Below are 70,866 nucleotides of genomic sequence, written 5' to 3'. Positions count from 1 at the left end.
CGTTCAAGCCGAGGATCGACTCCCACCACGTGTGCACGTTGGACAGCCCTGTGGGAAAGCCTCGTGGGAAAGCCTCGTGGGAAAGACTCGAGGGAAAACCATAGATCCTTTGATCCACGCAGCGGACTGCGTGACACTGCTGCTACCGCTCTGGAGGAAAGCGCAAGTGCATGCCCGCATTCGAGACGAGGACTGACTCCCCTGGGGAGACTCCAGAAGTACCCCAAGATCCATGTCAGCACTGGAGAGGAATCCTCAGGTTCCGGCCCCGACTCCACACAAGGTCTTAGGCCCCGGCATCGACGGGAGAGGAATCCCGAGACGCCCTCGAGGAACTCGCATGGGGACTGGCCTTTCCTGAGGCCACCAGAGCGGGTCCCTGAGATCCCCGTCGTAAGTCGAGAGCACCTGCCGCAACTCGAGAAAATCCAGGAGGTTTTGCCCTCCAGGCGAGATGAGGCCCATTTCCGCTGAGGCTTCTCGAGGCTAATCACGTCTAACCACTGGAACTTCCAAAGGGTCCTTCACACCCTTGCTGCAACTCAAGAAGTTCCCCGACATGCCCGTCTCCACTCGAGAGGAAGCACGTGGGTCCCGCACACATCCAGGGGAGCCCCGTTTCCGCCTCCTAGCTCGAGATGAGGGATCCTTTCCCTGTTTCGTAGGGAAAGAATTCCCGCCGTTCCCGTCGCATCTCAAGAGGAGGCGCTCTCCACAGGAAAGGCGAGAGGAACTCCAGGGTCGTGACACCATTCCAAGAGTCCCCCAGATGTGTCAGTCCATTCCAGAGGAACCTGTTTTCCCTGCACTGCCTTGACGTTCAAGCCGAGGATCGACTCCCACCTCGTGTGCACGTGGGACAGCCCTGTGGGAAAGCCTCGTGGGAAAGCCTCGTGGGAAAGACACGAGGGAAAACCATAGATCCTTTGATCCACGCGGCGGACTGTGTGACACTGCTGCTACCGCTCTGGAGGAAAGCGCAAGTGCATGCCCGATTTGAGAAGAGGACTGACTCCCCTGGGGAGACTCCAGAAGTACCCCAAGATCCATGTCAGCACTGGAGAGGAATCCTCAGGTTCCGGCCCCGACTCCACACAAGGTCTTAGGCCCCGGCATCGACGGGAGAGGAATCCCGAGAGGCCCCCGAGGAACTCGCATGGGGACTGGCCTTTCCTGAGGCCACCAGAGCGGGTCCCTGAGGTCCCCGTCGTAAGTCGAGAGCACCTGCCGCAACTCGAGAAAATCCAGGAGGTTTTGCCCTCCAGGCGAAATGAGGCCCATTTCCTCTGAGGCTTCTCGAGGCCAATCACATCTAACCACTGGAACTTCCAAAGGGTCCTTCACACCCTTGCTGCAACTCAAGAAGTTCCCCGACATACCCGTCTCCACTCGAGAGGAAGCACGTGGTGTCCCGCACACATCCAGGGGAGCCCCGATTCCGCCTCCTAGCTCGAGATGAGGGATCCTTTCCCTGTTTCGTACGGAAAGAATTCCCGGCGTTCCCGTCGCATCTCAAGAGGAGGCGCTCTCCACAGGAAAGGCGAGAGGAACTCCAGGGTCGTGCCACCATTCCAAGAGTCCCCCAGATGTGTCAGTCCATTCCAGAGGAACCTGTTTTCCCTGCACTGCCTTGACGTTCAAGCCGAGGATCGACTCCCACCACGTGTGCACGTGGGACAGCCCTGTGGGAAAGCCTCGTGGGAAAGCCTCGTGGGAAAGACACGAGGGAAAATCATAGATCCTTTCATCCACGCGGCGAACTGCGTGACACTGCTGCTACCGCTCTGGAGGAAAGCGCAAGTGCATGCCCGCATTCGAGACGACGACTGACTCCCCTGGGGAGACTCCAGAAGTACCCCAAGATCCTTGTCAGCACTGGAGAGGAATCCTCAGGTTCAGGCCCCGACTCCACACAAGGTCTTAGGCCCCGGCATCGACGGGAGAGGAATCCCGAGAGGCCTCTGTGGAACTCGCATGGGGACTGGCCTTTCCTGAGGCCACCAGATCGGGTCCCTGAGGTCCCCGTCGTAAGTCGAGAGCACCTGCCGCAACTCGAGAAAATCCAGGAGGTTTTGCCCTCCAGGCGAGATGAGGCCCATTTCCGCTGAGGCTTCTCGAGGCCAATCACATCTAACCACTGGAACTTCCAAAGGGTCCTTCACACCCTTGCTGCAACTCAAGAAGTTCCCCGACATACCCGTCTGCACTCGAGAGGAAGCACGTGGTGTTCCGAACACATCCAGGGGAGCCCCGTTTCCGCCTCCTAGCTCGAGATGAGGGATCCTTTCCCTGTTTCGTAGGGAAAGAATTCCCGGCGTTCCCGTCGCATCTCAAGAGGAGGCGCTCTCCACAGGAAAGGCGAGAGGAACTCCAGGGTCATGCCACCATTCCAAGAGTCCCCCAGATGTGTCAGTCCATTGCAGAGGAACCTGTTTTCCCTGCACTGCCTTGACGTTCAAGCCGAGGATCGACTCCCACCACGTGTGCACGTGGGACAGCCCTGTGGGAAAGCCTCGTGGGAAAGCCTCGTGGGAAAGACTCGAGGGAAAACCATAGATCCTTTGATCCACGCGGCGGACTGCGTGACAATGCTGCTACCACTCTGGAGGAAAGCGCAAGTGCATGCCCGCATTCGAGACGAGGACTGACTCCCCTGGGGAGACTCCAGAAGTACCCCAAGATCCATGTCAGCACTGGAGAGGAATCCTCAGGTTCCGGCCCCGACTCCACACAAGGTCTTAGGCCCCGGCATCGACGGGAGAGGAATCCCGAGAGGCCCCCGAGGAACTCGCATGGGGACTGGCCTTTCCTGAGGCAACCAGAGCGGGTCCCTGCGGTCCCCGTCGTAAGTCGAGAGCACCTGCCGCAACTCGAGAAAATCCAGGAGGTTTTGCCCTCCAGGCGAGATGAGGCCCATTTCCGCTGAGGCTTCTCGAGGCCAATCACGTCTAAACACTGGAACTTCCAAAGGGTCCTTCACACCCTTGCTGCAACTCAAGAAGTTCCCCGACATACCCGTCTCCACTCGAGAGGAAGCGCGTGGGTCCCGCACACATCCATGGGAGCCCCGTTTCCGCCTCCTAGCTCGAGATGAGGGATCCTTTCCCTGTTTCGTAGGGAAAGAATTCCCGGCGTTCCCGTCGCATCTCAAGAGGAGGCGCTCTCCACAGGAAAGGCGAGAGGAACTCCAGGGTCATGCCACCATTCCAAGAGTCCCCCAGATGTGTCAGTCCATTCCAGAGGAACCTGTTTTCCCTGCACTGCCTTGACGTTCAAGCCGAGGATCGACTCCCACCACGTGTGCACGTGGGACAGCCCTGTGGGAAAGCCTCGTGGGAAAGCCTCATGGGAAAGACTCGAGGGAAAACCATAGATCCTTTGATCCACGTGGCGGACTGCGTGACACTGCTGCTACCGCTCTGGAGGAAAGCGCAAGTGCATGCCCGCATTCGAGACGAGGACTGACTCCCCTGGGGAGACTCCAGAAGTACCCCAAGATGGATGTCAGCACTGGAGAGGAATCCTCAGGTTCCGGCCCCGACTCCACACAAGGTCTTAGGCCCCGGCATCGACGGGAGAGGAATCCCGAGAGGCCCCCGTGGAACTCGCATGGGGACTGGCCTTTCCTGAGGCCACCAGAGCGGGTCCCTAAGGTCCCCGTCGTAAGTCGAGAGCACCTGCCGCAACTCGAGAAAATCCAGGAGGTTTTGCCCTCCAGGCGAGATGAGGCCCATTTCCGCTGAGGCTTCTCGAGGCTAATCACGTCTAACCACTGGAACTTCCAAAGGGTCTTCACACCCTTGCTGCAACTCAAGAAGTTCCCCGACATACCCGTCTGCACTCGAGAAGAAGCACGTGGGTCCCGCACACATCCAGGGGAGCCCCGTTTCCGCCTCCTAGCTCGAGATGAGGGATTCTTTCCCTGTTTCGTAGGGAAAGAATTCCCGGTGTTCCCGTCGCATCTCAAGAGGAGGCCCTCTCCACAGGAAAGGCGAGAGGAACTCCAGGGTCGTGCCACCATTCCAAGAGTCCCCCAGATGTGTCAGTCCATTCCAGAGGAACCTGTTTTCCCTGCACTGCCTTGACGTTCAAGCCGAGGATCGACTCCCACCACGTGTGCACGTGGGACAGCCCTGTGGGAAAGCCTCGTGGGAAAGCCTCGTGGGAAAGACTCGAGGGAAAACCATAGATCCTTTTATCCACGCGGCGGACTGCGTGACACTGCTGCTACCACTCTGGAGGAAAGCGCAAGTGCATGCCCGCATTCGAGACGAGGACTGACTCCCCTGGGGAGACTCCAGAAGTACCCCAAGATCCATGTCAGCACTGGAGAGGAATCCTCAGGTTCAGGCCCCGACTCCACACAAGATCTTAGGCCCCGGCATCGACGGGAGAGGAATCCCGAGATGCCCCCGAGGAACTCGCATGGGGACTGGCCTTTCCTGAGGCCACCAGAGCGGGTCCCTGAGGTCCCCGTCGTAAGTCGAGAGCACCTGCCGCAACTCGAGAAAATCCAGGAGGTTTTGCCCTCCAGGCGAGATGAGGCCCATTTCCGCTGAGGCTTCTCGAGGCTAATCACGTCTAACCACTGGAACTTCCAAAGGGTCCTTCACACCCTTGCTGCAACTCAAGAAGTTCCCCGACATACCCGTCTGCACTCGAGAGGAAGCACGTGGGTCCCGCACACATCCAGGGGAGCCCCGTTTCCTCCTCCTAGCTCGAGACGAGGGATCCTTTCCCTGTTTCGTAGGGAAAGAATTCCCGGCGTTCCCGTCGCATCTCAAGAGGAGGCCCTCTCCACAGGAAAGGCGAGAGGAACTCCAGGGTCGTGCCACCATTCCAAGAGTCCCCCAGATGTGTCAGTCCATTCCAGAGGAACCTGTTTTCCCTGCACTGCCTTGACGTTCAAGCCGAGGATCGACTCCCACCACGTGTGCACGTGGGACAGCCCTGTGGGAAAGCCTCGTGGGAAAGCCTCGTGGGAAAGACTCGAGGGAAAACCATAGATCCTTTGATCCACGCGGCGGACTGCGTGACACTGCTGCTACCGCTCTGGAGGAAAGCGCAAGTGCATGCCCGCATTCGAGACGAGGACTGACTCCCCTGGGGAGACTCCAGAAGTACCCCAAGATCCATGTCAGCACTGGAGAGGAATCCTCAGGTTCCGGCCCCGACTCCACACAAGGTCTTAGGCCCCGGCATCGACGGGAGAGGAATCCCGAGATGCCCCCGAGGAACTCGCATGGGGACTGGCCTTTCCTGAGGCCACCAGAGCGGGTCCCTGAGGTCCCCGTCGTAAGTCGAGAGCACCTGCCGCAACTCGAGAAAATCCAGGAGGTTTTGCCCTCCAGGCGAGATGAGGCCCATTTCCGCTGAGGCTTCTCGAGGCCAATCACGTCTAACCACTGGAACTTCCAAAGGGTCCTTCACACCCTTGCTGCAACTCAAGAAGTTCCCCGACATACCCGTCTCCACTCGAGAGGAAGCACGTGGGTCCCGCACACATCCAGGGGAGCCCCGTTTCCGCCTCCTAGCTCGAGATGAGGGATCCTTTCCCTGTTTCGTAGGGAAAGAATTCCCGGCGTTCCCGTCGCATCTGAAGAGGAGGCGCCCTCCACAGGAAAGGCGAGAGGAACTCCAGGGTCGTGCCACCATTCCAAGAGTCCGCCAGATGTGTCAGTCCATTCCAGAGGAACCTGTTTTCCCTGCACTGCCTTGACGTTCAAGCCGAGGATCGACTCCCACCACGTGTGCACGTGGGACAGCCCTGTGGGAAAGCCTCGTGGGAAAGCCTCGTGGGAAAGACTCGAGGGAAAACCATAGATCCTTTGATCCAGGCGGCGGACTGCGTGACACTGATGCTACCGCTCTGGAGGAAAGCGCAAGTGCATGCCCGCATTCGAGACGAGGACTGACTCCCCTGGGGAGACTCCAGAAGTACCCCAAGATCCATGTCAGCACTGGAGCGGAATCCTCAGGTTCCGGCCCCGACTCCACACAAGGTCTTAGGCCCCGGCATCGACGGGGGAGGAATCCCGAGAGGCCCCCGAGGAACTCGCATGGGGACTGGCCTTTCCTGAGGCCACCAGAGCGGGTCCCTGAGGTCCCCGTCGTAAGTCGAGAGCACCTGCCGCAACTCGAGAAAATCCAGGAGGTTTTGCCCTCCAGGCGAGATGAGGCCCATTTCCGCTGAGGCTTCTCGAGGCCAATCACATCTAACCACTGGACCTTCCAAAGGGTCCTTCACACCCTTGCTGCAACTCAAGAAGTTCCCCGACATACCCGTCTGCACTCGAGAGGAAGCACGTGGTGTCCCACACACATCCAGGGGAGCCCCGTTTCCGCCTCCTAGCTCGAGATGAGGGATCCTTTCCCTGTTTGGTAGGGAAAGAATTCCCGGCGTTCCCGTCGCATCTCAAGAGGAGGCGCTCTCCACAGGAAAGGCGAGAGAAACTCCAGGGTCGTGACACCTTTCCAAGAGTCCCCCAGATGTGTCAGTCCATTCCAGAGGAACCTGTTTTCCCTGCACTGCCTTGACGTTCAAGCCGAGGATCGACTCCCACCACGTGTGCACGTGGGACAGCCCTGTGGGAAAGCCTCGTGGGAAAGCCTCGTGGGAAAGACTCGAAGGAAAACCATAGATCCTTTGATCCACGCGGCGGACTGCGTGACACTGCTGCTACCGCTCTGGAGGAAAGCGCAAGTGCATGCCCGCATTCGAGACGAGGACTGACTCCCCTGGGGAGACTCCAGAAGTACCCCAAGATCCATGTCAGCACTGGAGAGGAATCCTCAGGTTCCGGCCCGGACTCCACACAAGGTCTTAGGCCCCGGCATCGACCGGAGAGGAATCCCGAGAGGCCCCCGAGGAACTCGCATGGGGACTGGCCTTTCCTGAGGCAACCAGAGCGGGTCCCTGAGGTCCCCGTCGTAAGTCGAGAGCACCTGCCGCAACTCGAGAAAATCCAGGAGGTTTTGCCCTCCAGGCGAGATGAGGCCCATTTCCGCTGAGGCTTCTCGAGGCCAATCACATCTAACCACTGGAACTTCCAAAGGGTCCTTCACTCCGTTGCTGCAACTCAAGAACTTCCCCGACATACCCGTCTCAACTCGAGAGGAAGCACGTGGTGTCCCGCACACATCCAGGGGAGCCCCGTTTCCGCCTCCTAGCTCGAGATGAGGGATCCTTTCAATGTTTCGTAGGGAAAGAATTCCCGGCGTTCCCGTCGCATCTCAAGAGGAGGCGCTCTCCACAGGAAAGGCGAGAGGAACTCCAGGGTCATGCCACCATTCCAAGAGTCCACCAGATGTGTCAGTCCATTCCAGAGGAACCTGTTTTCCCTGCACTGCCTTGACGTTCAAGCTGAGGATCGACTCCCACCACGTGTGCACGTGGGACAGCCCTGTGGGAAAGCCTCGTGGGAAAGCCTCGTGGGAAAGACTCAAGGGAAAACCATAGATCCTTTGATCCACGCGGCGGACTGCGTGACACTGCTGCTACCGCTCTGGAGGAAGCGCAAGTGCATGCCCGCAATCGAGACGAGGACTGACTCCCCTGGGGAGACTCCAGAAGTACCCCAAGATCCATGTCAGCACTGGAGAGGAATCCTCAGGTTCCGGCCCCGACTCCACACAAGGTCTTAGGCCCCGGCATCGACGGGAGAGGAATCCCGAGACGCCCCCGAGGAACTCGCATGGGGACTTGCCTTTCCTGAGGCCACCAGAGCGGGTCCCTGAGGTCCCCGTCGTAAGTCGAGAGCACCTGCCGCAACTCGAGAAAATCCAGGAGGTTTTGCCCTCCAGGCGAGATGAGGCCCATTTCCGCTGAGGCTTCTCGAGGCCAATCACATCTAACCACTGGAACTTCCAAAAGGTCCTTCACACCCTTGCTGCAACTCAAGAACTTCCCCGACATACCCGTCTCCACTCGAGAGGAAGCACGTGGTGTCCCGCACACATCCAGGGGAGCCCCGTTTCCGCCTCCTAGCTCGAGATGAGGGATCCTTTCAATGTTTCGTAGGGAAAGAATTCCCGGCGTTCCCGTCGCATCTCAAGAGGAGGCGCTCTCCACAGGAAAGGCGAGAGGAACTCCAGGGTCATGCCACCATTCCAAGAGTCCCCCAGATGTGTCAGTCCATTCCAGAGGAACCTGTTTTCCCTGCACTGCCTTGACGTTCAAGCCGAGGATCGACTCCCACCACGTGTGCACGTGGGACAGCCCTGTGGGAAAGCCTCGTGGGAAAGCCTCATGGGAAAGACTCGAGGGAAAACCATAGATCCTTTGATCCACGCGGCGGACTGCATGACACTGCTGCTACCGCTGTGGAGGAAAGCGCAAGTGCATGCCCGCATTCGAGACGAGGACTGACTCCCCTGTGGAGACTCCAGAAGTACCCCAAGATCCATGTCAGCACTGGAGAGGAATCCTCAGGTTCCGGCCCCGACTCCACACAAGGTCTTAGGCCCCGGCATCGACGGGAGAGGAATCCCGAGAGGCCCCGTGGAACTCGCATGGGGACTGGCCTTTCCTGAGGCCACCAGAGCGGTTCCCTGAGGTCCCCGTCGTAAGTCGAGAGCACCTGCCGCAACTCGAGAAAATCCAGGAGGTTTTGCCCTGCAGGCGAGAGGAGGCCAATTTCCGCTGAGGCTTCTCGAGGCCAATCACATCTAACCACTGGAACTTCCAAAGGGTCCTTCACACCATTGCTGCAACGCAAGAAGTTCCCCAACATACCCGTCTCCACTCGAGAGGAAGCACGTGGGGTCCCGCACACATCCAGGGGAGCTCCGTTTCCGCCCCCTAGCTCGAGGTGAGGGATCCTTTCCCTGTTTCGTAGGGAAAGAATTCCCGGCGTTCCCGTCGCATCTCAAGAGGAGGCGCTCTCCACAGGAAAGGCGAGAGAAACTCCAGGGTCGTGACACCTTTCCAAGAGTCCCCCAGATGTGTCAGTCCATTCCAGAGGAACCTGTTTTCCCTGCACTGCCTTGACGTTCAAGCCGAGGATCGACTCCCACCACGTGTGCACGTGGGACAGCCCTGTGGGAAAGCCTCGTGGGAAAGCCTCGTGGGAAAGACTCGAAGGAAAACCATAGATCATTTGATCCCCGCGGCGGACTGCGTGACACTGCTGCTACCGCTCTGGAGGAAAGCGCAAGTGCATGCCCGCATTCGAGACGAGGACTGACTCCCCTGGGGAGACTCCAGAAGTACCCCAAGATCCATGTCAGCACTGGAGAGGAATCCTCAGGTTCCGGCCCGGACTCCACACAAGGTCTTCGGCCCCGGCATCGACGGGAGAGGAATCCCGAGAGGCCCCCGAGGAACTCGCATGGGGACTGGCCTTTCCTGAGGCAACCAGAGCGGGTCCCTGAGGTCCCCGTCGTAAGTCGAGAGCACCTGCCGCAACTCGAGAAAATCCAGGAGGTTTTGCCCTCCAGGCGAGATGAGGCCCATTTCCGCTGAGGCTTCTCGAGGCCAATCACATCTAACCACTGGTCATTCCAAAGGGTCCTTCACACCCTTGTTGCAACTCAAGAAGTTCCCCGACATACCCGTCTGCACTCGAGAGGAAGCACGTGGTGTCCCGCACACATCCAGGGGAGCCCTGTTTCCGCCTCCTGCTCGAGATGAGGGATCCTTTCCCTGTTTCTTAGGGAAAGAATTCCCGGCGTTCCCGTCGCATCTCAAGAGGAGGCGCTCTCCACAGGAAAGGCGAGAGGAACTCCAGGGTCGTGACACCATTCCAAGAGTCCCCCAGAAGTGTCAGTCCATTCCAGAGGAACCTGTTTTCCCTGCACTGCCTTGACGTTAAAGCCGAGGATCGACTCCCACCACGTGTGCACGTGGGACAGCCCTGTGGGAAAGCCTCGTGGGAAAGCCTCGTGGGAAAGACTCGAGGGAAAACCATAGATCCTTTGATCCACGCGGCGGACTGCATGACACTGCTGCTACCGCTGTGGAGGAAAGCGCAAGTGCATGCCCGCATTCGAGACGAGGACTGACTTCCCTGTGGAGACTCCAGAAGTACCCCAAGATCCATGTCAGCACTGGAGAGGAATCCTCAGGTTCCGGCCCCGACTCCACACAAGGTCTTAGGCCCCGGCATCGACGGGAGAGGAATCCCGAGAGGCCCCCGTGGAACTCGCATGGGGACTGGTCTTTCCTGAGGCCACCAGAGCGGTTCCCTGAGGTCCCCGTCGTAAGTCGAGAGCACCTGCCGCAACTCGAGAAAATCCAGGAGGTTTTGCCCTGCAGGCGAGAGGAGGCCCATTTCCGCTGAGGCTTCTCGAGGCCAATCACATCTAACCACTGGAACTTCCAAAGGGTCCTTCACACCATTGCTGCAACTCAAGAAGTTCCCCGACATACCCGTCTCCACTCGAGAGGAAGCACGTGGGGTCCCGCACACATCCAGGGGAGCTCCGTTTCCGCCCCCTAGCTCGAGGTGAGGGATCCTTTCCCTGTTTCGTAGGGAAAGAATTCCCGGCGTTCCCGTCGCATCTCAAGAGGAGGCGCTCTCCACAGGAAAGGCGAGAGGAACTCCAGGGTCGTGACACCTTTCCAAGAGTCCCCCAGAAGTGTCAGTCCATTCCAGAGGAACCTGTTTTCCCTGCACTGCCTTGACGTTCAAGCCGAGGATCGACTCCCACCACGTGTGCACGTGGGACAGCCCTGTGGGAAAGCCTCGTGGGAAAGCCTCGTGGGAAAGACTCGAAGGAAAACCATAGATCCTTTGATCCACGCGGCGGACTGCGTGACACTGCTGCTACCGCTCTGGAGGAAAGCGCAAGTGCATGCCCGCATTCGAGACGAGGACTGACTCCCCTGGGGAGACTCCAGAAGTACCCCAAGATCCATGTCAGCACTGGAGAGGAATCCTCAGGTTCCGGCCCCGACTCCACACAAGGTCTTAGGCCCCGGCATCGACGGGAGAGGAATCCCGAGAGGCCCCCGTGGAACTCGCATGGGGACTGGCCTTTCCTGAGGCCACCAGAGCGGTTCCCTGAGGTCCCCGTCGTAAGTCGAGAGCACCTGCCGCAACTCGAGAAAATCCAGGAGGTTTTGCCCTGCAGGCGAGAGGAGGCCCATTTCCGCTGAGGCTTCTCGAGGCCAATCACATCTAACCACTGGAACTTCCAAAGGGTCCTTCACACCATTGCTGCAACTCAAGAAGTTCCCCGACATACCCGTCTCCACTCGAGAGGAAGCACGTGGGGTCCCGCACACATCCAGGGGAGCTCCGTTTCCGCCCCCTAGCTCGAGGTGAGGGATCCTTTCCCTGTTTCGTAGGGAAAGAATTCCCGGCGTTCCCGTCGCATCTCAAGAGGAGGCGCTCTCCACAGGAAAGGCGAGAGGAACTCCAGGGTCGTGACACCATTCCAACAGTCCCCCAGATGTGTCAGTCCATTCCAGAGGAACCTGTTTTCCCTGCACTGCCTTGACGTTCAAGCCGAGGATCGACTCCCACCACGTGTGCACGTGGGACAGCCCTGTGGGAAAGCCTCGTGGGAAAGCCTCGTGGGAAAGACTCGAAGGAAAACCATAGATCCTTTGATCCACGCGGCGGACTGCGTGACACTGCTGCTACCGCTCTGGAGGAAAGCGCAAGTGCATGCCCGCATTCGAGACGAGGACTGACTCCCCTGGGGAGACTCCAGAAGTACCCCAAGATCCATGTCAGCACTGGAGAGGAATCCTCAGGTTCCGGCCCCGACTCCACACAAGGTCTTAGGCCCCGGCATCGACGGGAGAGGAATCCCGAGAGGCCCCCGAGGAACTCGCATGGGGACTGGCCTTTCCTGAGGCCACCAGAGCGGGTTCCTGAATTCCCCGTCGTAAGTCGAGAGCACCTGCCGCAACTCGAGAAAATCCAGGAGATTTTGCCCTCCAGGCGAGATGAGGCCCATTTCCGCTGAGGCTTCTCGAGGCCAATCACATCTAACCACTGGAACTTCCAAAGGGTCCTTCACACCATTGCTGCAACTCAAGAAGTTCCCCGACATACCCGTCTCCACTCGAGAGGAAGCACGTGGGGTCCCGCACACATCCAGGGGAGCTCCGTTTCCGCCCCCTAGCTCGAGGTGAGGGATCCTTTCCCTGTTTCGTAGGGAAAGAATTCCCGGCGTTCCCGTCGCATCTCAAGAGGAGGCGCTCTCCACAGGAAAGTCGAGAGGAATTCCAGGGTCGTGACACCTTTCCAAGAGTCCCCCAGATGTGTCAGTCCATTCCAGAGGAACCTGTTTTCCCTGCACTGCCTTGACGTTCAAGCCGAGGATCGACTCCCACCACGTGTGCACGTGGGACAGCCCTGTGGGAAAGCCTCGTGGGAAAGCCTCGTGGGAAAGACTCGAAGGAAAACCATAGATCCTTTGATCCACGTGGCGGACTGCGTGACACTGCTGCTACCGCTCTGGAGGAAAGCGCAAGTGCATGCCCGCATTCGAGACGAGGACTGACTCCCCTGGGGAGACTCCAGAAGTACCCCAAGATCCATGTCAGCACTGGAGAGGAATCCTCAGGTTCCGGCCCCGACTCCACACAAGGTCTTAGGCCCCGGCATCGACGGGAGAGGAATCCCGAGAGGCCCCCGAGGAACTCGCATGGGGACTGGCCTTTCCTGAGGCCACCAGAGCGGTTCCCTGAGGTCACCGTCGTAAGTCGAGAGCACCTGCCGCAACTCGAGAAAATCCAGGAGATTTTGCCCTCCAGGCGAGATGAGGCCCATTTCCGCTGAGGCTTCTCGAGGCCAATCACATCTAACCACTGGAACTTCCAAAGGGTCCTGCACACCGTTGCTGCAACTCAAGAAGTTCCCCGACATACCCGTCTCCACTCGAGAGGAAAGACGTGGGGTCCCGCACACATCCAGGGGAGCCCCGTTTCCGCCTCCTAGCTCGAGATGATTGATCCTTTCCCTGTTTCGTAGGGAAAGAATTCCCGGCGTTCCCGTCGCATCTCAAGAGGAGGCGCTCTCCACAGGAAAGGCGAGAGGAACTCCAGGGTCGTGACACCATTCCAAGAGTCCCCCAGATGTGTCAGTCCATTCCAGAGGAACCTGTTTTCCCTGCACTGCCTTGACGTTCAAGCCGAGGATCGACTCCCACCACGTGTGCACGTGGGACAGCCCTGTGGGAAAGCCTCGTGGGAAAGCCTCGTGGGAAAGACTCGAGGGAAAACCATAGATCCTTTGATCCACGTGGCAGACTGCGTGACACTGCTGCTACCGCTCTGGATTAAAGCGCAAGTGCATGCCCGCATTCGAGACGAGGACTGACTCCCCTGGGGAGACTCCAGAAGTACCCCAAGATTCATGTCAGCACTGGAGAGGAATCCTCAGTTTCCTGCCCCGACTCCACACAAGGTCTTAGGCCCCGGCATCGACGGGAGAGGAATCCCGAGAGGCCCCCGAGGAACTGGCATGGGGACTGGCCTTTCCTGAGGCCACCAGAGCGGGTCCCTGAGGTCCCCGTCGTAAGTCGAGAGCACCTGCCGCAACTCGAGAAAATCCAGGAGGTTTTGCCCTCCAAGCGAGATGAGACCCATTTCCGCTGAGGCTTCTCGAGGCCAATCACATCTAACCACTGGAACTTCCAAAGGGTCCTTCACACCCTTGCTGCAACTCAAGAAGTTCCCCGACATACCCGTCTCCACTCGAGAGGAAGCACGTGGGGTCCCGCACACATCCAGGGGAGCCCCGTTTCCGCCTCCTAGCTCGAGATGAGGGATCCTTTCCCTGTTTCTTAGGGAAAGAATTCCCGGCGTTCCCGTCGCATCTCAAGAGGAGGCGCTCTCCACAGGAAAGGCGAGAGGAACTCCAGGGTCGTGCCACCATTCCAAGAGTCCCCCAGATGTGTCAGTCCATTCCTGAGGAACCTGTTTTCCCTGCACTGCCTTGACGTTCAAGCCGAGGATCGACTCCCACCACGTGTGCACGTGGGACAGCCCTGTGGGAAAGCCTCGTGGGAAAGCCTCGTGGGAAAGACTCGAGGGAAAACCATAGATCCTTTGATCCACGCGGCGGACTACGTGACACTGCTGCTACCGCTCTGGAGGAAAGCGCAAGTGCATGCCCGCATTCGAGACGAGGACTGACTCCCCTGGGGAGACTCCAGAAGTACCCCAAGATCCATGTCAGCACTGGAGAGGAATCCTCAGGTTCCGGCCCCGACTCCACACAAGGTCTTAGGCCCCGGCATCGACGGGAGAGGAATCCCGAGACGCCCCCGAGGAACTCGCATGGGGACTGGCCTTTCCTGAGGCCACCAGAGCGGGTCCCTGAGGTCCCCGTCGTAAGTCGAGAGCACCTGCCGCAACTCAAGAAAATCCAGGAGGTTTTGCCCTCCAGGCGAGATGAGGCCCATTTCCGCTGAGGCTTCTCGAGGCCAATCACATCTAACCAATGGAACTTCCAAAGGGTCCTTCACACCCTTGCTGCAACTCAAGAAGTTCCCCGACATACCCGTCTGCACTCGAGAGGAAGCACGTGGTGTCCCGCACACATCCAGGGGAGCCCCGTTTCCGCCTCCTAGCTCGAGATGAGGGATCCTTTCCCTGTTTCGTAGGGAAAGAATTCCCGGCATTCCCGTCGCATCTCAAGAGGAGGCGCTCTCCACAGGAAAGGCGAGAGGAACTCCAGGGTCGTGCCACCATTCCAAGAGTCCCCCAGATGTGTCAGTCCATTCCAGAGGAACCTGTTTTCCCTGCACTGCCTTGACGTTCAAGCCGAGGATCGACTCCCACCACGTGTGCACGTGGGACAGCCCTGTGGGAAAGCCTCGTGGGAAAGCCTCGTGGGAAAGACTCGAGGGAAAACCATAGATCCTTTGATCCACGCGGCGGACTGCGTGACACTGCTGCTACCGCTCTGGAGGAAAGCGCAAGTGCATGCCCGCATTCGAGACGAGGACTGACTCCCCTGGGGAGACTCCAGAAGTACCCCAAGATCCATGTCAGCACTGGAGAGGAATCCTCAGGTTCCGGCCCCGACTCCAAACAAGGTCTTAGGCCCCGGCATCGACGGGAGAGGAATCCCGAGACGCCCCCGAGGAACTCGCATGGGGACTGGCCTTTCCTGAGGCCACCAGAGCGGGTCCCTGAGGTCCCCGACGTAAGTCGAGAGCACCTGCCGCAACTCGAGTAAATCCAGGAGGTTTTCACCTCCAGGCGAGATGAGGCCCATTTCCGCTGAGGCTTCTCGAGGCCAATCGCATCTAACCACTGGAACTTCCAAAGGGTCCTTCACACCCTTGCTGCAACTCAAGAAGTTCCCCGACATACCCGTCTGCACTCGAGAGGAAGCACGTGGTGTCCCGCACACATCCAGGGGAGCCCCGTTACCGCCTCCTAGCTCGAGATGAGGGATCCTTTCCCTGTTTCGAAGGGAAAGAATTCCCGGCGTTCCCGTCGCATCTGAAGAGGAGGCGCTCTCCACAGGAAAGGCGAGAGGAACTCCAGGGTCGTGACACCATTCCAAGAGTCCCCCAGATGTGTCAGTCCATTCCAGAGGAACCTATTTTCCCTGCACTGCCTTGACGTTCAAGCCGAGGATCGACTCCCACCACGTGTGCACGTGGGACAGCCCTGTGGGAAAGCCTCGTGGGAAAGCCTCGTGGAAAGACTCGAGGGAAAAACATAGATCCTTTGATCCACGCGGCGGACTGCGTGACACTGCTGCTACCGCTCTGGAGGAAAGCGCAAGTGCATGCCCGCATTCGAGACGAGGACTGACTCCCCTGGGGAGACTCCAGAAGTACCCCAAGATCCATGTCAGCACTGGAGAGGAATCCTCAGGTTCCGGCCCCGACTCGACACAAGGTCTTAGGCCCCGGCATCGACGGGAGAGGAATCCCGAGAGGCCCCCGAGGAACTCGCATGGGGACTGGCCTTTCCTGAGGCAACCAGAGCGGGTCCCTGAGGTCCCCGTCGTAAGTCGAGAGCACCTGCCGCAACTCGAGAAAATCCAGGAGGTTTTGCCCTCCAGGCGAGATGAGGCCCATTTCCGCTGAGGCTTCTCGAGGCCAATCACATCTAACCACTGGTCATTCCAAAGGGTCCTTCACACCCTTGTTGCAACTCAAGAAGTTCCCCGACATACCCGTCTGCACACGAGAGGAAGCACGTGGTGTCCCGCACACATCCAGGGGAGCCCTGTTTCCGCCTCCTGCTCGAGATGAGGGATCCTTTCCCTGTTTCTTAGGGAAAGAATTCCCGGCGTTCCCGTCGCATCTCAAGAGGAGGCGCTCTCCACAGGAAAGGCGAGAGGAACTCCAGGGTCGTGACACCATTCCAAGAGTCCCCCAGAAGTGTCAGTCCATTCCAGAGGAACCTGTTTTCCCTGCACTGCCTTGACGTTCAAGCCGAGGATCGACTCCCACCACGTGTGCACGTGGGACAGCCCTGTGGGAAAGCCTCGTGGGAAAGCCTCGTGGGAAAGACTCGAGGGAAAACCATAGATCCTTTGATCCACGCGGCGGACTGCATGACACTGCTGCTACCGCTGTGGAGGAAAGCGCAAGTGCATGCCCGCATTCGAGACGAGGACTGACTCCCCTGTGGAGACTCCAGAAGTACCCCAAGATCCATGTCAGCACTGGAGAGGAATCCTCAGGTTCCGGCCCCGACTCCACACAAGGTCTTAGGCCCCGGCATCGACGGGAGAGGAATCCCGAGAGGCCCCCGTGGAACTCGCATGGGGACTGGCCTTTCCTGAGGCCACCAGAGCGGTTCCCTGAGGTCCCCGTCGTAAGTCGAGAGCACCTGCCGCAACTCGAGAAAATCCAGGAGGTTTTGCCCTGCAGGCGAGAGGAGGCCCATTTCCGCTGAGGCTTCTCGAGGCCAATCACATCTAACCACTGGAACTTCCAAAGGGTCCTTCACACCATTGCTGCAACTCAAGAAGTTCCCCGGCATACCCGTCTCCACTCGAGAGGAAGCACGTGGGGTCCCGCACACATCCAGGGGAGCTCCGTTTCCGCCCCCTAGCTCGAGGTGAGGGATCCTTTCCCTGTTTCGTAGGGAAAGAATTCCCGGCGTTCCCGTCGCATCTCAAGAGGAGGCGCTCTCCACAGGAAAGGCGAGAGGAACTCCAGGGTCGTGACACCATTCCAACAGTCCCCCAGATGTGTCAGTCCATTCCAGAGGAACCTGTTTTCCCTGCACTGCCTTGACGTTCAAGCCGAGGATCGACTCCCACCACGTGTGCACGTGGGACAGCCCTGTGGGAAAGCCTCGTGGGAAAGCCTCGTGGGAAAGACTCGAAGGAAAACCATAGATCCTTTGATCCACGCGGCGGACTGCGTGACACTGCTGCTACCGCTCTGGAGGAAAGCGCAAGTGCATGCCCGCATTCGAGACGAGGACTGACTCCCCTGGGGAGACTCCAGAAGTACCCCAAGATCCATGTCAGCACTGGAGAGGAATCCTCAGGTTCCGGCCCCGACTCCACACAAGGTCTTAGGCCCCGGCATCGACGGGAGAGGAATCCCGAGAGGCCCCCGAGGAACTCGCATGGGGACTGGCCTTTCCTGAGGCCACCAGAGCGGGTTCCTGAAGTCCCCGTCGTAAGTCGAGAGCACCTGCCGCAACTCGAGAAAATCCAGGAGATTTTGCCCTCCAGGCGAGATGAGGCCCATTTCCGCTGAGGCTTCTCGAGGCCAATCACATCTAACCACTGGAACTTCCAAAGGGTCCTTCACACCATTGCTGCAACTCAAGAAGTTCCCCGACATACCCGTCTCCACTCGAGAGGAAGCACGTGGGGTCCCGCACACATCCAGGGGAGCTCCGTTTCCGCCCCCTAGCTCGAGGTGAGGGATCCTTTCCCTGTTTCGTAGGGAAAGAATTCCCGGCGTTCCCGTCGCATGTCAAGAGGAGGCGCTCTCCACAGGAAAGTCGAGAGGAATTCCAGGGTCGTGACACCTTTCCAAGAGTCCCCCAGATGTGTCAGTCCATTCCAGAGGAACCTGTTTTCCCTGCACTGCCTTGACGTTCAAGCCGAGGATCGACTCCCACCACGTGTGCACGTGGGACAGCCCTGTGGGAAAGCCTCGTGGGAAAGCCTCGTGGGAAAGACTCGAAGGAAAACCATAGATCCTTTGATCCACGCGGCGGACTGCGTGACACTGCTGCTACCGCTCTGGAGGAAAGCGCAAGTGCATGCCCGCATTCGAGACGAGGACTGACTCCCCTGGGGAGACTCCAGAAGTACCCCAAGATCCATGTCAGCACTGGAGAGGAATCCTCAGGTTCCGGCCCCGACTCCACACAAGTTCTTAGGCCCCGGCATCGACGGGAGAGGAATCCCGAGAGGCCCCCGAGGAACTCGCATGGGGACTGGCCTTTCCTGAGGCCACCAGAGCGGTTCCCTGAGGTCCCCGTCGTAAGTCGAGAGCACCTGCCGCAACTCGAGAAAATCCAGGAGATTTTGCCCTCCAGGCGAGATGAGGCCCATTTCCGCTGAGGCTTCTCGAGGCCAATCACATCTAACCACTGGAACTTCCAAAGGGTCCTGCACACCGTTGCTGCAACTCAAGAAGTTCCCCGACATACCTGTCTCCACTCGAGAGGAAAGACGTGGGGTCCCGCACACATCCAGGGGAGCCCCGTTTCCGCCTCCTAGCTCGAGATGATTGATCCTTTCCCTGTTTCGTAGGGAAAGAATTCCCGGCGTTCCCGTCGCATCTCAAGAGGAGGCGCTCTCCACAGCAAAGGCGAGAGGAACTCCAGGGTCGTGACACCATTCCAAGAGTCCCCCAGATGTGTCAGTCCATTCCAGAGGAACCTGTTTTCCCTGCACTGCCTTGACGTTCAAGCCGAGGATCGACTCCCTCGACGTGTGCACGTGGGACAGCCCTGTGGGAAAGCCTCGTGGGAAAGCCTCGTGGGAAAGACTCGAGGGAAAACCATAGATCCTTTGATCCACGTGGCGGACTGCGTGACACTGCTGCTACCGCTCTGGATTAAAGCGCAAGTGCATGCCCGCATTCGAGACGAGGACTGACTCCCCTGGGGAGACTCCAGAAGTACCCCAAGATCCATGTCAGCACTGGAGAGGAATCCTCAGTTTCCTGCCCCGACTCCACACAAGGTCTTAGGCCCCGGCATCGACGGGAGAGGAATCCCGAGAGGCCCCCGAGGAACTCGCATGGGGACTGGCCTTTCCTGAGGCCACCAGAGCGGGTCCCTGAGGTCCCCGTCGTAAGTCGAGAGCACCTGCCGCAACTCGAGAAAATCCAGGAGGTTTTGCCCTCCAAGCGAGATGAGACCCATTTCCGCTGAGGCTTCTCGAGGCCAATCACATCTAACCACTGGAACTTCCAAAGGGTCCTTCACACCCTTGCTGCAACTCAAGAAGTTCCCCGACATACCCGTCTCCACTCGAGAGGAAGCACGTGGGGTCCCGCACACATCCAGGGGAGCCCCGTTTCCGCCTCCTAGCTCGAGATGAGGGATCCTTTCCCTGTTTCTTAGGGAAAGAATTCCCGGCGTTCCCGTCGCATCTCAAGAGGAGGCGCTCTCCACAGGAAAGGCGAGAGGAACTCCAGGGTCGTGCCACCATTCCAAGAGTCCCCCAGATGTGTCAGTCCATTCCTGAGGAACCTGTTTTCCCTGCACTGCCTTGACGTTCAAGCCGAGGATCGACTCCCACCACGTGTGCACGTGGGACAGCCCTGTGGGAAAGCCTCGTGGGAAAGCCTCGTGGGAAAGACTCGAGGGAAAACCATAGATCCTTTGATCCACGCGGCGGACTACGTGACACTGCTGCTACCGCTCTGGAGGAAAGCGCAAGTGCATGCCCGCATTCGAGACGAGGACTGACTCCCCTGGGGAGACTCCAGAAGTACCCCAAGATCCATGTCAGCACTGGAGAGGAATCCTCAGGTTCCGGCCCCGACTCCACACAAGGTCTTAGGCCCCGGCATCGACGGGAGAGGAATCCCGAGACGCCCCCGAGGAACTCGCATGGGGACTGGCCTTTCCTGAGGCCACCAGAGCGGGTCCCTGAGGTCCCCGTCGTAAGTCGAGAGCACCTGCCGCAACTCAAGAAAATCCAGGAGGTTTTGCCCTCCAGGCGAGATGAGGCCCATTTCCGCTGAGGCTTCTCGAGGCCAATCACATCTAACCAATGGAACTTCCAAAGGGTCCTTCACACCCTTGCTGCAACTCAAGAAGTTCCCCGACATACCCGTCTGCACTCGAGAGGAAGCACGTGGTGTCCCGCACACATCCAGGGGAGCCCCGTTTCCGCCTCCTAGCTCGAGATGAGGGATCCTTTCCCTGTTTCGTAGGGAAAGAATTCCCGGCATTCCCGTCGCATCTCAAGAGGAGGCGCTCTCCACAGGAAAGGCGAGAGGAACTCCAGGGTCGTGCCACCATTCCAAGAGTCCCCCAGATGTGTCAGTCCATTCCAGAGGAACCTGTTTTCCCTGCACTGCCTTGACGTTCAAGCCGAGGATCGACTCCCACCACGTGTGCACGTGGGACAGCCCTGTGGGAAAGCCTCGTGGGAAAGCCTCGTGGGAAAGACTCGAGGGAAAACCATAGATCCTTTGATCCACGCGGCGGACTGCGTGACACTGCTGCTACCGCTCTGGAGGAAAGCGCAAGTGCATGCCCGCATTCGAGACGAGGACTGACTCCCCTGGGGAGACTCCAGAAGTACCCCAAGATCCATGTCAGCACTGGAGAGGAATCCTCAGGTTCCGGCCCCGACTCCACACAAGGTCTTAGGCCCCGGCATCGACGGGAGAGGAATCCCGAGACGCCCCCGAGGAACTCGCATGGGGACTGGCCTTTCCTGAGGCCACCAGAGCGGGTCCCTGAGGTCCCCGTCGTAAGTCGAGAGCACCTGCCGCAACTCGAGTAAATCCAGGAGGTTTTCACCTCCAGGCGAGATGAGGCCCATTTCCGCTGAGGCTTCTCGAGGCGAATCACATCTAACCACTGGAACTTCCAAAGGGTCCTTCACACCCTTGCTGCAACTCAAGAAGTTCCCCGACATACCCATCTGCACTCGAGAGGAAGCACGTGGTGTCCCGCACACATCCAGGGGAGCCCCGTTTCCGCCTCCTAGCTCGAGATGAGGGATCCTTTCCCTGTTTCGTAGGGAAAGAATTCCCGGCGTTCCCGTCGCATCTCAAGAGGAGGCGCTCTCCACAGGAAAGGCGAGAGGAACTCCAGGGTCGTGCCACCATTCCAAGAGTCCCCCAGATGTGTCAGTCCATTCCAGAGGAACCTGTTTTCCCTGCACTGCCTTGACGTTCAAGCCGAGGATCGACTCCCACCACGTGTGCACGTGGGACAGCCCTGTGGGAAAGCCTCGTGGGAAAGCCTCGTGGGAAAGACTCGAGGGAAAACCATAGATCCTTTGATCCACGCGGCGGACTGCGTGACACTGCTGCTACCGCTCTGGAGGAAAGCGCAAGTGCATGCCCGCATTCGAGACGAGGACTGACTCCCCTGGGGAGACTCCAGAAATACCCCAAGATCCATGTCAGCACTGGAGAGGAATCCTCAGGTTCCGGCCCCGACTCCACACAAGGTCTTAGGCCCCGGCATCGACGGGAGAGGAATCCCGAGAGGCACCCGAGGAACTCGCATGGGGACGGGCCTTTCCTGAGGCCACCAGAGCGGGTCCCTGAGTTCCCCGTCGTAAGTCGAGAGCACCTACTGCAACTCGAGAAAATCCAGGAGGTTTTGCCCTCCAGGAGAGATGAGGCCCATTTCCGCTGAGGCTTCTCGAGGCCAATCGCATCTAACCACTGGAACTTCCAAAGGGTCCTTCACACCCTTGCTGCAACTCAAGAAGTTCCCCGACATACCCGTCTGCACTCGAGAGGAAGCACGTGGTGTCCCGCACACATCCAGGGGAGCCCCGTTTCCGCCTCCTAGCTCGAGATGAGGGATCCTTTCCCTGTTTCGAAGGGAAAGAATTCCCGGCGTTCCCGTCGCATCTGAAGAGGAGGCGCTCTCCACAGGAAAGGCGAGAGGAACTCCAGGGTCGTGACACCATTCCAAGAGTCCCCCAGATGTGTCAGTCCATTCCAGAGGAACCTGTTTTCCCTGCACTGCCTTGACGTTCAAGCCGAGGATCGACTCCCACCACGTGTGCACGTGGGACAGCCCTGTGGGAAAGCCTCGTGGGAAAGCCTCGTGGAAAGACTCGAGGGAAAAACATAGATCCTTTGATCCACGCGGCGGACTGCGTGACACTGCTGCTACCGCTCTGGAGGAAAGCGCAAGTGCATGCCCGCATTCGAGACGAGGACTGACTCCCCTGGGGAGACTCCAGAAGTACCCCAAGATCCATGTCAGCACTGGAGAGGAATCCTAAGGTTCCGGCCCCGACTCGACACAAGGTCTTAGGCCCCGGCATCGACGGGAGAGGAATCCCCAGAGGAACTCGCATGGGGACTGGCCTTTCCTGAGGCCACCAGAGCGGTTCCCTGAGTTCCTCGTCGTAAGTGGAGAGCACCTGCCGCAACTCGAGAAAATCCAGGAGGTTTTGCCCTCCAGGCGAGATGAGGCCCATTTCCGCTGAGGCTTCTCGAGGCTAATCACATCTAACCACTGGAACTTCCAAAGGGTCCTTCACACCCTTGCTGCATCTCAAGAAGTTCCCCGACATACCCGTCTCCACTCGAGAGGAAGCACGTGGGTCCCGCACACATCCAGGGGAGCCCCGTTTCCGCCTCCTAGCTCGAGATGATTGATCCTTTCGCTGTTTCGTAGGGAAAGAATTCCCGGCATTCCCGTCGCATCTCAAGAGGAGGCGCTCTCCACAGGAAAGGCGAGAGGAACTCCAGGGTCGTGCCACCATTCCAAGAGTCACCCAGATGTGTCAGTCCATTCCAGAGGAACCTGTTTTCCCTGCACTGCCTTGACGTTCAAGCCGAGGATCGACTCCCACCACGTGTGCACGTGGGACAGCCCTGTGGGAAAGCCTCGTGGGAAAGCCTCGTGGGAAAGACTCGAGGGAAAACCATAGATCCTTTGATCCACGCGGCGGACTGCGTGACACTGCTGCTACCGCCCTGGAGGAAAGCGCAAGTGCATGCCCGCATTCGAGACAAGGACTGACTCCCCTGGAGAGACTCCAGAAGTACCCCAAATTCCATGTCAGCACTGGAGAGGAATCCTCAGGTTCCGGACCCGACTCCACACAAGGTCTTAGGCCCCGGCATCGACGGGAGAGGAATCCCGTGAGGCCCCCGAGGAACTCGCATGGGGACTGGCCTTTCCTGAGGCCACCAGAGCGGGTCCCTAAGGTCCCCGTCGTAAGTCGAGAGCACCTGCCGTAACTCGAGAAAATCCAGGAGGTTTTGCCCTCCAGGCGAGATGAGGCCCATTTCCGCTGAGGCTTCTCGAGGCCAATCACATATAACCACTGGAACTTCCAAAGGGTCCTTCACACCCTTGCTGCAACTCAAGAAGTTCCCCGACATACCCGTCTGCACTCGAGAGGAAGCACGTGGTGTCCCGCACACATCCAGGGGAGCCCCGTTTCCGCCTCCTAGCTCGAGATGAGGGATCCTTTCCCTGTTTCGTAGGGAAAGAATTCCCGGCGTTCCCGTCGCATCTCAAGAGGAGGCGCTCTCCACAGGAAAGGCGAGAGGAACTCCAGGGTCATGCCACCATTCCAAGAGTCCCCCAGATGTGTCAGTCCATTCCAGAGGAACCTGTTTTCCCTGCACTGCCTTGACGTTCAAGCCGAGGATCGACTCCCACCACGTGTGCACGTGGGACAGCCCTGTGGGAAAGCCTCGTGGGAAAGCCTCGTGGGAAAGACTCGAAGGAAAACCATAGATCCTTTGATCCACGCGGCGGACTGCGTGACACTGCTGCTACCGCTCTGGAGGAAAGCGCAAGTGCATGCCCGCATTCGAGACGAGGACTGACTCCCCTGGGGAGACTCCAGAAGTACCCCAAGATCCATGTCAGCACTGGAGAGGAATCCTCAGGTTCCGGCCCCGACTCCACACAAGGTCTTAGGCCCCGGCATCGACGGGAGAGGAATCCCGAGAGGCCCCCGAGGAACTCGCATGGGGACTGGCCTTTCCTGAGGCCACCAGAGCGGGTCCCTGAGGTCCCCGTCGTAAGTCGAGAGCACCTGCCGCAACTCGAGAAAATCCAGGAGGTTTTGCCCTCCAGGCGAGATGAGGCCCATTTCCGCTGAGGCTTCTCGAGGCCAATCACATCTAACCACTGGTCATTCCAAAGGGTCCTTCACACCCTTGTTGCAACTCAAGAAGTTCCCCGACATACCCGTCTGCACTCGAGAGGAAGCACGTGGTGTCCCGCACACATCCAGGGGAGCCCTGTTTCCGCCTCCTGCTCGAGATGAGGGATCCTTTCCCTGTTTCTTAGGGAAAGAATTCCCGGCGTTCCCGTCGCATCTCAAGAGGAGGCGCTCTCCACAGGAAAGGCGAGAGGAACTCCAGTGTCGTGACACCATTCCAAGAGTCCCCCAGAAGTGTCAGTCCATTCCAGAGGAACCTGTTTTCCCTGCACTGCCTTGACGTTCAAGCCGAGGATCGACTCCCACCACGTGTGCACGTGGGACAGCCCTGTGGGAAAGCCTCGTGGGAAAGCCTCGTGGGAAAGACTCGAGGGAAAACCATAGATCCTTTGATCCACGCGGCGGACTGCATGACACTGCTGCTACCGCTGTGGAGGAAAGCGCAAGTGCATGCCCGCATTCGAGACGAGGACTGACTCCCCTGTGGAGACTCCAGAAGTACCCCAAGATCCATGTCAGCACTGGAGAGGAATCCTCAGGTTCCGGCCCCGACTCCACACAAGGTCTTAGGCCCCGGCATCGACGGGAGAGGAATCCCGAGAGGCCCCCGTGGAACTCGCATGGGGACTGGCCTTTCCTGAGGCCACCAGAGCGGGTCCCTGAGGTCCCCGTCGTAAGTCGAGAGCACCTGCCGCAACTCGAGTAAATCCAGGAGGTTTTCACCTCCAGGCGAGATGAGGCCCATTTCCGCTGAGGCTTCTCGAGGCGAATCACATCTAACCACTGGAACTTCCAAAGGGTCCTTCACACCCTTGCTGCATCTCAAGAAGTTCCCCGACATACCCGTCTCCACTCAAGAGGAAGCACGTGGGTCCCGCACACATCCAGGGGAGCCCCGTTTCCGCCTCCTAGCTCGAGATGAGGGATCCTTTCGCTGTTTCGTAGGGAAAGAATTCCCGGCATTCCCGTCGCATCTCAAGAGGAGGCGCTCTCCACAGGAAAGGCGAGAGGAACTCCAGGGTCGTGCCACCATTCCAAGAGTCACCCAGATGTGTCAGTCCATTCCAGAGGAACCTGTTTTCCCTGCACTGCCTTGACGTTCAAGCCGAGGATCGACTCCCACCACGTGTGCACGTGGGACAGCCCTGTGGGAAAGCCTCGTGGGAAAGCCTCGTGGGAAAGACTCGAGGGAAAACCATAGATCCTTTGATCCACGCGGCGGACTGCGTGACACTGCTGCTACCGCTCTGGAGGAAAGCGCAAGTGCATGCCCGCATTCGAGACGAGGACTGACTCCCCTGGAGAGACTCCAGAAGTACCCCAAATTCCATGTCAGCACTGGAGAGGAATCCTCAGGTTCCGGACCCGACTCCACACAAGGTCTTAGGCCCCGGCATCGACGGGAGAGGAATCCCGTGAGGCCCCCGAGGAACTCGCATGGGGACTGGCCTTTCCTGAGGCCACCAGAGCGGGTCCCTGAGGTCCCCGTCGTAAGTCGAGAGCACCTGCCGTAACTCGAGAAAATCTAGGAGGTTTTGCCCTCCAGGCGAGATGAGGCCCATTTCCGCTGAGGCTTCTCGAGGCCAATCACATCTAACCACTGGAACTTCCAAAGGGTCCTTCACACCCTTGCTGCAACTCAAGAAGTTCCCCGACATACCCGTCTGCACTCGAGAGGAAGCACGTGGTGTCCCGCACACATCCAGGGGAGCCCCGTTTCCGCCTCCTAGCTCGAGATGAGGGATCCTTTCCCTGTTTCGTAGGGAAAGAATTCCCGGCGTTCCCGTCGCATCTCAAGAGGAGGCGCTCTCCACAGGAAAGGCGAGAGGAACTCCAGGGTCGTGCCACCATTCCAAGAGTCCCCCAGATGTGTCAGTCCATTCCAGAGGAACCTGTTTTCCCTGCACTGCCTTGACGTTCAAGCCGAGGATCGACTCCCACCACGTGTGCACGTGGGACAGCCCTGTGGGAAAGCCTCGTGGGAAAGCCTCGTGGGAAAGACTCGAGGGAAAACCATAGATCCTTTAATCCACGCGCCGGACTGCGTGACACTGCTGCTACCGCTCTGGAGGAAAGCGCAAGTGCATGCCCGCATTCGAGACGAGGACTGACTCCCCTGGGGAGACTCCAGAAGTACCCCAAGATCCATGTCAGCACTGGAGAGGAATCCTCAGGTTCCGGCCCCGACTCCACACAAGGTCTTAGGCCCCGGCATCGAAGGGAGAGGAATCCCGAGAGGCCCCCGAGGAACTCGCATGGGGACTGGCCTTTTCTGAGGCCACCAGAGCGGGTTCCTGAAGTCCCCGTCGTAAGTCGAGAGCACCTGCCGCAACTCGAGAAAATCCAGGAGGTTTTGCCCTCCAGGCGAGATGAGGCCCATTTCCGCTGAGGCTTCTCGAGGCCAATCACATCTTACCACTGGAACTTCCAAAGGGTCCTTCACACCCTTGCTGCAACTCAAGAAGTTCCCCGACATACTCGTCTGCACTCGAGAGGAAGCACGTGGTGTCCCGCACACATCCAGGGGAGCCCCGTTTCCGCCTCCTAGCTCGAGATGAGGGATCCTTTCCCTGTTTCGTAGGGAAAGAATTCCCGGCGTTCCCGTCGCATCTCAAGAGGAGGCGCTCTCCACAGGAAAGGCGAGAGGAACTCCAGGGTCGTGCCACCATTCCAAGAGTCCCCCAGATGTGTCAGTCCATTCCAGAGGAACCTGTTTTCCCTGCACTGCCTTGACGTTCAAGCCGAGGATCGACTCCCACCACGTGTGCACGTGGGACAGCCCTGTGGGAAAGCCTCGTGGGAAAGCCTCGTGGGAAAGACTCGAGGGAAAACCATAGATCCTTTGATCCACGCGGCGGACTGCGTGACACTGCTGCTACCGCTCTGGAGGAAAGCGCAAGTGCATGCCCGCATTCGAGTCGAGGACTGACTCCCCTGGGGAGACTCCAGAAGTACCCCAAGATCCATGTCAGCACTGGAGAGGAATCCTCAGGTTCCGGCCCCGACTCCACACAAGGTCTTAGGCCCCGGCATCGACGGGAGAGGAATCCCGAGAGGCCCCCGAGGAACTCGCATGGGGACTGGCCTTTCCTGAGGCCACCAGAGCGGGTCCCTGAGGTCCCCGTCATAAGTCGAGAGCACCTGCCTCAACTCGAGAAAATCCAGGAGGTTTTGCCCTCCAGGCGAGATGAGGCCCATTTCCGCTGAGGCTTCTCGAGGCCAATCACATCTAACCACTGGAAATTCCAAAGGGTCCTTCACACCCTTGCTGCAACTCAAGAAGTTCCCCGACATACCCGTCTGCACTCGAGAGGAAGCACGTGTTGTTCCGCACACATCCAGGGGAGCCCCGTTTCCGCCTCCTAGCTCGAGATGAGGGATCCTTTCCCTGTTTCGTAGGGAAAGAATTCCCGGCGTTCCCGTCGCATCTCAAGAGGAGGCGCTCTCCACAAGAAAGGCGAGAGGAACTCCAATGTCGTGCCACCATTCCAAGAGTCCCCCAGATGTGTCAGTCCATTCCAGAGGAACCTGTTTTCCCTGCACTGCCTTGACGTTCAAGCCGAGGATCGACTCCCACCACGTGTGCACGTGGGACAGCCCTGTGGGAAAGCCTCGTGGGAAAGCCTCGTGGGAAAGACTGGAGGGAAAAACATAGATCCTTTGATCCACGCGGCGGACTGCGTGACACTGCTGCTACCGCTCTGGTGGAAAGCGCAAGTGCATGCCCGCATTCGAGACGAGGACTGACTCCCCTGGGGAGACTCCAGAAGTACCCCAAGATCCATGTCAGCACTGGAGAGGAATCCTCAGGTTCCGGCCCCGACTCCACACAAGGTCTTAGGCCCCGGCATCGATGGGAGAGGATTCCCGAGAGGCTCCCGAGGAACTCGCATGGGGACTGGCCTTTCCTGAGGCCACCAGAGCGGGTCCCTGAGGTCCCCGTCGTAAGTCGAGAGCACCTGCCGCAACTCGAGAAAATCCAGGAGGTTTTGCCCTCCAGGCGAGATGAGGCCCATTTCCACTGAGGCTTCTCGAGGCCAATCACATCTAACCACTGAACTTCCAAAGGGTCCTTCACACCATTGCTGCAACTCAAGAAGTTCCACGACATACCCGTCTTCACTCGAGAGGAAGCACATGGGGTCCCGCACACATCCAGGGGAGCCCCGTTTCCGCCTCCTAGCTCGAGATGAGGGATCCTTTCCCTGTTTCGTAGGGAAAGAATTCCCGGCGTTCCCGTCGCATCTCAAGAGGAGGCGCTCTCCACAGGAAAGGCGAGAGGAACTCCAGGGTCGTGCCACCATTCCAAGAGTCCCCCAGATGTGTCAGTCCATTCCAGAGGAACCGGTTTTCCCTGCACTGCCTTGACGTTCAAGCCGAGGATCGACTCCCACCACGTGTGCCCGTGGGACAGCCCTGTGGGAAAGCCTTGTGGGAAAGCCTTGTGGGAAAGACTCGAGGGAAAACCATAGATCCTTTGATCCACGTGGCGGACTGCGTGACACTGCTGCTACCGCTCTGGAGGAAAGCGCAAGTGCATGCCCGCATTCGAGACGAGGACTAACTCCCCTGGGTAGACTCCAGAAGTACCCCAAGATCCATGTCAGCACTGGAGAGGAATCCTCAGGTTCCGGCCCCGACTCCACACAAGGTCTTAGGCCCCGGCATCGACGGGAGAGGAATCCCGAGAGGCCCCCGAGGAACTCGTATGGGGACTGGCCTTTCCTGAGGCCACCAGAGCGGGTCCCGGAGGTCCCCGTCGTAAGTCGAGAGCACCTGCCGCAACTCGAGAAAATCCAGGAGGTTTTGCCCTCCAGGCGAGATGAGGCCCATTTCCGCTGAGGCTTCTCGAGGCCAATCACATCTAACCACTGGAACTTCCAAAGGGTCCTTCACACCCTTGCTGCAACTCAAGAAGTTCCCCGACACACCCGTCTGCACTCGAGAGGAAGCACGTGGTGTCCCGCACACATCCAGGTGAGCCCCGTTTCCGCCTCCTAGATCGAGGTGAGGGATCCTTTCCCTGTTTCGTAGGGAAAGAATTCCCGGCGTTCCCGTCGCATCTCAAGAGGAGGCGCTCTCCACAGGAAAGGCGAGAGGAACTCCAGGGTCATGCCACCATTCCAAGAGTCCCCCAGATGTGTCAGTCCATTCCAGAGGAACCTGTTTTCCCTGCACTGCCTTGACGTTCAAGCCGAGGATCGACGCCCACCACGTGTGCACGTGGGACAGCCCTGTGGGAAAGCCTCGTGGGAAAGTCTCGTGGGAAAGACTCGAGGGAAAACCATAGATCCTTTGATCCACGCGGCGGACTGCGTGACACTGCTGCTACCGCTCTGGAGGAAAGCGCAGTGCATGCCCGCATTCGAGACGAGGACTGACTCCCCTGGGGAGACTCCAGAAGTACCCCAAGATCCATGTCAGCACTGGAGAGGAATCCTCAGGTTCTGGCCCCGACTCCACACAAGGTCTTAGGCCCCGGCATCGACGGGAGAGGAATCCCGAGAGGCCCCCGAAGAACTCGCATGGGGACTGGCCTTTCCTGAGGCCACCAGAGCGGGTCCCTGAGGTCCCCGTCGTAAGTCGAGAGCACCTGCCGCAACTCGAGAAAATCCAGGAGGTTTTGCCCTCCAGGCGAGATGAGGCCCATTTCCGCTGAGGCTTCTCGAGGCCAATCACATCTAACCACTGGAACTTCCAAAGGGTCCTTCACACCCTTGCTGCAACTCAAGAAGTTCCCCGACACACCCGTCTGCACTCGAGAGGAAGCACGTGAAGTCCCGCACACATCCAGGTGAGCCCCGTTTCCGCCTCCTAGATCGAGATGAGGGATCCTTTCCCTGTTTCGTAGGGAAAGAATTCCCGGCGTTCCCGTCGCATCTCAAGAGGAGGCGCTCTCCACAGGAAAGGCGAGAGGAACTCCAGGGTCGTGCCACCATTCCAAGAGTCCCCCAGATGTGTCAGTCCATTCCAGAGGAACCTGTTTTCCCTGCACTGCCTTGACGTTCAAGCCGAGGATCGACTCCCACCACGTGTGCACGTGGGACAGCCCTGTGGGAAAGCCTTGTGGGAAAGCCTCGTGGGAAAGACTCGAGGGAAAACCATAGATCCTTTGATCCACGCGGCGGACTGCGTGACACTGCTGCTACCGCTCTGGAGGAAAGCGCAAGTGCATGCCCGCATTCGAGACGAGGACTGACTCCCCTGGGTAGACTCCAGAAGTACCCCAAGATCCATGTCAGCACTGGAGAGGAATCCTCAGGTTCCGGCCCCGACTCCACACAAGGTCTTAGGCCCCGGCATCGACGGGAGAGGAATCCCGAGAGGCCCCCGAGGAACTCGCATGGGGACTGGCCTTTCCTGAGGCCACCAGAGCGGGTCCCTGAGGTCCCCGTCGTAAGTCGAGAGCACCTGCCGCAACTCGAGAAAATCCAGGAGGTTTTGCCCTCCAGGCGAGATGAGGCCCATTTCCGCTGAGGCTTCTCGAGGCCAATCACATCTAACCACTGGAACTTCCAAAGGGTCCTTCACACCCTTGCTGCAACTCAAGAAGTTCCCCGACATACCCGTCTCCACTCGAGAGGAAGCACGTGGGGTCCCGCACACATCCAGGGGAGCCCCGTTTCCGCCTCCTAGCTCGAGATGAGGGATCCTTTCCCTGTTTCGTAGGGAAAGAATTCCCGGCGTTCCCGTCGCATCTCAAGAGGAGGCGCTCTCCACAGGAAAGGCGAGAGGAACTCCAGGGTCGTGCCACCATTCCAAGAGTCCCCCAGATGTGTCAGTCCATTCCAGAGGAACCTGTTTTCCCTGCACTGCCTTGACGTTCAAGCCGAGGATCGACTCCCACCACGTGTGCCCGTGGGACAGGCCTGTGGGAAAGCCTTGTGGGAAAGCCTCGTGGGAAAGACTCGAGGGAAAACCATAGATCCTTTGATCCACGCGGCGGACTGCGTGACACTGCTGCTACCGCTCTGGAGGAAAGCGCAGTGCATGCCCGCATTCGAGACGAGGACTGACTCCCCTGGGGAGACTCCAGAAGTACCCCAAGATCCATGTCAGCACTGGAGAGGAATCCTCAGGTTCTGGCCCCGACTCCACACAAGGTCTTAGGCCCCGGCATCGACGGGAGAGGAATCCCGAGAGGCCCCCGAAGAACTCGCATGGGGACTGGCCTTTCCTGAGGCCACCAGAGCGGGTCCCTGAGGTCCCCGTCGTAAGTCGAGAGCACCTGCCGCAACTCGAGAAAATCCAGGAGGTTTTGCCCTCCAGGCGAGATGAGGCCCATTTCCGCTGAGGCTTCTCGAGGCCAATCACATCTAACCACTGGAACTTCCAAAGGGTCCTTCACACCCTTGCTGCAACTCAAGAAGTTCCCCGACACACCCGTCTGCACTCGAGAGGAAGCACGTGGTGTCCCGCACACATCCAGGTGAGCCCCGTTTCCGCCTCCTAGATCGAGATGAGGGATCCTTTCCCTGTTTCGTAGGGAAAGAATTCCCGGCGTTCCCGTCGCATCTCAAGAGGAGGCGCTCTCCACAGGAAAGGCGAGAGGAACTCCAGGGTCATGCCACCATTCCAAGAGTCCCCCAGATGTGTCAGTCCATTCCAGAGGAACCTGTTTTCCCTGCACTGCCTTGACGTTCAAGCCGAGGATCGACGCCCACCACGTGTGCACGTGGGACAGCCCTGTGGGAAAGCCTCGTGGGAATGCCTCGTGGGAAAGACTCGAGGGAAAACCATAGATCCTTTGATCCACGCGGCGGACTGCGTGACACTGCTGCTACCGCTGTGGAGGAAAGCGCAAGTGCATGCCCGCATTCGAGACGAGGACTGACTCCCCTGGGGAGACTCCAGAAGTACCCCAAGATCCATGTCAGCACTGGAGAGGAATCCTCAGGTTCTGGCCCCGACTCCACACAAGGTCTTAGGCCCCGGCATCGACGGGAGAGGAATCCCGAGAGGCCCCCGAAGAACTCGCATGGGGACTGGCCTTTCCTGAGGCCACCAGAGCGGGTCCCTGAGGTCCCCGTCGTAAGTCGAGAGCACCTGCCGCAACTCGAGAAAATCCAGGAGGTTTTGCCCTCCAGGCGAGATGAGGCCCATTTCCGCTGAGGCTTCTCGAGGCCAATCACATCTAACCACTGGAACTTCCAAAGGGTCCTTCACACCATTGCTGCAACTCAAGAAGTTCCCCGACATACCCGTCTTCACTCGAGAGGAAGCACGTGGGGTCCCGCACACATCCAGGGGAGCCCCGTTTCCGCCTCCTAGCTCGAGATGAGGGATCCTTTCCCTTTTTCGTAGGGAAAGAATTCCCGGCGTTCCCGTCGCATCTCAAGAGGAGGCGCTCTCCACAGTAAAGGCGAGAGGAACTCCAGGGTCGTGCCACCATTCCAAGAGTCCCCCAGATGTGTCAGTCCATTCCAGAGGAACCTGTTTTCCCTGCACTGCCTTGACGTTCAAGCCGAGGATCGACTCCCACCACGTGTGCCCGAGGGACAGCCCTGTGGGAAAGCCTTGTGGGAAAGCCTCGTGGGAAAGACTCGAGGGAAAACCATAGATCCTTTGATCCACGCGGCGGACTGCGTGACACTGCTGCTACCGCTCTGGAGGAAAGCGCAAGTGCATGCCCGCATTCGAGACGAGGACTGACTCCCCTGGGTAGACTCCAGAAGTACCCCAAGATCCATGTCAGCACTGGAGAGGAATCCTCAGGTTCCGGCCCCGACTCCACACAAGGTCTTAGGCCCCGGCATCGACGGGAGAGGAATCCCGAGAGGCCCCCGAGGAACTCGCATGGGGACTGGCCTTTCCTGAGGCCACCAGAGCGGGTCCCTGAGGTCCCCATCGTAAGTCGAGAGCACCTGCCGCAACTCGAGAAAATCCAGGAGGTTTTGCCCTCCAGGCGAGATGAGGCCCATTTCCGCTGAGGCTTCTCGAGGCCAATCACATCTAACCACTGGAACTTCCAAAGGGTCCTTCACACCCTTGCTGCAACTCAAGAAGTTCCCCGACATACCCGTCTCCACTCGAGAGGAAGCACGTGGGGTCCCGCACACATCCAGGGGAGCCCCGTTTCCGCCTCCTAGCTCGAGATGAGGGATCCTTTCCCTGTTTCGTAGGGAAAGAATTCCCGGCGTTCCCGTCGCATCTCAAGAGGAGGCGCTCTCCACAGGAAAGGCGAGAGGAACTCCAGGGTCGTGCCACCATTCCAAGAGTCCCCCAGATGTGTCAGTCCATTCCAGAGGAACCTGTTTTCCCTGCACTGCCTTGACGTTCAAGCCGAGGATCGACTTCCACCACGTGTGCACGTGGGACAGCCCTGTGGGAAAGCCTCGTGGGAAAGCCTCGTGGGAAAGACTCGAGGGAAGACCATAGATCCTTTGATCCACGCGGCGGACTGCGTGACACTGCTGCTACCGCTCTGGAGGAAAGCGCAAGTGCATGCCCGCATTCGAGACGAGGACTGACTCCCCTGGGTAGACTCCAGAAGTACCCCAAGATCCATGTCACCACTGGAGAGGAATCCTCAGGTTCCGGCCCCGACTCCACACAAGGTCTTAGGCCCCGGCATCGACGGGAGAGGAATCCCGAGAGGCCCCCGAGGAACTCGCATGGGGACTGGCCTTTCCTGAGGCCACCAGAGCGGGTCCCTGAGGTCCCCGTCGTAAGTCGAGAGCACCTGCCGCAACTCGAGAAAATCCAGGAGGTTTTGCCCTCCAGGCGAGATGAGGCCCATTTCCGCTGAGGCTTCTCGAGGCCAATCACATCTAACCACTGGAACTTCCAAAGGGTCCTTCACACCCTTGCTGCAACTCAAGAAGTTCCCCGACATACCCGTCTCCACTCGAGAGGAAGCACGTGGGGTCCCGCACACATCCAGGGGAGCCCCGTTTCCGCCTCCTAGCTCGAGATGAGGGATCCTTTCCCTGTTTCGTAGGGAAAGAATTCCCGGCGTTCCCGTCGCATCTCAAGAGGAGGCGCTCTCCACAGGAAAGGCGAGAGGAACTCCAGGGTCGTGCCACCATTCCAAGAGTCCCCCAGATGTGTCAGTCCATTCCAGAGGAACCTGTTTTCCCTGAACTGCCTTGACGTTCAAGCCGAGGATCGACTCCCACCACCTGTGCACGTGGGACAGCCCTGTGGGAAAGCCTCGTGGGAAAGCCTCGTGGGAAAGACTCGAGGGAAAACCATAGATCCTTTGATCCACGCGCCGGAGTGCGTGACACTGCTGCTACCGCTCTGGAGGAAAGCGCAAGTGCATGCCCGCATTCGAGACGAGGACTGACTCCCCTGGGGAGACTCCAGAAGTACCCCAAGATCCATGTCAGCACTGGAGAGGAATCCTCAGGTTCCGGTCCCGACTCCACACAAGGTCTTAGGCCCCGGCATCGACGGGAGAGGAATCCCGAGAGGCCCCCGAGGAACTCGCATGGGGACTGGCCTTTCCTGAGGCCACCAGAGCGGGTCCCTGAGGTCCCCGTCGTAAGTCGAGAGCACCTGCCGCAACTCGAGAAAATCCAGGAGGTTTTGCCCTCCAGGCGAGATGAGGCCCATTTCCGCTGAGGCTTCTCGAGGCCAATCACATCTAACCACTGGAACTTCCAAAGGGTCCTTCACACCATTGCTGCAACTCAAGAAGTTCCCAGACATACCCGTCTTCACTCGAGAGGAAGCACGTGGTGTCCCGTACACATCCAGGGGAGCCCCGTTTCCGCCTCCTAGCTCGAGATGAGGGATCCTTTCCCTTTTTCGTAGGGAAAGAATTCCCGGCGTTCCCGTCGCATCTCAAGAGGAGGCGCTCTCCACAGGAAAGGCGAGAGGAACTCCAGGGTCGTGCCACCATTCCAAGAGTCCCCCAGATGTGTCAGTCCATTCCAGAGGAACCTGTTTTCCCTGCACTGCCTTGACGTTCAAGCCGAGGATCGACTCCCACCACGTGTGCCCGTGGGACAGGCCTGTGGGAAAGCCTTGTGGGAAAGCCTCGTGGGAAAGACTCGAGGGAAAACCATAGATCCTTTGATCCACGCGGCGGACTGCGTGACACTGCTGCTACCGCTCTGGAGGAAAGCGCAAGTGCATGCCCGCATTCGAGACGAGGACTGACTCCCCTGGGGAGACTCCAGAAGTACCCCAAGATCCATGTCAGCACTGGAGAGGAATCCTCAGGTTCCCTCCCCGACTCCACACAAGGTCTTAGGCCCCGGCATCGACGGGAGAGGAATCCCGAGAGGCCCCCGAGGAACTCGCATGGGGACTGGCCTTTCCTGAGGCCACCAGAGCGGGTCCCTGAGGTCCCCGTCGTAAGTCGAGGGCACCTGCCGCAACTCGAGAAAATCCAGTAGGTTTTGCCCTCCAGGCGAGATGAGGCCCATTTCCGCTGAGGCTTCTCGAGGCCAATCACATCTAACCACTGGAACTTCCAAAGGGTCCTTCACACCCTTGCTGCAACTCAAGAAGTTCCCCGACATACCCCTCTGCACTCGAGAGGAAGCACGTGGGGTCCCGCACACATCCAGGGGAGCCCCGTTTCCGCCTCCTAGCTCGAGATGAGGGATCCTTTCCCTGTTTCGTAGGGAAAGAATTCCCGGCGTTCCCGTCGCATCTCAAGAGGAGGCGCTCTCCACAGGAAAGGCGAGAGGAACTCCAGGGTCATGCCACCATTCCAAGAGTCGCCCAGATGTGTCAGTCCATTCCAGAGGAACCTGTTTTCCCTGCACTGCCTTGACGTTCAAGCCGAGGATCGACTCCCACCACGTGTGCACGTGGGACAGCCCTGTGGGAAAGCCTCGTGGGAAAGCCTCGTGGGAAAGACTCGAGGGAAAACCATAGATCCTTTGATCCACGCGGCGGACTGCGTGACACTGCTGCTACCTCTCTGGAGGAAAGCGCAAGTGCATGCCCGCATTCGAGACGAGGAGTGACTCCCCTGGGGAGACTCCAGAAGTACCCCAAGATCCATGTCACCACTGGAGAGGAATCCTCAGGTTCCGGCCCCGACTCCACACAAGGTCTTAGGCCCCGGCATCGACGGGAGAGGAATCCCGAGAGGCCCCCGAGGAACTCGCATGGGGACTGGCCTTTCCTGAGGCCACCAGAGCGGGTCCCTGAGGTCCCCGTCGTAAGTCGAGGGCACCTGCCGCAACTCGAGAAAATCCAGGAGGTTTTGCCCTCCAGGCGAGATGAGGCCCATTTCCGCTGAGGCTTCTCGAGGCCAATCACATCTAACCACTGGAACTTCCAAAGGGTCCTTCACACCCTTGCTGCAACTCAAGAAGTTCCCCGACATACCCGTCTGCACTCGAGAGGAAGCACGTGTTGTTCCGCACACATCCAGGGGAGCCCCGTTTCCGCCTCCTAGCTCGAGATGAGGGATCCTTTCCCTGTTTCGTAGGGAAAGAATTCCCGGCGTTCCCGTCGCATCTCAAGAGGAGGCGCTCTCCACAGGAAAGGCGAGAGGAACTCCAGGGTCATGCCACCATTCCAAGAGTCCCCCAGATGTGTCAGTCCATTCCAGAGGAACCTGTTTTCCCTGCACTGCCTTGACGTTCAAGCCGAGGATCGACTCCCACCACGTGTGCACGTGGGACAGCCCTGTGGGAAAGCCTCGTGGGAAAGCCTCGTGGGAAAGACTCGAGGGAAAACCATAGATCCTTTGATCCACGCGGCGGACTGCGTGACACTGCTGCTACCGCCCTGGAGGAAAGCGCAAGTGCATGCCCGCATTCGAGACGAGGACTGAATCCCCTGGGGAGACTCCAGAAGTACCCCAAGATCCATGTCAGCACTGGAGAGGAATCCTCAGGGTCCGGCCCCGACTCCACACAAGGTCTTAGGCCCCGGCATCGACGGGAGAGGAATCCCGAGAGGCCCACGAGGAACTCGCATGGGGACTGGCCTTTCCTGAGGCCACCAGAGCGGGTCCCTGAGGTCCCCGTCGTAAGTCGAGAGCACCTGCCGCAACTCGAGAAAATCCAGGAGGTTTTGCCCTCCAGGCGAGATGAGGCCCATTTCCGCTGAGGCTTCTCGAGGCCAATCACATCTAACCACTGGAACTTCCAAAGGGTCCTTCACACCCTTGCTGCAACTCAAGAAGTTCCCCGACATACCCGTCTGCACTCGAGAGGAAGCACGTGGTGTCCCGCACACATCCAGGGGAGCCCCGTTTCCGCCTCCTAGCTCGAGATGAGGGATCCTTTCCCTGTTTCGTAGGGAAAGAATTCCCGGCGTTCCCGTCGCATCTCAAGAGGAGGCGCTCTCCACAGGAAAGGCGAGAGGAACTCCAGGGTCGTGCCACCATTCCAAGAGTCCCCCAGATGTGTCAGTCCATTCCAGAGGAACCTGTTTTCCCTGCACTGCCTTGACGTTCAAGCCGAGGATCGACTCCCACCACGTGTGCACGTGGGACAGCCCTGTGGGAAAGCCTCGTGGGAAAGCCTCGTGGGAAAGACTCGAGGGAAAACCATAGATCCTTTGATCCACGCGGCGGACTGCGTGACACTGCTGCTACCGCTCTGGAGGAAAGCGCAAGTGCATGCCCGCATTCGAGACGAGGACTGACTCCCCTGGGTAGACTCCAGAAGTACCCCAAGATCCATGTCAGCACTGGAGAGGAATCCTCAGGTTCCGGCCCCGACTCCACACAAGGTCTTAGGCCCCGGCATCGACGGGAGAGGAATCCCGAGAGGCCCCCGAGGAACTCGCATGGGGACTGGCCTTTCCTGAGGCCACCAGAGCGGGTCCCTGAGGTCCCCGTCGTAAGTCGAGAGCACCTGCCGCAACTCGAGAAAATCCAGGAGGTTTGTCCCTCCAGGCGCGATGAGGCCCATTTCCGCTGAGGCTTCTCGAGGCCAATCACATCTAACCACTGGAACTTCCAAAGGGTCCTTCACACCCTTGCTGCAACTCAAGAAGTTCCCCGACATACCCGTCTGCACTCGAGAGGAAGCACGTGGTGTCCCGCACACATCCAGGGGAGCCCCGTTTCCGCCTCCTAGCTCGAGATGAGGGATCCTTTCCCTGTTTCGTAGGGAAAGAATTCCCGGCGTTCCCGTCGCATCTCAAGAGGAGGCGCTCTCCACAGGAAAGGCGAGAGGAACTCCAATGTCGTGACACCATTCCAAGAGTCCCCCAGATGTGTCAGTCCATTCCAGAGGAACCTGTTTTCCCTGCACTGCCTTGACGTTCAAGCCGAGGATCGACTCCCACCACGTGTGCACGTGGGACAGCCCTGTGGGAAAGCCTCGTGGGAAAGCCTCGTGGGAAAGACTCGAGGGAAAAACATAGATCCTTTGATCCACGCGGCGGACTGCGTGACACTGCTGCTACCGCTCTGGAGGAAAGCGCAAGTGCATGCCCGCATTCGAGACGAGGACTGACTCCCCTGGGGAGACTCCAGAAGTACCCCAAGATCCATGTCAGCACTGGAGAGGAATCCTCAGGTTCTGGCCCCGACTCCACACAAGGTCTTAGGCCCCGGCATCGACGGGAGAGGAATCCCGAGAGGCCCCCGAAGAACTCGCATGGGGACTGGCCTTTCCTGAGGCCACCAGAGCGGGTCCCTGAGGTCCCCGTCGTAAGTCGAGAGCACCTGCCGCAACTCGAGAAAATCCAGGAGGTTTTGCCCTCCAGGCGAGATGAGGCCCATTTCCGCTGAGGCTTCTCGAGGCCAATCACATCTAACCACTGGAACTTCCAAAGGGTCCTTCACACCATTGCTGCAACTCAAGAAGTTCCCCGACATACCCGTCTTCACTCGAGAGGAAGCACGTGGGGTCCCGCACACATCCAGGGGAGCCCCGTTTCCGCCTCCTAGCTCGAGATGAGGGATCCTTTCCCTTTTTCGTAGGGAAAGAATTCCCGGCGTTCCCGTCGCATCTCAAGAGGAGGCGCTCTCCACAGTAAAGGCGAGAGGAACTCCAGGGTCGTGCCACCATTCCAAGAGTCCCCCAGATGTGTCAGTCCATTCCAGAGGAACCTGTTTTCCCTGCACTGCCTTGACGTTCAAGCCGAGGATCGACTCCCACCACGTGTGCCCGAGGGACAGCCCTGTGGGAAAGCCTTGTGGGAAAGCCTCGTGGGAAAGACTCGAGGGAAAACCATAGATCCTTTGATCCACGCGGCGGACTGCGTGACACTGCTGCTACCGCTCTGGAGGAAAGCGCAAGTGCATGCCCGCATTCGAGACGAGGACTGACTCCCCTGGGTAGACTCCAGAAGTACCCCAAGATCCATGTCAGCACTGGAGAGGAATCCTCAGGTTCCGGCCCCGACTCCACACAAGGTCTTAGGCCCCGGCATCGACGGGAGAGGAATCCCGAGAGGCCCCCGAGGAACTCGCATGGGGACTGGCCTTTCCTGAGGCCACCAGAGCGGGTCCCTGAGGTCCCCATCGTAAGTCGAGAGCACCTGCCGCAACTCGAGAAAATCCAGGAGGTTTTGCCCTCCAGGCGAGATGAGGCCCATTTCCGCTGAGGCTTCTCGAGGCCAATCACATCTAACCACTGGAACTTCCAAAGGGTCCTTCACACCCTTGCTGCAACTCAAGAAGTTCCCCGACATACCCGTCTCCACTCGAGAGGAAGCACGTGGGGTCCCGCACACATCCAGGGGAGCCCCGTTTCCGCCTCCTAGCTCGAGATGAGGGATCCTTTCCCTGTTTCGTAGGGAAAGAATTCCCGGCGTTCCCGTCGCATCTCAAGAGGAGGCGCTCTCCACAGGAAAGGCGAGAGGAACTCCAGGGTCGTGCCACCATTCCAAGAGTCCCCCAGATGTGTCAGTCCATTCCAGAGGAACCTGTTTTCCCTGCACTGCCTTGACGTTCAAGCCGAGGATCGACTTCCACCACGTGTGCACGTGGGACAGCCCTGTGGGAAAGCCTCGTGGGAAAGCCTCGTGGGAAAGACTCGAGGGAAGACCATAGATCCTTTGATCCACGCGGCGGACTGCGTGACACTGCTGCTACCGCTCTGGAGGAAAGCGCAAGTGCATGCCCGCATTCGAGACGAGGACTGACTCCCCTGGGTAGACTCCAGAAGTACCCCAAGATCCATGTCAGCACTGGAGAGGAATCCTCAGGTTCCGGCCCCGACTCCACACAAGGTCTTAGGCCCCGGCATCGACCGGAGAGGAATCCCGAGAGGCCCCCGAGGAACTCGCATGGGGACTGGCCTTTCCTGAGGCCACCAGAGCGGGTCCCTGAGGTCCCCGTCGTAAGTCGAGAGCACCTGCCGCAACTCGAGAAAATCCAGGAGGTTTTGCCCTCCAGGCGAGATGAGGCCCATTTCCGCTGAGGCTTCTCGAGGCCAATCACATCTAACCACTGGAACTTCCAAAGGGTCCTTCACACCCTTGCTGCAACTCAAGAAGTTCCCCGACATACCCGTCTCCACTCGAGAGGAAGCACGTGGGGTCCCGCACACATCCAGGGGAGCCCCGTTTCCGCCTCCTAGCTCGAGATGAGGGATCCTTTCCCTGTTTCGTAGGGAAAGAATTCCCGGCGTTCCCGTCGCATCTCAAGAGGAGGCGCTCTCCACAGGAAAGGCGAGAGGAACTCCAGGGTCGTGCCACCATTCCAAGAGTCCCCCAGATGTGTCAGTCCATTCCAGAGGAACCTGTTTTCCCTGAACTGCCTTGACGTTCAAGCCGAGGATCGACTCCCACCACCTGTGCACGTGGGACAGCCCTGTGGGAAAGCCTCGTGGGAAAGCCTCGTGGGAAAGACTCGAGGAAAAACCATAGATCCTTTGATCCACGCGCCGGAGTGCGTGACACTGCTGCTACCGCTCTGGAGGAAAGCGCAAGTGCATGCCCGCATTCGAGACGAGGACTGACTCCCCTGGGGAGACTCCAGAAGTACCTCAAGATCCATGTCAGCACTGGAGAGGAATCCTCAGGTTCCGGTCCCGACTCCACACAAGGTCTTAGGCCCCGGCATCGACGGGAGAGGAATCCCGAGAGGCCCCCGAGGAACTCGCATGGGGACTGGCCTTTCCTGAGGCCACCAGAGCGGGTCCCTGAGGTCCCCGTCGTAAGTCGAGAGCACCTGCCGCAACTCGAGAAAATCCAGGAGGTTTTGCCCTCCAGGCGAGATGAGGCCCATTTCCGCTGAGGCTTCTCGAGGCCAATCACATCTAACCACTGGAACTTCCAAAGGGTCCTTCACACCATTGCTGCAACTCAAGAAGTTCCCAGACATACCCGTCTTCACTCGAGAGGAAGCACGTGGTGTCCCGTACACATCCAGGGGAGCCCCGTTTCCGCCTCCTAGCTCGAGATGAGGGATCCTTTCCCTTTTTCGTAGGGAAAGAATTCCCGGCGTTCCCGTCGCATCTCAAGAGGAGGCGCTCTCCACAGGAAAGGCGAGAGGAACTCCAGGGTCGTGCCACCATTCCAAGAGTCCCCCAGATGTGTCAGTCCATTCCAGAGGAACCTGTTTTCCCTGCACTGCCTTGACGTTCAAGCCGAGGATCGACTCCCACCACGTGTGCCCGTGGGACAGGCCTGTGGGAAAGCCTTGTGGGAAAGCCTCGTGGGAAAGACTCGAGGGAAAACCATAGATCCTTTGATCCACGCGGCGGACTGCGTGACACTGCTGCTACCGCTCTGGAGGAAAGCGCAAGTGCATGCCCGCATTCGAGACGAGGACTGACTCCCCTGGGGAGACTCCAGAAGTACCCCAAGATCCATGTCAGCACTGGAGAGGAATCCTCAGGTTCCCTCCCCGACTCCACACAAGGTCTTAGGCCCCGGCATCGACGGGAGAGGAATCCCGAGAGGCCCCCGAGGAACTCGCATGGGGACTGGCCTTTCCTGAGGCCACCAGAGCGGGTCCCTGAGGTCCCCGTCGTAAGTCGAGGGCACCTGCCGCAACTCGAGAAAATCCAGTAGGTTTTGCCCTCCAGGCGAGATGAGGCCCATTTCCGCTGAGGCTTCTCGAGGCCAATCACATCTAACCACTGGAACTTCCAAAGGGTCCTTCACACCCTTGCTGCAACTCAAGAAGTTCCCCGACATACCCCTCTGCACTCGAGAGGAAGCACGTGGGGTCCCGCACACATCCAGGGGAGCCCCGTTTCCGCCTCCTAGCTCGAGATGAGGGATCCTTTCCCTGTTTCGTAGGGAAAGAATTCCCGGCGTTCCCGTCGCATCTCAAGAGGAGGCGCTCTCCACAGGAAAGGCGAGAGGAACTCCAGGGTCATGCCACCATTCCAAGAGTCGCCCAGATGTGTCAGTCCATTCCAGAGGAACCTGTTTTCCCTGCACTGCCTTGACGTTCAAGCCGAGGATCGACTCCCACCACGTGTGCACGTGGGACAGCCCTGTGGGAAAGCCTCGTGGGAAAGCCTCGTGGGAAAGACTCGAGGGAAAACCATAGATCCTTTGATCCACGCGGCGGACTGCGTGACACTGCTGCTACCTCTCTGGAGGAAAGCGCAAGTGCATGCCCGCATTCGAGATGAGGACTGACTCCCCTGGGGAGACTCCAGAAGTACACCAAGATCCATGTCAGCACTGGAGAGGAATCCTCAGGTTCCGGCCCCGACTCCACACAAGGTCTTAGGCCCCGGTATCGACGGGAGAGGAATCCCGAGAGGCCCCCGAGGAACTCGCATGGGGACTGGCCTTTCCTGAGGCCACCAGAGCGGGTCCCTGAGGTCCCCGTCGTAAGTCGAGGGCACCTGCCGCAACTCGAGAAAATCCAGGAGGTTTTGCCCTCCAGGCGAGATGAGGCCCATTTCCGCTGAGGCTTCTCGAGGCCAATCACATCTAACCACTGGAACTTCCAAAGGGTCCTTCACACCCTTGCTGCAACTCAAGAAGTTCCCCGACATACCCGTCTGCACTCGAGAGGAAGCACGTGTTGTTCCGCACACATCCAGGGGAGCCCCGTTTCCGCCTCCTAGCTCGAGATGAGGGATCCTTTCCCTGTTTCGTAGGGAAAGAATTCCCGGCGTTCCCGTCGCATCTCAAGAGGAGGCGCTCTCCACAGGAAAGGCGAGAGGAACTCCAGGGTCATGCCACCATTCCAAGAGTCCCCCAGATGTGTCAGTCCATTCCAGAGGAACCTGTTTTCCCTGCACTGCCTTGACGTTCAAGCCGAGGATCGACTCCCACCACGTGTGCACGTGGGACAGCCCTGTGGGAAAGCCTCGTGGGAAAGCCTCGTGGGAAAGACTCGAGGGAAAACCATAGATCCTTTGATCCACGCGGCGGACTGCGTGACACTGCTGCTACCGCTCTGGAGGAAAGCGCAAGTGCATGCCCGCATTCGAGACGAGGACTGACTCCCCTGGGGAGACTCAAGAAGTACCCCAAGATCCATGTCAGCACTGGAGAGGAATCCTCCAGTTCCGGCCCCGACTCCACACAAGGTCTTAGGCCCCGGCATCGACGGGAGAGGAATCCCGAGAGGCCCCCGAGGAACTCGCATGTGGACTGGCCTTTCCTGAGGCCACCAGAGCGGTTCCCTGAGGTCACCGTCGTAAGTCGAGAGCACCTGCCGCAACTCGAGAAAATCCAGGAGGTTTTGCCCTCCAGGCGAGATGAGGCCCATTTCCGCTGAGGCTTCTCGAGGCCAATCACATCTAACCACTGGAACTTCCAAAGGGTCCTTCACACCCTTGCTGCAACTCAAGAAGTTCCCCGACATACCCGTCTCCACTCGAGAGGAAGCACGTGGGGTCCCGCACACATCCAGGGGAGCCCCGTTTCCGCCTCCTAGCTCGAGATGAGGGATCCTTTCCCTGTTTCGTAGGGAAAGAATTCCCGGCGTTCCCGTCGCATCTCAAGAGGAGGCGCTCTCCACAGGAAAGGCGAGAGGAACTCCAGGGTCATGCCACCATTCCAAGAGTCCCCGAGATGTGTCAGTCCATTCCAGAGGAACCTGTTTTCCCTGCACTGCCTTGACGTTCAAGCCGAGGATCGACTCCCACCACGTGTGCACGTGGGACAGCCCTGTGGGAAAGCCTCGTGGGAAAGCCTCGTGGGAAAGACTCGAGGGAAAACCATAGATCCTTTGATCCACGCGGCGGACTGCGTGACACTGCTGCTACCGCTCTGGAGGAAAGCGCAAGTGCATGCCCGCATTCGAGACGAGGACTGACTCCCCTGGGGAGACTCCAGAAGTACCCCAAGATCCATGTCAGCACTGGAGTGGAATCCTCAGGTTCCGGCCCCGACTCCACACAAGGTCTTAGGCCCCGGCATCGACGGGAGAGGAATCCCGAGAGGCCCACGAGGAACTCGCATGGGGACTGGCCTTTCCTGAGGCCACCAGAGCGGGTCCCTGAGGTCCCCGTCGTAAGTCGAGAGCACCTGCAGCAACACGAGAAAATCCAGGAGGTTTTGCCCTCCAGGCGAGATGAGGCCCATTTCCGCTGAGGCATATCGAGGCCCTTCACATCTAACCACTGGAACTTCCAAAGGGTCCTTCACACCCTTGCTGTAACTTAAGAATTTCCCCGACATACCCGTCTCCACTCGAGAGGAAGCACGTGGGGTCCCGCACACATCCAGGGGAGCCCCGTTTCCGCCTCCTAGCTCTAGATGAGGGATCCTTTCCCTGTTTCGTAGGGAAAGAATTCCCGGCGTTCCCGTCGCATCTCAAGAGGAGGCGCTCTCCACAGGAAAGGCGAGAGGAACTCCAGGGTCATGCCACCATTCCAAGAGTCCCCCAGATGTGTCAGTCCATTCCAGAGGAACCTGTTTTCCCTGCACTGCCTTGACGTTCAAGCCGAGGATCGACTCCCACCACGTGTGCACGTGGGACAGCCCTGTGGGAAAGCCTCGTGGGAAAGCCTCGTGGGAAAGACTCGAGGGAAAACCATAGATCCTTTGATCCACGTGGCGGACTGCGTGACACTGCTGCTACCGCTCTGGATTAAAGCGCAAGTGCATGCCCGCATTCGAGACGAGGACTGACTCCCCTGGGGAGACTCCAGAAGTACCCCAAGATCCATGTCAGCACTGGAGAGGAATCCTCAGTTTCCGGCCCCGACTCCACACAAGGTCTTAGGCCCCGGCATCGACGGGAGAGGAATCCCGAGACGCCCCCGAGGAACTCGCATGGGGACTGGCCTTTCCTGAGGCCACCAGAGCGGGTCCCTGAGGTCCCCGTCGTAAGTCGAGAGCACCTGCCGCAACTCGAGAAAATCCAGGAGGTTTTGCCCTCCAGGCGAGATGAGGCCCATTTCCGCTGAGGCTTCTCGAGGCCAATCACATCTAACCACTGGAACTTCCAAAGGGTCCTTCACACCCTTGCTGCAACTCAAGAAGTTCCCCGACATACCCGTCTCCACTCGAGAGGAAGCACGTGGGGTCCCGCACACATCCAGGGGAGCCCCGTTTCCGCCTCCTAGCTCGAGATGAGGGATCCTTTCCCTGTTTCGTAGGGAAAGAATTCCCGGCGTTCCCGTCGCATCTCAAGAGGAGGCGCTCTCCACAGGAAAGGCGAGAGGAACTCCAGGGTCGTGCCACCATTCAAAGAGTCCCCCAGATGTGTCAGTCCATTCCAGAGGAACCTGTTTTCCCTGCACTGCCTTGACGTTCAAGCCGAGGATCGACTCCCACCACGTGTGCACGTGGGACAGCCCTGTGGGAAAGCCTCGTGGGAAAGCCTCGTGGGAAAGACTCGAGGGAAAACCATAGATCCTTTGATCCACGCGCCGGACTGCGTGACACTGCTGCTACCGCTCTGGAGGAAAGCGCAAGTGCATGCCCGCATTCGAGACGAGGACTGACTCCCCTGGGGAGACTCCAGAAGTACCCCAAGATCCATGTCACCACTGGAGAGGAATCCTCAGTTTCCTGCCCCGACTCCACACAAGGTCTTAGGCCCCGGCATCGACGGGAGAGGAATCCCGAGAGGCCCCCGAGGAACTCGCATGGGGACTGGCCTTTCCTGAGGCCACCAGAGCGGGTCCCTGAGTTCCCCGTCGTAAGTCGAGAGCACCTACCCCAACTCGAGAAAATCCAGGAGGTTTTGCCCTCCAGGCGAGATGAGGCCCATTTCCGCTGAGGCTTCTCGAGGCCAATCGCATCTAACCACTGGAACTTCCAAAGGGTCCTTCACACCCTTGCTGCAACTCAAGAAGTTCCCCGACATACCCGTCTGCACTCGAGAGGAAGCACGTGGTGTCCCGCACACATCCAGGGGAGCCCCGTTTCCGCCTCCTAGCTCGAGATGAGGGATCCTTTCCCTGTTTCGTAGGGAAAGAATTCCCGGCATTCCCGTCGCATCTCAAGAGGAGGCGCTCTCCACAGGAAAGGCGAGAGGAACTCCAGGGTCGTGACACCATTCCAAGAGTCCCCCAGATGTGTCAGTCCATTCCAGAGGAACCTGTTTTCCCTGCACTGCCTTGACGTTCAAGCCGAGGATCGACTCCCACCACGTGTGCACGTGGGACAGCCCTGTGGGAAAGCCTCGTGGGAAAGCCTCGTGGAAAGACTCGAGGGAAAACCATAGATCCTTTGATCCACGCGGCGGACTGCGTGACACTGCTGCTACCGCTCTGGAGGAAAGCGCAAGTGCATGCCCGCATTCGAGACGAGGACTGACTCCCCTGGGGAGACTCCAGAAGTACCCCAAGATCCATGTCAGCACTGGAGAGGAATCCTCAGGTTCCGGCACCGACTCCACACAAGGTCTTAGGCCCCGGCAACGACGGGAGACGAATCCCGAGAGGCCCCCGTGGAACTCGCATGGGGACTGGCCTTTCCTGAGGCCACCAGAGCGGTTCCCTGAGGTCCCCGTCGTAAGTCGAGAGCACCTGCCGCAACTCGAGAAAATCCAGGAGGTTTTGCCCTCCAGCCGAGAGGAGGCCCATTTCCGCTGAGGCTTCTCGAGTGCAATCACATCTAACCACTGGAACTTCCAAAGGGTCCTTCACACCATTGCTGCAACTCAAGAAGTTCCCCGACATACCCGTCTGCACTCGAGAGGAAGCACGTGGGGTCCCGCACACATCCAGGGGAGCTCCGTTTCCGCCCCCTAGCTCGAGGTGAGGGATCCTTTCCCTGTTTCGTAGGGAAAGAATTCCCGGCGTTCCCGGCGCATCTCAAGAGGAGGCGCTCTCCACAGGAAAGGCGAGAGAACTCCAGGGTCATGCCACCATTCCAAGAGTCCCCCAGATGTGTCAGTCCATTCCAGAGGAACCTGTTTTCCCTGCACTGCCTTGACGTTCAAGCCGAGGATCGACTCCCACCACGTGTGCACGTGGGACAGCCCTGTGGGAAAGCCTCGTGGGAAAGCCTCCTGGGAAAGACTCGAGGGAAAACCATAGATCCTTTGATCCACGCGGCGGACTGCGTGACACTGCTGCTACCGCTCTGGAGGAAAGCGCAAGTGCATGCCCGCATTCGAGACGAGGACTGACTCCCCTGGGTAGACTCCAGAAGTACCCCAAGATCCATGTCAGCACTGGAGAGGAATCCTCAGGTTCCGGCCCCGACTCCACACAAGGTCTTAGGCCCCGGCATCGACGGGAGAGGAATCCCGAGAGGCCCCCGAGGAACTCGCATGGGGACTGGCCTTTCCTGAGGCCACCAGAGCGGGTCCCTGAGGTCCCCGTCGTAAGTCGAGAGCACCTGCCGCAACTCGAGAAAATCCAGGAGGTTTGTCCCTCCAGGCGCGATGAGGCCCATTTCCGCTGAGGCTTCTCGAGGCCAATCACATCTAACCACTGGAAATTCCAAAGGGTCCTTCACACCCTTGCTGCAACTCAAGAAGTTCCCCGACATACCCGTCTGCACTCGAGAGGAAGCACGTGGTGTCCCGCACACATCCAGGGGAGCCCCGTTTCCGCCTCCTAGCTCGAGATGAGGGATCCTTTCCCTGTTTCGTAGGGAAAGAATTCCCGGCGTTCCCGTCGCATCTCAAGAGGAGGCGCTCTCCACAGGAAAGGCGAGAGGAACTCCAATGTCGTGACACCATTCCAAGAGTCCCCCAGATGTGTCAGTCCATTCCAGAGGAACCTGTTTTCCCTGCACTGCCTTGACGTTCAAGCCGAGGATCGACTCCCACCACGTGTGCACGTGGGACAGCCCTGTGGGAAAGCCTCGTGGGAAAGCCTCGTGGGAAAGACTCGAGGGAAAAACATAGATCCTTTGATCCACGCGGCGGACTGCGTGACACTGCTGCTACCGCTCTGGAGGAAAGCGCAAGTGCATGCCCGCATTCGAGACGAGGACTGACTCCCCTGGGGAGACTCCAGAAATACCCCAAGATCAATGTCAGCACTGGAGAGGAATCCTCAGGTTCCGGCCCCGACTCCACACAAGGTCTTAGGCCCCGGCATCGACGGGAGAAGAATCCCGAGAGGCCCACGAGGAACTCGCATGGGGACTGGCCTTTCCTGAGGCCACCAGAGCGGGTCCCTGTGGTCCCCGTCGTAAGTCGAGAGCACCTGCCGCAACGCGAGAAAATCCAGGAGGTTTTGCCCTCCAGGCGAGATGAGGCCCATTTCCGCTGAGGCTTCTCGAGGCTAATCACGTCTAAACACTGGAACTTCCAAAGGGTACTTCACACCCTTGCTGCAACTCAAGAAGTTCCCCGACATACCCGTCTGCACTCGAGAGGAAGCACGTGGGTCCCGCACACATCCCGGGGAGCCCCGTTTCCGCCTCCTAGCTCGAGATGAGGGATCCTTTCCCTGTTTCTTAGGGAAAGAATTCCCGGCGTTCCCGTCGCATCTCAAGAGGAGGCGCTCTCCACAGGAAAGGCGAGAGGAACTCCAGGGTCGTGCCACCATTCGAAGAGTCCCCCAGATGTGTCAGTCCATTCCAGAGGAACCAGTTTTCCCTGCACTGCCTTGACGTTCAAGCCGAGGATCGACTCCCACCACGTGTGCACGTGGGACAGCCCTGTGGGAAAGCCTCGTGGGAAAGCCTCGTGGGAAAGACTCGAGGTAAAACCATAGATCCTTTGATCCACGCGGCGGACTGCGTGACACTGCTGCTACCGCTCTGGAGGAAAGCGCAAGTGCATGCCCGCATTCGAGACGAGGACTGACTCCCCTGGGGAGACTCCAGAAGTACCCCAAGATCCATGTCAGCACTGGAGAGGAATCCTCAGGTTCCGGCCCCGACTCCACACAAGGTCTTAGGCCCCGGCATCGACGGGAGAGGAATCCCGAGAGGCCCCCGAGGAACTCGCATGGGGACTGGCCTTTCCTGAGGCCACCAGAGCGGGTCCCTGAGGTCCCCGTCGTAAGTCGAGAGCACCTGCCGCAACTCGAGAAAATCCAGGAGGTTTTGCCCTCCAGGCGAGATGAGGCCCATTTCAGCTGAGGCTTCTCGAGGCTAATCACGTCTAACCACTGGAACTTCCAAAGGGTCCTTCACACCATTGCTGCAACTCAAGAAGTTCCACGACATACCCGTCTCCACTCGAGAGGAAGCACGTTGGTCCCGCACACATCCAGGGGAGCCCCGTTTCCGCCTCCTAGCTCGAGATGAGGGATCCTTTCCCTGTTTCGTAGGGAAAGAATTCCCGGCGTTCCCGTCGCATCTCAAGAGGAGGCGCTCTCCACAGGAAAGGCGAGAGGAACTCCAGAGTCGTGCCACCATTCCAAGAGTCCCCCAGATGTGTCAATCCATTCCAGAGGAACCTGTTTTCCCTGCACTTCCTTGGCGTTCAAGCCGAGGATCGACTCCCACCACGTGTGCACGTGGGACAGCCCTGTGGGAAAGCCTCGTGGGAAAGCCTCGTGGGAAAGACTTGAGGGAAAGCCATAGATCCTTTGATCCACGCGGCGGACTGCGTGACACTGCTGCTACCGCTCTGGAGGAAAGCGCAAGTGCATGTCCGCATTCGAGACGAGGACTGACTCCCCTGGGGAGACTCCAGAAGTACCCCAAGATCCATGTCAGCACTGGAGAGGAATCCTCAGGTTCCGGCCCCGACTCCACACAAGGTCTTAGGCCCCGGCATCGACGGGAGAGGAATCCCGAGAGGCCCCGAGGAACTCGCATGGGGACTGGCCTTTCCTGAGGCCACCAGAGCGGGTCCCTGAGGTCCCCGTCGTAAGTCGAGAGCACCTGCCGCAACTCGAGAAAATCCAGGAGGTTTTGCCCTCCAGGCGAGATGAGGCCCATTTCCGCTGAGTCTTCTCGAGGCCAATCACGTCTAACCACTGGAACTTCCAAAGGGTCCTTCACACCCTTGCTGCAACTCAAGAAGTTCCCCGACATACCCGTCTCCACTCGAGAGGAAGCACGTGGGGTCCCGCATACATCCAGGGGAGCCCCGTTTCCGCCTCCTAGCTCGAGATGAGGGATCCTTTCCCTGTTTCGTAGGGAAAGAATTCTCGGTGTTCCCGTCGCATCTCAAGAGGAGGCGCTCTCCACAGGAAAGGCGAGAGGAACTCCAGGGTCATGCCACCATTCCAAGAGTCCCCCAGATGTGTCAGTCCATTTCAGAGGAACCTGTTTTCCCTGCACTGCCTTGACGTTCAAGCCGAGGATCGACTCCCACCACGTGTGCACGTGGGACAGCCCTGTGGGAAAGCCTCGTGGGAAAGCCTCGTGGGAAAGACTCGAGGGAAAACCATAGATCCTTTGATCCACGCGGCGGACTGCGTGACACTGCTGCTACCGCTCTGGAGGAAAGCGCAAGTGCATGCCCGCATTCGAGACGAGGACTGACTCCCCTGGGGAGACTCCAGAAGTACCCCAAGATCCATGTCAGCACTGGAGAGGAATCCTCAGGTTCCGGCCCCGACTCCACACAAGGTCTTAGGCCCCGGCATCGACGGGAGAGGAATCCCGAGAGGCCCCCGAGGAACTCGCATGGGGACTGGCCTTTCCTGAGGCCACCAGAGCGGGTCCCTGAGGTCCCCGTCGTAGGTCGAGAGCACCTGCCGCAACTCGAGAAAATCCAGGAGGTTTTGCCCTCCAGGCGAGATGAGGCCCATTTCCGCTGAGGCTTCTCGAGGCCAATCACATCTAACCACTGGAAATTCCAAAGGGTCCTTCACACCCTTGCTGCAACTCAAGAAGTTCCCCGACATACCCGTCTGCACTCGAGGGGAAGCACGTGTTGTTCCGCACACATCCAGGGGAGCCCCGTTTCCGCCTCCTAGCTCGAGATGAGGGATCCTTTCCCTGTTTCGTAGGGAAAGAATTCCCGGCGTTCCCGTCGCATCTCAAGAGGAGGCGCTCTCCACAGGAAAGGCGAGAGGAACTCCAGGGTCGTGCCACCATTCCAAGAGTCCCCCAGATGTGTCAGTCCATTCCAGAGGAACCTGTTTACCCTGCACTGCCTTGACGTTCAAGCCGAGGATCGACTCCCACCACGTGTGCACGTGGGACAGCCCTGTGGAAAGCCTCGTGGGAAAGCCTCGTGGGAAAGACTCGAGGGAAAACCATAGATCCTTTGATCCACGCGGCGGACTGCGTGACACTGCTGCTACCGCTCTGGAGGAAAGCGCAAGTGCATGCCCGCATTCGAGACGAGGACTGACTCCTCTGGGGAGACTCCAGAAGTACCCCAAATCCATGTCAGCACTGGAGAGGAATCCTCAGGTTCCGGCCCCGACTCCACACAAGGTCTTAGGCCCCAGCATCGACGGGAGAGGAATCCCGAGACGCCCCCGAGGAACTCGCATGGGGACTGGCCTTTCCTGAGGCCACCAGAGCGGGTCCCTGAGGTCCCCGTCGTAAGTCGAGAGCACCTGCCGCAACTCGAGAAAATCCAGGAGGTTTTGCCCTCCAGGCGAGATGAGGCCCATTTCCGCTGAGGCTTCTCGAGGCCAATCACATCTAACCACTGGAACTTCCAAAGGGTCCTTCACACCATTGCTGCAACTCAAGAAGTTCCCCAACATACCCGTCGGCACTCGAGAGGAAGCACGTGGGGTCCCGCACACATCCAGGGGAGCCCCGTTTCCGCCTCCTAGCTCGAGATGAGGGATCCTTTCCCTGTTTCGTAGGGAAAGAATTCCCGGCGTTCCCGTCGCATCTCAAGAGGAGGCGCTCTCCACAGGAAAGGCGAGAGGAACTCCAGGGTCGTGCCACCATTCCAAGAGTCCCCCAGATGTGTCAGTCCATTCGAGAGGAACCTGTTTTCCCTGCACTGCCTTGACGTTCAAGCCGAGGATCGACTCCCACCACGTGTGCACGTGGGACAGCCCTGTGGGAAAGCCTCGTGGGAAAGCCTCGTGGGAAAGACTCGAGGGAAAACCATAGATCCTTTGATCCACGCGGCGGACTGCGTGACACTGCTGCTACCGCTCTGGAGGAAAGCGCAAGTGCATGCCCGCATTCGAGACGAGGACTGACTCCCCTGGGGAGACTCCAGAAGTACCCCAAGATCCATGTCAGCACTGGAGAGGAATCCTCAGGTTCCGGCCCCGACTCCACACAAGGTCTTAGGCCCCGGCATCGACGGTAGAGGAATCCCGAGAGGCCCCCGAGGAACTCGCATGGGGACAGGCCTTTCCTGAGGCCACCAGAGCGGTTCCCTGAGGTCCCCGTCGTAAGTCGAGAGCACCTGCCGCAACTCGAGAAAATCCAGGAGGTTTTGCCCTCCAGGCGAGATGAGGCCCATTTCCGCTGAGGCTTCTCGAGGCTAATCACGTCTAACAACTGGAACTTCCAAAGGGTCCTTCACACCCTTGCTGCAACTCAAGAAGTTCCCCGACATACCCGTCTCTACTCGAGAGGAAGCACGTGGGTCCCGCACACATCCAGGGGAGCCCCGTTTCCGCCTCCTAGCTCGAGATGAGGGATCCTTTCCCTGTTTCGTAGGGAAAGAATTCCCGGCGTTCCCGTCGCATCTCAAGAGGAGGCGCTCTCCACAGGAAAGGCGAGAGGAACTCCACGGTCGTGCCACCATTCCAAGAGTCCCCCAGATGTGTCAGTCCATTCCTGAGGAACCTGTTTTCCCTGCACTGCCTTGACGTTCAAGCCGAGGATCGACTCCCACCACGTGTGCACGTGGGACAGCCCTGTGGGAAAGCCTCGTGGGAAAGCCTCCTGGGAAAGACTCGAGGGAAAACCATAGATCCTTTGATCCACGCGGCGGACTGCGTGACACTGCTGCTACCGCTCTGGAGGAAAGCGCAAGTGCATGCCCGCATTCGAGACGAGGACTGACTCCCCTGGGGAGACTCCAGAAGTACCCCAAGATCCATGTCAGCACTGGAGAGGAATCCTCAGGTTCCGGTCCCGACTCCACACAAGGACTTAGGCCCCAGCATCGACGGGAGAGGAATCCCGAGACGCCCCCGAGGAACTCGCATGGGGACTGGCCTTTCCTGAGGCCACCAGAGCGGTTCCCTGAGGTCCCCGTCGTAAGTCGAGAGCACCTGCCGCAACTCGAGAAAATCCAGGAGATTTTGCCCCTCCAGGCGCGATGAGGCCCATTTCTGCTGAGGCTTCTCGAGGCCAATCACATCTAACCACTGGAACTTCCAAAGATCCTTCACACCATTGCTGCAACTCAAGAAGTTCCCCGACATACCCGTCTGCACTCGAGAAGAAGCACGTGTGGTCCCGCACACATCCAGGGGAGCCCCGTTTCCGACTTCTAGCTCGAGATGAGGGATCCTTTCCCTGTTTCGTAGGGAATGAATTCCCGGCGTTCCCGTCGCATCTCAAGAGGAGGCGCTCTCCACAGGAAAGGCGAGAGGAACTCCAGGGTCGTGCCACCATTCCAAGAGTCCCCCAGATGTGTCAGTCCATTCCAGAGGAACCTGTTTACCCTGCACTGCCTTGACGTTCAAGCCGAGGATCGACTCTCACCACGTGTGCACGTGGGACAGCCCTGTGGAAAGCCTCGTGGGAAAGCCTCGTGGGAAAGACTCGAGGGAAAACCATAGATCCTTTGATCCACGCGGCGGACTGCGTGACACTGCTGCTACCGCTCTGGAGGAAAGCGCAAGTGCATGCCCGCATTCGAGACGAGGACTGACTCCTCTGGGGAGACTCCAGAAGTACCCCAAATCCATGTCAGCACTGGAGAGGAATCCTCAGGTTCCGGCCCCGAATCCACACAAGGTCTTAGGCCCCAGCATCGACGGGAGAGGAATCCCGAGACGCCCCCGAGGAACTCGCATGGGGACTGGCCTTTCCTGAGGCCACCAGAGCGGGTCCCTGAGGTCCCCGTCGTAAGTCGAGAGCACCTGCCGCAACTCGAGAAAATCCAGGAGGTTTTGCCCTCCAGGCGAGATGAGGCCCATTTCCGCTGAGGCTTCTCGAGGCCAATCACATCTAACCACTGGAACTTCCAAAGGGTCCTTCACACCATTGCTGCAACTCAAGAAGTTCCCCAACATACCCGTCGGCACTCGAGAGGAAGCACGTGGGGTCCCGCACACATCCAGGGGAGCCCCGTTTCCGCCTCCTAGCTCGAGATGAGGGATCCTTTCCCTGTTTCGTAGGGAAAGAATTCCCGGCGTTCCCGTCGCATCTCAAGAGGAGGCGCTCTCCACAGGAAAGGCGAGAGGAACTCCAGGGTCGTGCCACCATTCCAAGAGTCCCCCAGATGTGTCAGTCCATTCGAGAGGAACCTGTTTTCCCTGCACTGCCTTGACGTTCAAGCCGAGGATCGACTCCCACCACGTGTGCACGTGGGACAGCCCTGTGGGAAAGCCTCGTGGGAAAGCCTCGTGGGAAAGACTCGAGGGAAAACCATAGATCCTTTGATCCACGCGGCGGACTGCGTGACACTGCTGCTACCGCTCTGGAGGAAAGCGCAAGTGCATGCCCGCATTCGAGACGAGGACTGACTCCCCTGGGGAGACTCCAGAAGTACCCCAAGATCCATGTCAGCACTGGAGAGGAATCCTCAGGTTCCGGCCCCGACTCCACACAAGGTCTTAGGCCCCGGCATCGACGGTAGAGGAATCCCGAGAGGCCCCCGAGGAACTCGCATGGGGACAGGCCTTTCCTGAGGCCACCAGAGCGGTTCCCTGAGGTCCCCGTCGTAAGACGAGAGCACCTGCCGCAACTCGAGAAAATCCAGGAGGTTTTGCCCTCCAGGCGAGATGAGGCCCATTTCCACTGAGGCTTCTCGAGTCCAATCACATCTAACCACTGGAACCTCCAAAGGGTCCTTCAAACAATTGCTGCAACTCAAGAAGTTCCCCGACATACCCGTCTCCACTCGAGGGGAAGCACGTGGGGTCCCGCACACATCCAGGGGAGCCCCGTTTCCGCCTCTTAGCTCGAGATGAGGGATCCTTTCCCTGTTTCGTAGGGAAAGAATTCCCGGCGTTCCCGTCGCATCTCAAGAGGAGGCGCTATCCACAGGAAAGGCGAGAGGAACTCCAGGGTCATGCCACCATTCCAAGAGTCCCCCAGGTGTGTCAGTCCATTCCAGAGGAACCTGTTTTCCCTGCACTGCCTTGACGTTCAAGCCGAGGATCGACTCCCACCACGTGTGCACGTGGGACAGCCCTGTGGGAAAGCCTCGTGGGAAAGCCTCGTGGGAAAGACTCGAGGGAAAAACATAGATCCTTTGATCCACGCGGCGGACTGCGTGACACTGCTGCTACCGCTCTGGAGGAAAGCGCAAGTGCATGCCCGCATTCGAGACGAGGACTGACTCCCCTGGGGAGACTCCAGAAGTACCCCAAGATCCATGTCAGCACTGGAGAGGAATCCTCAGGTTCCGGCCCTGACTCCACACAAGGTCTTAGGCCCCGGCATCGACGGGAGAGGAATCCCGAGACGCCCCCGAGGAACTCGCATGGGGACTGGCCTTTCCTGAGGCCACCAGAGTGGGTCCCTGAGGTCCCCGTCGTAAGTCGAGAGCACCTGCGGCAACTCGAGAAAATCCAGGAGGTTTTGCCCTCCAGGCGAGATGAGGCCCATATCCGCTGAGGCTTCTCGAGGCTAATCACGTCTAACAACTGGAACTTCCAAAGGGTCCTTCACACCTTTGCTGCAACTCAAGAAGTTCCCCGACATACCCGTCTCCACTCGAGAGGAAGCACGTGGGTCCCGCACACATCCAGGGGAGCCCCGTTTCCGCCTCCTAGCTCGAGATGAGGGATCCTTTCCCTGTTTCATAGGGAAAGAATTCCCGGCGTTCCCGTCGCATCTCAAGAGGAGGCGCTCTCCACAGGAAAGGCAAGAGGAACTCCAGGGTCGTGCCACCATTCCAAGAGTCCCCCAGATGTGTCAGTCCATTCGAGAGGAACCTGTTTTCCCTGCACTGCCTTGACGTTCAAGCCGAGGATCGACTCCCACCACGTGTGCACGTGGGACAGCCCTGTGGGAAAGCCTCGTGGGAAAGCCTCGTGGGAAAGACTCGAGGGAAAACCATAGGTCCTTTGATCCACGCGGCGGACTGCGTGACACTGCTGCTACCGCTCTGGAGGAAAGCGCAAGTGCATGCCCGCATTCGAGACGAGGACTGACTCCCCTGGGGAGACTCCAGAAGTACCCCAAGATCCATGTCAGCACTGGAGAGGAATCCTCAGGTTCCGCCCCCGACTCCACACAAGGTCTTAGGCCCCGGCATCGACGGGAGAGGAATCCTGAGAGGCCCCCGGGGAACTCGCATGGGGACTGGCCTTTCCTGAGGCCACCAGAGCGGGTCCCTGAGGTCCCCATCGGAAGTCGAGAGCACCTGCCGCAACTCGAGAAAATCCAGGAGGTTTTGCCCTCCAGGCGAGATGAGGCTCATTTCCGCTGAGGCTTCTCGAGGCCAATCACATCTAGCCACTGGACGTTCCAAAGGGTCCTTCACACCCTTGCTGCAACTCAAGAAGTTCCCCGACATACCCGTGTGCACTCGAGAGGAAGCACGTGGTGTCCCGCACACATCCAGGGGAGACCCGTTTCCGCCTCCTAGCTCGAGATGAGGGATCCTTTCCCTGTTTCGTAGGGAAAGAATTCCCAGCGTTCCCGTCGCATCTCAAGAGGAGGCGCTCTCCACAGGAAAGGCGAGAGGAACTCCAGGGTCATGCCACCATTCCAAGAGTCCCCCAGATGTGTCAGTCCATTCCAGAGGAAACTCTTTTCCAAGCACTGCCTTGACGTTCAAGCCGAGGATCGACTCCCACCACGTGTGCACGTGGGACAGCCCTGTGGGAAAGCCTCGTGGGAAAGACTCGAGGGAAAACCATAGATCCTTTGATCCACGCGGCGGACTGTGTGACACTGCTGCTACCGCTCTGGAGGAAAGCGCAAGTGCATGCCCGCATTCGAGACGAGGACTGACTCCCCTGGGGAGACTCCAGAAGTACCCCAAGATCCATGTCAGCACTGGAGAGGAATCCTCAGGTTCCGGCCCCGACTCCACACAAGGTCTTAGGCCCCGGCATCGACGGGAGAGGAATCCCGAGACGCCCCCGAGGAACTCGCATGGGGACTGGCCTTTCCTGAGGCCACCAGAGCGGTTCCCTGAGGTCCCGTCGTAAGTCGAGAGCACCTGCCGCAACTCGAGAAAATCCAGGAGATTTTGCCCTCCAGGCGCGATGAGGCCCATTTCTGCTGAGGCTTCTCGAGGCCAATCACATCTAACCACTGGAACTTCCAAAGATCCTTCACACCATTGCTGCAACTCAAGAAGTTCCCCGACATACCCGTCTGCACTCGAGAGGAAGCACGTGTGGTCCCGCACACATCCAGGGGAGCCCCGTTTCCGCCTTCTAGCTCGAGATGAGAGATCCTTTCCCTGTTTCGTAGGGAATGAATTCCCGGCGTTCCCGTCGCATCTCAAGAGGAGGCGCTCTCCACAGGAAAGGCGAGAGGAACTCCAGGGTCGTGCCACCATTCCAAGAGTCCCCCAGATGTGTCAGTCCATTCCAGAGGAACCTGTTTACCCTGCACTGCCTTGACGTTCAAGCCGAGGATCGACTCCCACCACGTGTGCACGTGGGACAGCCCTGTGGAAAGCCTCGTGGGAAAGCCTCGTGGGAAAGACTCGAGGGAAAACCATAGATCCTTTGATCCACGCGGCGGACTGCGTGACACTGCTGCTACCGCTCTGGAGGAAAGCGCAAGTGCATGCCCGCATTCGAGACGAGGACTGACTCCCCTGGGGAGACTCCAGAAGTACCCCAAGATCCATGTCAGCACTGGAGAGGAATCCTCAGGTTCCGCCCCCGACTCCACAGAAGGTCTTAGGCCCCGGCATCGACGGTAGAGGAATCCCGAGACGCCCCCGAGGAACTCGCATGGGGACTGGCCTTTCCTGAGGCCACCAGAGCGGGTCCCTGAGGTCCCCGTCGTAAGTCGAGAGCACCTGCCGCAACTCGAGAAAATCCAGGAGATTTTGCCCTCCAGGCGCGATGAGGCCCATTTCCGCTGAGGCTTCTCGAGGCCAATCACATCTAACCACTGGAACTTCCAAAGATCCTTCACACCATTGCTGCAAATCAAGAAGTTCCCCGACATACCCGTCTCCACTCGAGAGGAAGCACGTGGGGTCCCGCGCACATCCAGGGGAGACCCGTTTCCGCCTCCTACCTCGAGATGAGGGATCCTTTCCCTGTTTCGTAGGGAAAGAATTCCCGGCGTTCCCGTCGCATCTCAAGGGGAGGCGCTCTCCACAGGAAAGGCGAGAGGAACTCCAGGGTCCTGACACCATTCCAAGAGTCCCCCAGATGTGTCAGTCCATTCCAGAGGAACCTGTTTTCCCTGCACTGCCTTGACGTTCAAGCCGAGGATCGACTCCCACCACGTGTGCACGTGGGACAGCCCTGTGGGAAAGCCTCGTGGGAAAGCCTCGTGGGAAAGACTCGAGGGAAAACAATAGATCCTTTGATCCACGCGGCGGACTGCGTGACACTGCTGCTACCGCTCTGGAGGAAAGCGCAAGTGCGTGCCCGCATTCGAGACGAGGACTGACTCCCCTGGGGAGACTCCAGAAGTACCCCAAGATCCATGTCAGCACTGGAGAGGAATCCTCAGGTTCCGGCCCCGACTCCACACAAGGTCTTAGGCCCCGGCATCGACGGGAGAGGAATCCCGAGAGGCCCCCGAGGAACTCGCATGGGGACTGGCCTTTCCTGAGGCCACCAGAGCGGGTCCCTGAGGTCCCCGTCGTAAGTCGAGAGCACCTGCCGCAACTCGAGAAAATCCAGGAGTTTTTGCCCTCCAGGCGTGATGAGGCCCATTTCCGCTGAGGCTTCTCGAGGCTAATCACGTCTAACAACTGGAACTTCCAAAGGGTCCTTCACACCCTTGCTGCAACTCAAGAAGTTCCCCGACATACCCGTCTCCACTCGAGAGGAAGCACGTGGGTCCCGAACACATCCAGGGGAGCCCCGTTTCCGCCTCCTAGCTCGAGATGAGGGATCCTTTCCCTGTTTCGTAGGGAAAGAATTCCCAGCGTTCCCGTCGTATCTCAAGAGGAGGCGCTCTCCACAGGAAAGGCGAGAGGAACTCCAGGGTCATGCCACCATTCCAAGAGTCCCCCAGATGTGTCAGTCCATTCCAGAGGAAACTCTTTTCCAAGCACTGCCTTGACGTTCAAGCCGAGGATCGACTCCCACCACGTGTGCACGTGGGACAGCCCTGTGGGAAAGCCTCGTGGGAAAGACTCGAGGGAAAACCATAGATCCTTTGATCCACGCGGCGGACTGTGTGACACTGCTGCTACCGCTCTGGAGGAAAGCGCAAGTGCATGCCCGCATTCGAGACGAGGACTGACTCCCCTGGGGAGACTCCAGAAGTACCCCAAGATCCATGTCAGCACTGGAGAGGAATCCTCAGGTTCCGGCCCCGACTCCACACAAGGTCTTAGGCCCCGGCATCGACGGGAGAGGAATCCCGAGACGCCCCCGAGGAACTCGCATGGGGACTGGCCTTTCCTGAGGCCACCAGAGCGGTTCCCTGAGGTCCCGTCGTAAGTCGAGAGCACCTGCCGCAACTCGAGAAAATCCAGGAGATTTTGCCCTCCAGGCGCGATGAGGCGCATTTCTGCTGAGGCTTCTCGAGGCCAATCACATCTAACCACTGGAACTTCCAAAGATCCTTCACACCATTGCTGCAACTCAAGAAGTTCCCCGACATACCCGTCTGCACTCGAGAGGAAGCACGTGTGGTCCCGCACACATCCAGGGGAGCCCCGTTTCCGCCTTCTAGCTCGAGATGAGGGATCCTTTCCCTGTTTCGTAGGGAATGAATTCCCGGCGTTCCCGTCGCATCTCAAGAGGAGGCGCTCTCCACAGGAAAGGCGAGAGGAACTCCAGGGTCGTGCCACCATTCCAAGAGTCCCCCAGATGTGTCAGTCCATTCCAGAGGAACCTGTTTACCCTGCACTGCCTTGACGTTCAAGCCGAGGATCGACTCCCACCACGTGTGCACGTGGGACAGCCCTGTGGAAAGCCTCGTGGGAAAGCCTCGTGGGAAAGACTCGAGGGAAAACCATAGATCCTTTGATCCACGCGGCGGACTGCGTGACACTGCTGCTACCGCTCTGGAGGAAAGCGCAAGTGCATGCCCGCATTCGAGACGAGGACTGACTCCCCTGGGGAGACTCCAGAAGTACCCCAAGATCCATGTCAGCACTGGAGAGGAATCCTCAGGTTCCGCCCCCGACTCCACAGAAGGTCTTAGGCCCCGGCATCGACGGTAGAGGAATCCCGAGACGCCCCCGAGGAACTCGCATGGGGACTGGCCTTTCCTGAGGCCACCAGAGCGGGTCCCTGAGGTCCCCGTCGTAAGTCGAGAGCACCTGCCGCAACTCGAGAAAATCCAGGAGATTTTGCCCTCCAGGCGCGATGAGGCCCATTTCCGCTGAGGCTTCTCGAGGCCAATCACATCTAACCACTGGAACTTCCAAAGATCCTTCACACCATTGCTGCAAATCAAGAAGTTCCCCGACATACCCGTCTCCACTCGAGAGGAAGCACGTGGGGTCCCGCGCACATCCAGGGGAGACCCGTTTCCGCCTCCTACCTCGAGATGAGGGATCCTTTCCCTGTTTCGTAGGGAAAGAATTCCCGGCGTTCCCGTCGCATCTCAAGTGGAGGCGCTCTCCACAGGAAAGGCGAGAGGAACTCCAGGGTCCTGACACCATTCCAAGAGTCCCCCAGATGTGTCAGTCCATTCCAGAGGAACCTGTTTTCCCTGCACTGCCTTGACGTTCAAGCCGAGGATCGACTCCCACCACGTGTGCACGTGGGACAGCCCTGTGGGAAAGCCTCGTGGGAAAGCCTCGTGGGAAAGACTCGAGGGAAAACAATAGATCCTTTGATCCACGCGGCGGACTGCGTGACACTGCTGCTACCGCTCTGGAGGAAAGCGCAAGTGCGTGCCCGCATTCGAGACGAGGACTGACTCCCCTGGGGAGACTCCAGAAGTACCCCAAGATCCATGTCAGCACTGGAGAGGAATCCTCAGGTTCCGGCCCCGACTCCACACAAGGTCTTAGGCCCCGGCATCGACGGGAGAGGAATCCCGAGAGGCCCCCGAGGAACTCGCATGGGGACTGGCCTTTCCTGAGGCCACCAGAGCGGGTCCCTGAGGTCCCCGTCGTAAGTCGAGAGCACCTGCCGCAACTCGAGAAAATCCAGGAGTTTTTGCCCTCCAGGCGTGATGAGGCCCATTTCCGCTGAGGCTTCTCGAGGCTAATCACGTCTAACAACTGGAACTTCCAAAGGGTCCTTCACACCCTTGCTGCAACTCAAGAAGTTCCCCGACATACCCGTCTCCACTCGAGAGGAAGCACGTGGGTCCCGAACACATCCAGGGGAGCCCCGTTTCCGCCTCCTAGCTCGAGATGAGGGATCCTTTCCCTGTTTCATAGGGAAAGAATTCCCGGCGTTCCCGTCGCATCTCAAGAGGAGGCGCTCTCCACAGGAAAGGCGAGAGGAACTCCAGGGTCGTGCCACCATTCCAAGAGTCCCCCAGATGTGTCAGTCCATTCCAGAGGAACCTGTTTTCCCTGCACTGCCTTGACGTTCAAGCCGAGGATCGACTCCCACCACGTGTGCACGTGGGACAGCCCTGTGGGAAAGCCTCGTGGGAAAGCCTCGTGGGAAAGACTCGAGGGAAAACCATAGATCCTTTGATCCACGCGGCAGTCTGCGTGACACTGCTGCTACCGCTCTGGAGGAAAGCGCAAGTGCATGCCCGCATTCGAGACGAGGACTGACTCCCCTGGGGAGACTCCAGAAGTACCCCAAGATCCATGTCAGCACTGGAGAGGAATCCTCAGGTTCCGGCCCCGACTCCACACAAAGTCTTAGGCCCCGGCATCGACGGGAGAGGAATCCGGAGAGGACCCCGAAGAACTCGCATGGGGACTGGCCTTTCCTGAGGCCACCAGAGCGGGTCCCTGAGGTCCCCGTCGTAAGTCGAGAGCACCTGCCGCAACTCGAGAAAATCCAGGAGGTTTTGCCCTCCAGGCGCGATGAGGCCCATTTCCGCTGAGGCTTCTCGAGGCCAATCACATCTAGCCACTGGACCTTCCAAAGGGTCCTTCACACCCTTGCTGCAACTCAAGATGTTCCCCGACATACCCGTGTGCACTCGAGAGGAAGCACGTGGTGTCCCGCACACATCCAGGGGAGACCCGTTTCCGCCTCCTAGCTCGAGATGAGGGATCCTTTCCCTGTTTCGTAGGGAAAGAATTCCCAGCGTTCCCGTCGTATCTCAAGAGGAGGCGCTCTCCACAGGAAAGGCGAGAGGAACTCCAGGGTCATGCTACCATTCCAAGAGTCCCCCAGATGTGTCAGTCCATTCCAGAGGAAACTCTTTTCCCAGCACTGCCTTGACGTTCAAGCCGAGGATCGACTCCCACCACGTGTGCACGTGGGACAGCCCTGTGGGAAAGCCTCGTGGGAAAGACTCGAGGGAAAACCATAGATCCTTTGATCCACGCGGCGGACTGTGTGACACTGCTGCTACCGCTCTGGAGGAAAGCGCAAGTGCATGCCCGCATTCGAGACGAGGACTGACTCCCCTGGGGAGACTCCAGAAGTACCCCAAGATCCATGTCAGCACTGGAGAGGAATCCTCAGGTTCCGGTCCCGACTCCACACAAGGTCTTAGGCCCCGGCATCGACGGTAGAGGAATCCCGAGACGCCCCCGAGGAACTCGAATGGGGACTGGCCTTTCCTGAGGCCACCAGAGCGGGTCCCTGAGGTCCCCGTCGTAAGTCGAGAGCACCTGCCGCAACTCGAGAAAATCCAGGAGATTTTGCCCTCCAGGCGCGATGAGGCCCTTTTCCGCTGAGGCTTCTCGAGGCCAATCACATCTAACCACTGGAACTTCCAAAGATCCTTCACACCATTGCTGCAACTCAAGAAGTTCCCCGACATACCCGTCTCCACTCGAGAGGAAGCACGTGGGGTCCCGCACACATCCAGGGGAGCCCCGTTTCCGCCTCCTAGCTCGAGATGAGGGATCCTTTCCCTGTTTCGTAGGGAAAGAATTCCCGGCGTTCCCGTCGCATCTCAAGTGGAGGCGCTCTCCACAGGAAAGGCGAGAGGAACTCCAGGGTCCTGACACCATTCCAAGAGTCCCCCAGATGTGTCAGTCCATTCCAGAGGAACCTGTTTTCCCTGCACTGCCTTGACGTTCAAGCCGAGGATCGACTCCCACCACGTGTGCACGTGGGACAGCCCTGTGGGAAAGCCTCGTGGGAAAGCCTCGTGGGAAAGACTCGAGGGAAAACAATAGATCCTTTGATCCACGCGGCGGACTGCGTGACACTGCTGCTACCGCTCTGGAGGAAAGCGCAAGTGCATGCCCGCATTCGAGACGAGGACTGACTCCCCTGGGGAGACTCCAGAAGTACCCCAAGATCCATGTCAGCACTGGAGAGGAATCCTCAGGTTCCGGCCCCGACTCCACACAAGGTCTTAGGCCCCGGCATCGACGGGAGAGGAATCCCGAGAGGCCCCCGAGGAACTCGCATGGGGACTGGCCTTTCCTGAGGCCACCAGAGCGGGTCCCTGAGGTCCCCGTCGTAAGTCGAGAGCACCTGCCGCAACTCGAGAAAATCCAGGAGGTTTTGCCCTCCAAGCGTGATGAGGCCCATTTCCGCTGAGGCTTCTCGAGGCTAATCACGTCTAACAACTGGAACTTCCAAAGGGTCCTTCACACCCTTGCTGCAACTCAAGAAGTTCCCCGACATACCCGTCTCCACTCGAGAGGAAGCACGTGGGTCCCGAACACATCCAGGGGAGCCCCGTTTCCGCCTCCTACCTCGAGATGAGGGATCCTTTCCCTGTTTCATAGGGAAAGAATTCCCGGCGTTCCCGTCGCATCTCAAGAGGAGGCGCTCTCCACAGGAAAGGCGAGAGGAACTCCAGGGTCGTGCCACCATTCCAAGAGTCCCCCAGATGAGTCAGTCCATTCCAGAGGAACCTGTTTTCCCTGCACTGCCTTGACGTTCAAGCCGAGGATCGACTCCCACCACGTGTGCACGTGGGACAGCCCTGTGGGAAAGCCTCGTGGGAAAGGCTCGTGGGAAAGACTCGAGGGAAAACCATAGATCCTTTGATCCACGCGGCGGACTGCGTGACACTGCTGCTACCGCTCTGGAGGAAAGCGCAAGTGCATGCCCGCATTCGAGACGAGGACTGACTCCCCTGGGGAGACTCCAGAAGTACCCCAAGATCCATGTCAGCACTGGAGAGGAATCCTCAGGTTCCGGTCCCGACTCCACACAAGGTCTTAGGCCCCGGCATCGACGGGAGAGGAATCCCGAGAGGCCCCCGAGGAACTCGCATGGGGACTGGCCTTTCCTGAGGCCACCACAGCGGTTCCCTGAGGTCCCCGTCGTAAGTCGAGAGCACCTGCCGCAACTCGAGAAAATCCAGGAGGTTTTGCCCTCCAGGCGAAATGAGGCCCATTTCCGCTGAGGCTTCTCGAGGCCAATCACATCTAGCCACTGGACCTTCCAAAGGGTCCTTCACACCCTTGCTGCAACTCAAGAAGTTCCCCGACATACCCGTGTGCACTCGAGAGGAAGCACGTGGTGTCCCGCACACATCCAGGGGAGACCCGTTTCCGCCTCCTAGCTCGAGATGAGGGATCCTTTCCCTGTTTCGTAGGGAAAGAATTCCCGGCGTTCCCGTCGTATCTCAAGAGGAGGCGCTCTCCACAGGAAAGGCGAGAGGAACTCCAGGGTCATGCCACCATTCCAAGAGTCCCCCAGATGTGTCAGTCCATTCCAGAGGAAACTCTTTTCCCAGCACTGCCTTGACGTTCAAGCCGAGGATCGACTCCCACCACGTGTGCACGTGGGACAGCCCTGTGGGAAAGCCTCGTGGGAAAGACTCGAGGGAAAACCATAGATCCTTTGATCCACGCGGCGGACTGTGTGACACTGCTGCTACCGCTCTGGAGGAAAGCGCAAGTGCATGCCCGCATTCGAGACGAGGACTGACTCCCCTGGGGAGACTCCAGAAGTACCCCAAGATCCATGTCAGCACTGGAGAGGAATCCTCAGGTTCCGGTCCCGACTCCACACAAGGTCTTAGGCCCCGGCATCGACGGTAGAGGAATCCCGAGACGCCCCCGAGGAACTCGCATGGGGACTGGCCTTTCCTGAGGCCACCAGAGCGGGTCCCTGAGGTCCCCGTCGTAAGTCGAGAGCACCTGCCGCAACTCGAGAAAATCCAGGAGATTTTGCCCTCCAGGCGCGATGAGGCCCTTTTCCGCTGAGGCTTCTCGAGGCCAATCACATCTAACCACTGGAACTTCCAAAGATCCTTCACACCATTGCTGCAACTCAAGAAGTTCCCCGACATACCCGTCTCCACTCGAGAGGAAGCACGTGGGGTCCCGCACACATCCAGGGGAGACCCGTTTCCGCCTCCTAGCTCGAGATGAGGGATCCTTTCCCTGTTTCGTAGGGAAAGAATTCCCGGCGTTCCCGTCGCATCTCAAGTGGAGGCGCTCTCCACAGGAAAGGCGAGAGGAACTCCAGGGTCCTGACACCATTCCAAGAGTCCCCCAGATGTGTCAGTCCATTCCAGAGGAACCTGTTTTCCCTGCACTGCCTTGACGTTCAAGCCGAGGATCGACTCCCACCACGTGTGCACGTGGGACAGCCCTGTGGGAAAGCCTCGTGGGAAAGACTCGAGGGAAAACCATAGATCCTTTGATCCACGCGGCGGACTGTGTGACACTGCTGCTACCGCTCTGGAGGAAAGCGCAAGTGCATGCCCGCATTCGAGACGAGGACTGACTCCCCTGGGGAGACTCCAGAAGTACCCCAAGATCCATGTCAGCACTGGAGAGGAATCCTCAGGTTCCGGCCCCGACTCCACACAAGGTCTTAGGCCCCGGCATCGACGGGAGAGGAATCCCGAGACGCCCCCGAGGAACTCGCATGGGGACTGGCCTTTCCTGAGGCCACCAGAGCGGTTCCCTGAGGTCCCGTCGTAAGTCGAGAGCACCTGCCGCAACTCGAGAAAATCCAGGAGATTTTGCCCTCCAGGCGCGATGAGGCCCATTTCTGCTGAGGCTTCTCGAGGCCAATCACATCTAACCACTGGAACTTCCAAAGATCCTTCACACCATTGCTGCAACTCAAGAAGTTCCCCTACATACCCGTCTCCACTCGAGAGGAAGCACGTGGGGTCCCGCACACATCCAGGGGAGCCCCGTTTCCGCCTCCTAGCTCGAGATGAGGGATCCTTTCCCTGTTTCGTAGGGAAAGAATTCCCGGCGTTCCCGTCGCATCTCAAGAGGAGGCGCTCTCCACAGGAAAGGCGAGAGGAACTCCAGGGTCATGGAACCATTCCAAGAGTCCCCGAGATGTGTCAGTCCATTCCAGAGGAACCTGTTTTCCCTGCACTGCCTTGACGTTCAAGCCGAGGATCGACTCCCACCACGTGTGCACGTGGGACAGCCCTGTGGGAAAGCCTCGTGGGAAAGCCTCGTGGGAAAGACTCGAGGGAAAACCATAGATCCTTTGATCCACGCGGCGGACTGCGTGACACTGCTGCTACCGCTCTGGAGGAAAGCGCAAGTGCATGCCCGCATTCGAGACGAGGACTGACTCCCCTGGGGAGACTCCAGAAGTACCCCAAGATCCATGTCAGCACTGGAGTGGAATCCTCAGGTTCCGGCCCCGACTCCACACAAGGTCTTAGGCCCCGGCATCGACGGGAGAGGAATCCCGAGAGGCCCACGTGGAACTCGCATGGGGACTGGCCTTTCCTGAGGCCACCAGAGCGGGTCCCTGAGGTCCCCGTCGTAAGTCGAGAGCACCTGCAGCAACACGAGAAAATCCAGGAGGTTTTGCCCTCCAGGCGAGATGAGGCCCATTTCCGCTGAGGCATATCGAGGCCCTTCACATCTAACCACTGGAACTTCCAAAGGGTCCTTCACACCCTTGCTGTAACTTAAGTATTTCCCCGACATACCCGTCTCCACTCGAGAGGAAGCACGTGGGGTCCCGCACACATCCAGGGGAGCCCCGTTTCCGCCTCCTAGCTCTAGATGAGGGATCCTTTCCCTGTTTCGTAGGGAAAGAATTCCCGGCGTTCCCGTCGCATCTCAAGAGGAGGCGCTCTCCACAGGAAAGGCGAGAGGAACTCCAGGGTCATGCCACCATTCCAAGAGTCCCCCAGATGTGTCAGTCCATTCCAGAGGAACCTGTTTTCCCTGCACTGCCTTGACGTTCAAGCCGAGGATCGACTCCCACCACGTGTGCACGTGGGACAGCCCTGTGGGAAAGCCTCGTGGGAAAGCCTCGTGGGAAAGACTCGAGGGAAAACCATAGATCCTTTGATCCACGTGGCGGACTGCGTGACACTGCTGCTACCGCTCTGGATTAAAGCGCAAGTGCATGCCCGCATTCGAGACGAGGACTGACTCCCCTGGGGAGACTCCAGAAGTACCCCAAGATCCATGTCAGCACTGGAGAGGAATCCTCAGTTTCCGGCCCCGACTCCACACAAGGTCTTAGGCCCCGGCATCGACGGGAGAGGAATCCCGAGAGGCCCCCGAGGAACTCGCATGGGGACTGGCCTTTCCTGAGGCCACCAGAGCGGGTCCCTGAGGTCCCCGTCGTAAGTCGAGAGCACCTGCCGCAACTCGAGAAAATCCAGGAGGTTTTGCCCTCCAGGCGAGATGAGGCCCATTTCCGCTGAGGCTTCTCGAGGCCAATCACATCTAACCACTGGAACTTCCAAAGGGTCCTTCACACCCTTGCTGCAACTCAAGAAGTTCCCCGACATACCCGTCTCCACTCGAGAGGAAGCACGTGGGGTCCCGCACACATCCAGGGGAGCCCCGTTTCCGCCTCCTAGCTCGAGATGAGGGATCCTTTCCCTGTTTCGTAGGGAAAGAATTCCCGGCGTTCCCGTCGCATCTCAAGAGGAGGCGCTCTCCACAGGAAAGGCGAGAGGAACTCCAGGGTCGTGCCACCATTCCAAGAGTCCCCCAGATGTGTCAGTCCATTCCAGAGGAACCTGTTTTCCCTGCACTGCCTTGACGTTCAAGCCGAGGATCGACTCCCACCACGTGTGCACGTGGGACAGCCCTGTGGGAAAGCCTCGTGGGAAAGCCTCGTGGGAAAGACTCGAGGGAAAACCATAGATCCTTTGATCCACGCGCCGGACTGCGTGACACTGCTGCTACCGCTCTGGAGGAAAGCGCAAGTGCATGCCCGCATTCGAGACGAGGACTGACTCCCCTGGGGAGACTCCAGAAGTACCCCAAGATCCATGTCACCACTGGAGAGGAATCCTCAGTTTCCGGCCCCGACTCCACACAAGGTCTTAGGCCCCGGCATCGACGGGAGAGGAATCCCGAGAGGCCCCCGAGGAACTCGCATGGGGACTGGCCTTTCCTGAGGCCACCAGAGCGGGTCCCTGAGTTCCCCGTCGTAAGTCGAGAGCACCTACCCCAACTCGAGAAAATCCAGGAGGTTTTGCCCTCCAGGCGAGATGAGGCCCATTTCCGCTGAGGCTTCTCGAGGCCAATCGCATCTAACCACTGGAACTTCCAAAGGGTCCTTCACACCCTTGCTGCAACTCAAGAAGTTCCCCGACATACCCGTCTGCACTCGAGAGGAAGCACGTGGTGTCCCGCACACATCCAGGGGAGCCCCGTTTCCGCCTCCTAGCTCGAGATGAGGGATCCTTTCCCTGTTTCGTAGGGAAAGAATTCCCGGCATTCCCGTCGCATCTCAAGAGGAGGCGCTCTCCACAGGAAAGGCGAGAGGAACTCCAGGGTCGTGACACCATTCCAAGAGTCCCCCAGATGTGTCAGTCCATTCCAGAGGAACCTGTTTTCCCTGCACTGCCTTGACGTTCAAGCCGAGGATCGACTCCCACCACGTGTGCACGTGGGACAGCCCTGTGGGAAAGCCTCGTGGGAAAGCCTCGTGGAAAGACTCGAGGGAAAACCATAGATCCTTTGATCCACGCGGCGGACTGCGTGACACTGCTGCTACCGCTCTGGAGGAAAGCGCAAGTGCATGCCCGCATTCGAGACGAGGACTGACTCCCCTGGGGAGACTCCAGAAGTACCCCAAGATCCATGTCAGCACTGGAGAGGAATCCTCAGGTTCCGGCACCGACTCCACACAAGGTCTTAGGCCCCGGCAACGACGGGAGACGAATCCCAAGAGGCCCCCGTGGAACTCGCATGGGGACTGGCCTTTCCTGAGGCCACCAGAGCGGTTCCCTGAGGTCCCCGTCGTAAGTCGAGAGCACCTGCCGCAACTCGAGAAAATCCAGGAGGTTTTGCCCTCCAGCCGAGAGGAGGCCCATTTCCGCTGAGGCTTCTCGAGTGCAATCACATCTAACCACTGGAAATTCCAAAGGGTCCTTCACACCATTGCTGCAACTCAAGAAGTTCCCCGACATACCCGTCTGCACTCGAGAGGAAGCACGTGGGGTCCCGCACACATCCAGGGGAGCTCCGTTTCCGCCCCCTAGCTCGAGGTGAGGGATCCTTTCCCTGTTTCGTAGGGAAAGAATTCCCGGCGTTCCCGGCGCATCTCAAGAGGAGGCGCTCTCCACAGGAAAGGCGAGAGAACTCCAGGGTCATGCCACCATTCCAAGAGTCCCCCAGATGTGTCAGTCCATTCCAGAGGAACCTGTTTTCCCTGCACTGCCTTGACGTTCAAGCCGAGGATCGACTCCCACCACGTGTGCACGTGGGACAGCCCTGTGGGAAAGCCTCGTGGGAAAGCCTCCTGGGAAAGACTCGAGGGAAAACCATAGATCCTTTGATCCACGCGGCGGACTGCGTGACACTGCTGCTACCGCTCTGGAGGAAAGCGCAAGTGCATGCCCGCATTCGAGACGAGGACTGACTCCCCTGGGTAGACTCCAGAAGTACCCCAAGATCCATGTCAGCACTGGAGAGGAATCCTCAGGTTCCGGCCCCGACTCCACACAAGGTCTTAGGCCCCGGCATCGACGGGAGAGGAATCCCGAGAGGCCCCCGAGGAACTCGCATGGGGACTGGCCTTTCCTGAGGCCACCAGAGCGGGTCCCTGAGGTCCCCGTCGTAAGTCGAGAGCACCTGCCGCAACTCGAGAAAATCCAGGAGGTTTGTCCCTCCAGGCGCGATGAGGCCCATTTCCGCTGAGGCTTCTCGAGGCCAATCACATCTAACCACTGGAAATTCCAAAGGGTCCTTCACACCCTTGCTGCAACTCAAGAAGTTCCCCGACATACCCGTCTGCACTCGAGAGGAAGCACGTGGTGTCCCGCACACATCCAGGGGAGCCCCGTTTCCGCCTCCTAGCTCGAG

This window comes from Ovis canadensis, chromosome 26 (assembly GCF_042477335.2).
Source record: "Ovis canadensis isolate MfBH-ARS-UI-01 breed Bighorn chromosome 26, ARS-UI_OviCan_v2, whole genome shotgun sequence".
Classification (NCBI taxonomy): Eukaryota; Metazoa; Chordata; class Mammalia; order Artiodactyla; family Bovidae; genus Ovis; species Ovis canadensis.
Note: the sequence above shows the minus strand (reverse complement) of the source record.